Source organism: Neomonachus schauinslandi, chromosome 3, assembly GCF_002201575.2.
Source record: "Neomonachus schauinslandi chromosome 3, ASM220157v2, whole genome shotgun sequence".
Taxonomy (NCBI): domain Eukaryota; kingdom Metazoa; phylum Chordata; class Mammalia; order Carnivora; family Phocidae; genus Neomonachus; species Neomonachus schauinslandi.
The window spans coordinates 190,583,096-190,653,909 of NC_058405.1; the positions used below are offsets into that span (position 1 = coordinate 190,583,096).

Below are 70,814 nucleotides of genomic sequence, written 5' to 3' on the forward strand. Positions count from 1 at the left end.
CACAAAGGAAATACTGGCAAGTAGTGCGGGTCCCCCCCAAATAGGACTGGGCCCCCAGCTGATCACCCTAAAGTCAGTCTATGAGTGACAACTGGTCCCTTCACCAGCGTGCACACATGCACGTGCGTGCACACACACACAACTACACAGGGTCTTACCTACACACACACACACACACACATCCATACTCCTGGCATGCACACCTGCACACACGTGCATGTACACACACACATACACACACACAGAGCTGCCAATCAACTCTTTAACATCCAACTCTTGAATCTGGGCTTGGCCATGCGATTTGCATTAGCTCAGGGGAAATCAGCAAATTCCATATAGGCAAAGGCTTGAGAGCACTGTGGTCAGAGTCGTGAGCCCACAGTGAGAATGAGCTGAAGCCAGCCTGCGGGAGAAGCCCTATGGAGGAGGGCAGAGGCATGCTCGTTGAGAGCCTCCTGACCAGATCTCTTACTGAGACCATCTCAGGCTAGAGCCACGAGGGGACTGCTGGTACGGGAGTGACACCAGGCAGGACTGACAGAAACCCACCCGGCTGAGCACAGCACAATCTGCCAGCCTACTCGACTGGGAGGAAATGAAATGGGTGCTGTTTTACATTGCTAAGACTAGGCGCAGTTTGTTATGTGACAACAGAAATGAGACCGAACTTGCAGACTTTGGGAAGGTCAATCGTGTGGCTGTCCCAAGGGCAGATCGTTTCAGGCAGGCTCGAGCCTGAGTCCATGCACTGTGTGAGGAGGAGCTACCAGCAGCCCGAGGGACTGGGGTGGCGGGGGGGGGGGGGGGGGGCCCAAGCCCCCGGGACGGGGGGTCAGAGGGGTGGCAGGGCATTCTCACTGCCAGGCTGGACAGCCTTCCAGAACACAGTAAAGACAGGCTTTTACAAAAAGAGAAATGAGCCCTTTCGGGGTTCTGAGAACAGGAGTGCCAGATCTGATTGCATCCGCACGGCACCATTTAACTTGTCCAAGTAGTATGTGCTGGATTTCCTGGGACTGGCTGCCAAGTCCAGAGGCCGGTGATTTGGTAGGAATCCCTCATGCTAGTTAGCACGGATGAGGTTTGCAAAATGGTGATGTAATCCCACCGTTCCGTCCTCATTTATTATCTGGAGTGCATCTGTGGAGCAAGACATTTCCCCACCTCTTCTGTTACTTTGAAGTATAATTTGGTAAGAAAGGCTGGTTATGAGCTTGACTCTTTACTTACCAATTTTCAAATCATGACTCAATTTCCCATCATCAGCCTAGGATGACCAGGAAGTTTTTTATTCGATTAACATTAGAAACTCACAGATTTTTACTGTCTGATGTGTTTCCATCTATTATAGTTTTGTTCCGATTGATGCTTCCCTGGCACCCTCCCTGGCCTGTGGAGGCACCTTTCAGTGCATTCTCGAGTCCTGCTGTGACTCAGCAGCCACTCCTGTGTCCTTGCTTTCTGACACAGGAAGATGCTCCAGGCTTATCTAGCACATGCTTTCCCCAGACCTGAAGTCGGCCATTTCTTCCAGGAGAGAACACAGTCTGAACCCTAGTGGTGCTCCTTGTCACTGGATCCATCAACGTTTCTAAGTCTTTCCAGGGGTCAGGGCCAGGAAATGCACTGCTGAAGAGAAAATACATCACGAGTTTAGACTGGTATTTCCAACAAATTTAGGATGGCACGGTCTTGCCTAATTTCTTTCCTTGTATTTGTATTTCTTTTTTGGGGGGCTGGAAATCTTGATTCCCAAAGACAGAAACATAATAACTGACTTGCGTTAGCTCACAGTTTCAGAATGACAATAGCAATATTGTTACTAGAAACATGAATGTTGAGAACGGTTTAAGTCTTTTTTTTTTTAGTTCCTTTTGCCTTCGCAGTATGGCAGTATGCAGAGTCGAATTACAGTGTTTATAGCTCTCTTCAGTGATTCCTGTGTGCTGGGGAAAGACAGAGGTGATACAAAATTAGGGACATTGTCCCATTCTGCTTTTGACTTTTAGTTTTTTTTTTTTTTCCATTTTGATTTAATTTTTAAATAACTATGTAAAACATTTGTATGATTTCAAGGTCAAATCTACAAAACAAAGTTTATGCAGAAAAGCCTGGCTTGCCTCCCAGACCCCTACACCCTGTTCTCTCTCTCCCATTGTATTTATGCCATGGTTTCTCTTCCCACTGTTGTTTTTACTGAAATTTGGTATATATTGCAAGTCAAAAGAATCATAATATGAGTTTGTTGCAAGAACAACTTTGATTTGATCTTAAAGGCATCAAAGTGTGTCAAAGACCAATGTTAGTCCACATTACAAGGGAATGTTAGTGATGTCAAGAAGTGGCACATCGTGGGGAGAGCCCTAGTGTGCACCTTCTGGACCCCAGTCCAGAGGCGGGGTCTCAGGCAGGGTTCCTTTGTAGAGAACAGCCCACACTGGCTGCTCCACTCAGGAAGCAACTTATTAGAGGACATGATAAAATTGCTGTGAGCTGAGTAAACAGGCTCCAAGCAGAGCTCCCTTCCAGATCGCTGCACCAGGAACACAGCGGTTCCAGAAGCATCCTGGAATCGAGGAGCTGCTGCTGTGCCTACTCCTGAAAACTGATGCTCATGCCCTAACTCTATAGACATCCAGGGACCACACACTGTGCTGCCGAGAAAAACGAATCACATCCCTTCCCGCCACACCCCCCACCCCAGGACTAGAGGACAGGGCAGAGTGGATGGCCCTCTTTCCCCTACACATCCCATGAGAGCGCTCTTACAGACCAGGGCTGCCACAGTCTGAGAAAGGGCACCCTGGCTTTACAATTCCAGAAGGAACAGAGGAAAGATGGGAAGGAGAGTGGGCACCCACCCACCCATGCATGCAGAGGACCTGTTCTGCTAACATGAGATGTGCAATGGAAGAACCATTACCATGAAGGCTTGTCGGCTTGTCATATGCCCTCCTGAGCAAGTTTTCAGGGGGACATTTTTCAGGGGATTTTTTTTTTTTTTGAAGGAGACTCTTGCCTGTATGAGATGTGTGGCTTGAACACTAGATTTCAGCCTTTTGTCGGTATGCCTTTACCCTGCCAGTGTTATTGCTGTAATTTAGGCAAATGACTGGTTTTTAGACCTGACTTCCAGAAAGTGTTCTGCTGCCCATCATCAGTAGGAGAGACAGGAGGGTGGGGAGCAGACTCCCAGGCTGGGTCTGCACCTCCCTAAATTCCCTCCAGCTTCCGGGAGGGAGTCTGTCACTGCGCTCATTTAAGCTGGGCCAAAACGAGGGACTGGGTCTTGGGACTCCCCAAGCTAAAGGACACACGGAGTTGGTAAAAGAGCAGGAAATTTCTTCTGTCCCGCCGGGAGCCGGACGCAAGGTCCAGGACTAGTCTGGCAGGGGGCAGGCCCTTCCTACGCGGGAAGCCCGGGAAGGGCTGTGCCCTGGGCCGGTAGGACGGCTGGGAAGCAGGCTTCCCTCGCTGTCTCCATCGTACCTTACATTTATTTTCGAAGTTTGGAGAAGGATATAGAAAGTCAGATAAACCACGAGCCTACTCAGAGCAGGGGAAGGGGGCGGTCGGGCGGGGTGGGGCTGGGCGCGGTGACTCTGCAGGACCCTTTAGTCATAGGATCGTGAGGCCGGCGGGTGGGTTAGAAACTGCAAACAGCGCTGTAATGTGGCCACCTCCGTGTGCGGGCCTGCTCTTCCCAGACCTTTGCTCCGCTCACCGCTGGGGAAATGTCCCCCTCGAGCGGCCGGGGTCCGCGCACGGCCGCCCGCGGGGTTCCTAACGCGGTGGTCGCGGCCCGCCTGGCGGCCGAGGAGCAGCGGAGGCCGAGCGCTCCGCCGGTCCCGACTTCAGCTTCAATAAAAGGGCCCACCCGCCCTTGATCACGCGGCTTGCCTGACAGCCGGGCTCAGGCCCGGGCCTAATTGAGCCCGGGTCACCTGGGAATAGGTTCAAAGGCATCAAAGCCGTAAACCACCTCCAGGCCCTGAGCCAGAGCGGCCTGGCGAACAAAGAGCCCCCCACCCTCCCCGAACCACTTCAAACGCGCCCGCGCTCGGCGTCCAGATGGCGCGGGGCCGAGGTCCGCGGTGTCGCCCGCCGAGGCCAGGCCCCGCGCTCCCGCCACCCACTGCCCTCCTGCCTGCAGGCGCCCAGCGCAGGGGAGGCTGTGCAGTTCCCCAGACTGCCCTCCGGGCCACTGCCGACTGGCGAAGCGGAGGGGGAGCGCAGAGGCTGGGGCCCCGCACCGGGGGCCTGGCGGTCGCCCCCGCCCCGTACCCGGCATCCCAGGCAGGGCCAAGCAGGTGGGCGCGGTGGGCGCCGGCGCTCCCGCAGAGGCTCGCTGGGGCGCTCAAGTTTGAAAGCACTTAGAAGGAAGGTCTGCAAAGGGCGTCGGTGCCGGGATCCCCAGCAAGTTGGGGTGAGAGAGGCCACCCAACACGAAGCCTGGGCAGAGCCGGCGCGTGTGCACTGATCCCCGAGGCGCGTGCGGGGGGCAGCGGCGTCTCGGAGGGCACCCGAGTGTCCGCACGCCTGTGGTCCGGGCGCCGGGACCCCTGCCCGCGCGCGTCTTCCACCCCAGACCGAGTGTGCGGGCCGCGGCGCGGACTCGCGGCGCTGCCGGGGGGCAGCCAAGGAGCACACAGGCCGGAGCACGGCCGGGGCTCCCCGCCTCGTCCTCACCTCCCGGGAGCGCATCTAGGGTAGGACTCAGCTCCCGTGCCCTTCGCGCCCCGGGGAGATCCTGCAGCTTGGCGGGGCCCGATCTCCACGTTAAGGAGCAGACAAAGCAGGTCGGCAATGCCCAGGGCGCCGGGCGGCCGGAGAGTTCAGATCCCGGCCCGGGGGCGCGGGCGGCGCGCAAAGGCCCGGCCTCCGGGGTGCCCGCCGCGGCCGGGGCCGAAGGGGGAGGCAAAACTGAAAGTGCCGCGCCGGGGGGCGGGGGCGGCCGGCGAAGGCCCCAGAACTCGTCCTGCCCCCGGCCGCCGCGGCCAATCAGCGCGCCGCCCTCGCTCCTGACAACTATTTAGCAACCCAGCCCGGCTAGAGTTTCCAAAAAAGTTAGAATAACTTCCTCTCCCGGAGACCTCGGTTTTGCACAAGCCGGCCTTGAAATCAGAGCCTTTCGAGCAACTCGGAGAGCGTGTGCTCGGCGACCGCGGGCTTGGCCAGCGGCGCGCGCTCGGCGCCCGGCGCCCCCAGCCCCAAGCGCGCCGGGCGGGCGCCATGGAGGAGGGCTCCAGCTCGCCCGTGTCCCCCGTGGACAGCCTGGGCACCAGCGAGGAGGAGCTCGAGAGGCAGCCCAAGCGCTTTGGCCGGAAGCGGCGCTACAGCAAGAAGTCGAGCGAAGATGGCAGCCCGACCCCAAGCAAGCGCGGCAAGAAGGGCAGCCCGAGCGCGCAGTCCTTCGAGGAGCTGCAGAGCCAGCGCATCCTGGCCAACGTGCGCGAGCGCCAGCGCACCCAGTCGCTCAACGAGGCCTTCGCGGCGCTGCGCAAGATCATCCCCACGCTGCCTTCGGACAAGCTCAGCAAGATCCAGACGCTCAAGCTGGCCGCCAGGTACATAGACTTCCTCTACCAGGTCCTGCAGAGCGACGAGATGGACAATAAGATGACCAGCTGCAGCTACGTGGCCCACGAGCGCCTCAGCTACGCCTTCTCCGTGTGGCGCATGGAGGGCGCGTGGTCCATGTCCGCCTCCCACTAGCGCGGCGCCACCCACGTCCGGACCCGCGCGCCAGGGTAGGTGCAGTGCGCGCGACCGGCGCCCTCCGCAGCGGGGGGCGGGCGGCCCGGCCCGCGCATCCCTCCTCGTGGAGGCCCTGCGGGCCGCGGCGGCGTGGTGGGGGTGCTTTTCCTCGCAGCAACAGAAAGGGGTCGGTTGGGAAGCTCCCATGTCCCAGGGGCACCCTTGGGGACTTTTGCAAGTTTCCCTGCTGGGTGTCAGTCGGGAGCCGAGGGGTGGGGGGCGGTGACAGCCGTACTTTCCATGTTGCTGCTGCTGTGGGCGCCTGTGTGTGACCGTCGGGAGAGTGGGCATCGGAAGAACGGCCGGCAGCCTAGCCACTGCCCTTTGCGTCGTCCGGAGCCAAGGCCGCCCGGGAGGCTGCCCGAGCCGCGTTGCGCCTGGCGCGGCGTTGCCTTCTTCCCGGGAAGCCGCAGAACCCGTTCGTGGTGCGGACACTGAGTTTTCGCCGACGGCTCGAGCAGGGCCTCCCGGCCCGCTCTTCGGGAGCCCAGCCGTCGGCGCCCTGGCCGGCCGGGTGGGCGCAGAGGAGCGGGCCGGCGGCCAGGTTTGCCTTGGGGAGGGCGGGAGGACACTGTCCCGCGCTGGTGGCTCCGAGGCCACTGCAGCGGGAGAGCCTGGGTCGGCCCTGCGCCGGGAGCGCGGGAGACAGGGACCGGGCGAGGCGCGGAGACCAGAGCGCCTAGGCCGGGAGCACACCCCGGGGGGTCGGAAACCCGCTGCCCCCAGGCAGGTGGACGGATCTCGGAGCTGGGAGCCTCTGGTTGCAGCCTTGAACCTGGAGAGTTTGGGAGGGGGCTCTGCCCGCGCTGCCTCCCGGCGCCCGGCCCGCAGGAGAGCACAAGGGGTCCAGGTTGGGAAACAGGTTTGCGGGCGAAGGGGACACAGCTGCTGAGAGCATTTGGAAACTCTGGTGTGCTCTGGAAGAGCGGTCAGGGAGCCCTGCACTAGCTCACTTTCACCAGACACCTTGCAAGTCCCTTTAGACAAGCTCTAACTCCCGAGGCGCCTTCCATTGCAGAAGGCTTTGTGAGGCTGGTGGGCATTTCCCCTCCAAGGGTTCTCCAGAGCAATGGGAAGGTGCAAAATATTTTGGGGGGGGGGTTGGTAAAGATGCTTACTACTTAGTATGCTTTAGTTTCCTGCTCATCTTGCAATGTTTTTGTAAGTCTCTACTTCACACAGAAGGAATTTAGATTAATCCAGAGTGTGCCCCCGCCCGTTCTCCCAAACTTATCTATTTCTTTTTTATGTGGTTCTGTAATATCTGCAAATGTTTTTGCTGTGGTCACAAAAGGCTGATATAGCACAAGTGAATTTTTTAATTTAAGTTTTTATTTCTGTGCCACTGAAAATTCTTTTGATGAAATTGCCCCCCTTAAGATAATGATCGTTTTATAGGTTTTTAAAAGAAAGAATTTTTAGCAGAGAATAACTTTTGGGAATCTTCTATCTTTGTCAAAAACAGATGGAAAGTATCCCAATCACATATTTCTCTAGGAAAGAAAGTTTGGATTGGCTGAGTAGTAAAATGCTAGAGGGGGAATAATACATTAATTCTGGGTTTTGCTGCCTAAATTGTGAGCTTCCATTAGTTAATTCCATTTACCCTTTAGACCCATCCATAGTTTACAGCACATCTGAAGTAAGGACAAACAGATGAGGAATGTCATCTTTGTAAAACATACATGTATAGCTTTGTTTAAGGAAATTGTCAACAGAATTATCATTAAGACTTCCCTCCAGACAATTATTGAAAACAAATACCAGGAGATATTACCTTAATGCAAAATTTAGTAGGATCATTTAAAATTCATTTTAAAATAATTGCATTCCTCAAACTTAGAGAATCAGATATAGATCACAAGTAAAGTCATATAAAAATAAAATATTTTTTATTTATTTATTATAAGTGTTGAGGGTTTTTGGGGAAAAATCCTTAAAATATAACAGATAACACATTCAGCTGGAGAACAAATAATCTATATGGCGGCCTATTTATTTTTATATACTTGAATATAACTAATTCCAGTAAGCCAATTTCTTTAGATAGATAGATAAGCACTCTCTACAAGAAGAGAAGGGAAATGTGGACATTTTTGATATACCAATAATTCTGGACACACCTTGTTTTTACTTATCAGGCATGTTGGGCAAACATTTTTTTTTTTTGCTTGTTTGTTTTTATCACATTATTCTCTGTGAATATAAATACAATCATGATTGGTTTGATTTCCTGAAAATGTTGCTAAATGACATTTATTATTTGTAATATTTTTAAGAAGTGTTAGTTACATGTATCAGCAAAGAATTTCTAGAACTTTCAGTAAATTGTGTGTGATTTTAATGTCTCAATATGAGATATTTTCACATATATGAAATAAGCTGTGTCCAGATGAACAGCAACAACCACAAAAAGCCTAAATTGTTCCCTTGAAATAAAGAGGAGCATAGGAAATGGTGTTCGATGGTGCTGATATTTACCCTGACTTTCTTCTTTGGTCTGGTATTTAAACATACAAATATACTATAAATCAGGCATCTTTAGACAGTCAGCTGAGTTCATCTAATTGGAAAAATCTCAAAGGAAGTTTTTAATCTCATTAAATAAATGCTGAAGCTTTAGGAACAGAGTCAGGGGCACCTGGCTTGGAGGAAGGTGATGATTATCAGACATTTTTCCTATTCTCCACTTTGTCATTAAAGAAAACATCTTCCCTGACTCCTGCAATATGCACAGATTTTCAGTAGGTTACTGTACTCAACAAACTACTTTTTTTTTTTCCCGAGAATTTTTAGTTTGGAACTTTGGAGAACAGAGTGTGACCCTCTCACCTTCTAAAAAGTGTATAAGCCTGTTCCTCCCTGCTGAACATTTACTTCTTGGAGGTGTTTGTTAACTGCTGTATTTGGAATGCTAGCTGGTCTCCAAAGCAAATGAATTCCCCATGGGGAACGTACATGCAGGAGAGATTTTGATTGATCCGAAGAAGTGGAATGAAAGACTGAGCTATCTAAAATACAAGTATTGTTTTGTTATAACATCCCCGTCAATAAGATCCAATGGAGGGAGCTGACCTCTGTGATGTGGGTATATTGTTCTTTAAGGGTCTGTGGTTATTCTTTCAACCTTGCATGAAGAAGTCTTGCTAAGTATCTGGCCAGTGCAGGCGGGGGATGGAGGGATGGGACTTTGAGAGTGCCTGTTTGAGGTCATTTGAAATATAGTACTTTATTGAGGTTTTCTGAAAACTGTACTATTTTCAGACAAGTCTTGAGCATGAAAGAATTGAGTTTCCATCATCCTTGCTTCACTATATTCTGGGATGGACGGCACAGATGCCAGATTCCTCTTGCCTGGCAAAAAAGACCATAAAGTAAACTCTTTCTGAGCAGAGCACTATAACTCATAACTTTAGTTTAAATCTGGCCTTTAAAAAAAACAAATATTTTAATAAGCCAATTTTAAAGGCTGAACTTTTATGACAGTTTTTAAGCTTAGTATTTATATTAATCTATTCTCACTGGTGTCTTTAAAAACTCTGTGAATGCGTGCTGGAATGTCTGTTTATGTTTGTGTCTTTTCCTGGGAAAGGATAAATGTGCTGCAAAAAGCAAACCAAATACAAAGTTCTCCACCAGCAAAGAGTTCACGAATGAGGCAATGAAACTCAAAGAAGAGGTGAATAAGTTACTGTAGCCAAGAAGCAGCCATAAAGAAGAAGGAGAATCTAAGCGATATGGACAAGATAGAATAGTAAAATCAGAAACTGTTTAAATAGATAACTCTGCATGGTTACCGGAGTCTACACATGTGATAAAATTGTATAGAATGAAACACACACGCACACGACACTTAAAACTGGTGAAATCTGAATAAGTTCTGGAGATTTTATCAGTGTTAATTTCCCAGTTGTGACATTGCATTATAGTTTTGCAAGATGTTACCATTGGGGGAAACTGAGTAAAGAGAATAAGAGACTCTCTGTGCATTATTTCTTACAACTTCATATGAATCTACAGTTATCTCAAAATAAAAAGGAAAGAATATCCCACAAGAACTTAAAAATTTTTCTATATTCAAACAAGCAAATTATATAAGGAATTATTATGCCTCATCTCAGAGTCATAAGCTAAAAATGTGGTTTGAGCCCAAATCCACTTTTTTCCTGATGTCATTTGCATTTTGTACTTCTTTTCAAAATATGAGGAATTTCAAAACATTTCCACTATATAATTAACGGTGGTTCCTTCTTATCCTTGAATAGAGTAGAATCCCAGAATTCTGAGAGGAGAAATACCAATTAATACTTTTTTTTCCTATACTAAGAAACAAAATATTTTGCAAAGAAATTTTAGGAAATATTTACCTGAAACTGACCCAACAAATGCTTTTAAGATACTAAGCCTACACTGACATGCATGAAACACACACACAATTCTAAAACCCACAGTTTGTAAAAATTATTCACCAAGAGGTGTAGAGATTAAAGTTTTAGGACCTAGAGCCATACACGCAGGGAGAGGAGAGAGAGAGGGAGAGAGAGGGAGGGAGAGATCAAACCCTAAACTCAGTCATGGTTATTTGAAAGTAATCTTTGTTTGTGCTAGGAACACACTTTGTGTTTGGTTCAGTAGTAAAGCTTTGAACGCAATTTAGTTATATTAAATGTGCCTTAATTTAATGTTTGTTTTGGAGTGTGATATAGTGACATTACGATGTGATTTTCCTGCTGATGTCAACTAGATCACAATGGGGTTTGTCTTCAGTGATTACTAATGGTGGTCGTGCTCAAGGAGACTTGAGTCAGGAACTGGAAAAGCCAGCACGTAACCTCATTCCAACATGAGAGAGATTTTTAGTGGTTAATTGAAAATAGAGTTATTTTGAACCAAAACAGTGTTTTATGTGCTTCAAATGTCTGTATTGTTTTCCCTACAGCTCGATTGTTCAGAATAACGTGAGCCTGTGATTATGTGTAAGAAGTCGGTGGTTGAGAGTGCTTCGTGCATGGGGTCTATGGAGACCGTTATTTTGCTTAGCACCCATTTCCCATCCCCATATGCTTTCCTCCGTTACTTGACCAGGGGAAAATTTAGATGACCCCAGCTTCTTGTGACACCTTCCGTAGAACTGTAACTTTACTTCTCAAATCCTAAAATCCATACCTTTAAAATTGGCACACCGCCCTTTCTGCAGATCAGAATTTCCCCCTCAGTTAAATGAAAGGGATAACCCAGAGAGCTTTCAGTTATCAAAGTCAGCTCTTCTGGAAAATACTTTTTCTTTTTAGCTCACATCCAGCCTTTAAAAAAAAATGGTCACCTGCGTCTTTTGGGGGAGAATTGCAAACTTAGTTATGTTGTCTGGCATTAGATTCATATTTCCCATTGTTTAATTTTGACAGAGAGTTCACATTTGTTTTTCTGAACATGCAGATCTGGTGTGTGACTGACAGGAAAGATTTGGGCAGAAGCCTTGATTTTGATTAACCCTTTGATGGTGATCAAACATCAAATCCCAACCCCATAGCTGAGGTCTGTGGTGTGGCCATAGCCAGAGCCTTTCCTGAGCATCAGCTAGCGCCACTCCGCACAGGACGACGGAGGGCAGGTTTTTAGCTTTTTGCTTCAAGAGGGGAGGAATAGGAATCCTTTCTCTGACTTCCCCTTGGAGAAAAAAAATGTCCACACTTTGCTGTTGCTGCTGCCCTTCTACCACTATACAAATAAAATGCCACATGGACTTTTCTGTTAAATTCTCTGAGTGTGTCCCTCCTCTTAAGAGATTCAAGGGTTTTTTTTTTTTTTTGCCTGCTTCAGCGGCAAGTGGGGCTCCAGAAGGGACAGCTTGTAAAATAAACAAACTCCCTAAAAGAAAACAGGCCAATAGTTTATAGTCTCTGACTCTATCTACTGCCACGGTGGATTTCTCTGTGTGTTCTACTTTGATTTAACATTCTGGAAGTCAAAATGCAAGCAGGCAGCGTCTTCCTTCAATCAAGAGCTCTAGAAATAAAGATTGAGTTGTTGTTTCCTTTCCTTAATCTCAGTTCTTAAAGTGGATTTGGCTTGCGGGGAGTGCAGAGGGATCAGAAGTCAAAAGCCGTTTGCCTTGTTTGACTCTTTGGACCTGGGAGTGCAAAGTGCCTGTTAGCCAGAGAGGTCTGGCTCAGTGGAGGGTTAGAAGGCAAGCTAGCCTTCGGGGTTAGCAAGATCTCTACTGACTTCCAGAAAGCTGTGTGAACTTAAAGTCCCGCTCTTCATGAGACTGCCTTGATAAATACATAGTGAGGTGTTTTTCGTTTCTTTGGGAAATGCCTGGATTATTGTAAATTGGAAAGGAAAGGAGAGAGAGAGAGGCATGATTTTCTTTCTCCAGTTGAGCCCTGTCTCTTTCATGGGATTGATCTGCACAGATGAACAGCATCTTCACTGAAGATTGATTTTCCCAAATTTAAACCATTCCAAATTGCGTACGACATTATCTATTGGTTCCTAACTAATCAAAACTGATTTTCCTCTCTTTTGTGATGTCTATGTGCGTGGGTGGGGCCTGAGAAAGAAAGATTTGATCCTTTGCACTTTTTTTTTTTTTTTTGCTACCTGGTGAGCATTTTTTCTGTAGCCGTGCCCTCTGCCACCCACCCCTACACCCAGCATTCCCTCTTGTATTCTTTAGCGGAGAAAGAATCTGTATTAATCTGTTCACTATTAGTTGAGGCCCATGTAGGTTTTCATAGTATAATCAGTAATAAAGGATGAACAAAAAGCCCATCATCAGGTTCTGGCAATAGCACAATCACACCCAGGGAATAAACACACTGTCTCAGGGGTCTCTGAGTTGAGCGGTTCTGGGGGTTTGGGAAGTGCCCAGACCCCCCAGCCCCCACCTCCATGCTGGGTGACCCCCTCTCCTTAGCTGCCCATCATTACTACTTTCCAAGAAAGTCTTTGCATTGATACTAGAACGAAAGTGTCCCAAACAGATATCTGTACCCCAGGAAATCTGGTGTATCCTGTTTTTGTTGTTGTCTCTTGGGCGACATGAGCGACTCCAGCCACCCAAAACCGCATGGGTGGGGACCGTGTGGTGGCCCCCTGGGCATGCGCTGGTGTTCTGTGGCATCTTTGCCGGCCGAGGCGGGTCTCGTGGAGTTGCTGAGGTGTGATGAGGAGCCCACACAGTGAAGCATTTTAAGGCCAGGATGAACTTGAGGCGATTTTGTTGGATGTTAAAGTGTGGCCAATTCCCAAAATCTCATTTAGACTGCTTTTTGAGCATAGGGATTGTCTTTTAATTAAACAACATGCATCAGGTGAAGACTATGATCTATTTATCGGCTCATCTCAAATATTGTTATTATGCTCTATTCGTTTTTGTTTTATGACATTTCAAAAACGAACCATTTCCTATCATTTCATTGTTGAGCAGTTTAATCTCCTCGTGTGTCTCCAGAGACTCCATAAACATTAATCTAGCAGCTTACAATTTATAATATGGACGAGGTAACTTTTTCAGGAGTGACAAAGTAAGAGAAAATGAGGATGTGAGCAGGAAGCGCGCTGTGTGGAGACTCTCAAAAGGAACGGGGCAAGCGAGGGGATCGGGGCCCCTTAAGAAGAAGACAGAAGGATCCAGGCTTGTGTGCCAACATGCCTCTCCCTCTGTGGCTTGCTGCGCATGGATCCCTTCTTCCCTCAGTCTCCCTCAGAAATGGAGAAGACATGTTTTATCAGAATAAGCACGCTGCCTGCCTTCCCAGAGAAATGACCCTTCATAAAAACCCAGCAAGGCCACCTCAATTCTTCTGCCTTAATGCCCCAGGCAGGAGGCCACTGGGGGCCAAAGCAGGGTCCCTGAGAGGCGGTCAGGGGTGGACACCTGCTCCACAGCAGGGTGGGGACCCTAGGATCAGCCTGGGTTGGCTCTGCTGTCCTAGGCTGCTCGGTGCTTCTGCGTGACTTGGAGGGACCCTCCCATGACAGAGGAGGGGAGCAAGAGGAGAGACCATGCAGACCATTTGCAAAGAGCTGTGCATTGCTCTCCAGCTTCCTGGGCATCCGGGCTAGGCGGCCGGGACCTGCTGGCGGGCCCAGCCTGCAGGTCGTGCTGATGAACGTCCCAGCGTGAGCCCAGCGGGGCTCAGGCTTGGCGGGGGCTAATGCAAGCACGTGGTAACTCAGCATTTATTCCTCCTCCTGGATTTCATGCTGTAGCTACCCTACAGCCAAATTCTACGTGAAAAGCCTCTGCTCATCTAAAGACGGCCTCCGGAAGACAATCTCAACCTCCCACCTCCGAGGTTGGCAAGGCACCCAGAACCAGCCTGGCTTTGCCGAGAGAAGCCAAAGGACCACATTGTCCCTCTCACAGAGCATCGTTCTGCTGGAGGCGCAGAACTCGGGAACCGTGATAACACGTCACTTTCCCAGATGACAAACTTCATCCTCCTGGAGCCTTCCGCAGACCTGTGTCTGAACCAGGGTCTTGGGCAGCCAGCTCGTAGTGAACAGTTTTGGAGAGAGACAGCAAGTATCATTTTGTATTAATTACATAATTTCACATTTTCCGAAAAGCAGGAGGAGAAAGGGAGGGTGCTCAGAGCTTGCATTTCTGGCTCCCTGTGCACACCCATGCTTTCTCCTGCATGATTCTGCATGTGGGGGGGGCCATGATCCCTGCATTCTGAGGGCTTTTCGATGCCCAGGACGACTTGTAACCAATGTGACTCTGCACAGCGGATTTTGCAATTTATTGAAGTCACTATTTCCAGAATAAATCATATGGAGTTCTTTCCCTTAGTGAACTTCTCCTACATGGTATTTTTCTGTTTTGGGGAATTTTAATTAGATGGAAACCAAAGGCTGTTGCCTTTGTAGGAACAGCTTAGGCTGCCAAGTTAATCTGTGGGGCAAACCCATTGTCTTATGTCCAGGGGGTCAACAGGACTTCCCTGAGGTTGAACTTGGGGTGGGGAGCACTCCTGCTCTCAGCCCATGGTTGTGTGTGGCTTAGGCCAGTTATAGCCTCTCTGGGACTCAGTTTCCCTCTATCTAAAGTGATGGAGGGGGTTTCTGATACCCTGCAGCTGTCCGTATTCTAGGAGTCAGGGTGACCCAGCCTCTCCCCACTAGCTGTAGGCCCTAAAAGAATTAAAAGCAGGGTCTCCACAGAAAATGTGTGCACGTGCGCTTAGGGCAGCACTCCTCACAACACCTGACAAGGTGAAAACGATCCGAATGTGTGCCTGCTGAGGGATTAAGGAAAACGTGGGTTAGCCCTGCAGGGGAATTGCTGTTCAGCCAGAAGAAGGAGCGAAGGACGGACTCCTGCCAAAACAGGGAAGGACCTTGCAAACATGATGCTAAGTCAAAGGAGTCAGACACCAGAGACCAAATATTGTGTGAGTCCATCTACACGAAAAATCCAGAATAGGCAAAAGTGGATTTGTGGCCGCCAGGGCCTGGAGGAGGGGGATTGGGACATGATTGCTTAATGGGTGTGGGATTTCTGTTCGGGGTGATGAAAAAGTTCTTGAAATAGATAGTGATGATGTTTGCACAATAGTGTGAGCGCTGTGCACTTAATGCCCTGGATTTTATACTTTAAAATGGTCAAAATGATACATTTCGTAGGATATGTATTTTACAACCCCCAAACAATCCTGTGACTCAGGCCGTAACCAGCAGGACGTGGGGGTGAGGGGGTGCCACACCTTCAGCTTCCCCCCACTTTCCAGAGGCGCTGTCCCATTTCCCCACATGACTCTGTGTTTATCAGATGATTGTCCACCTCAAGTTGTCCCTGCCTGAAAACGTTTCTCTTTCTCTTTCGAAATCTATTTCCTAATTCAGTTCCCCCACCCCCAAGAACCTCAGACAACTCTGATAACACACTGCCTTTCTCCCCCCACCCTCTGATTTTAGTGGCAGGTCGATCATCCCTCTGGAAGCCCCTCCGCGTGGACCGTGTTCTCACGTTCTTGGGGGTGGCAGGCGGGGAGGGGGTGGCCCCAGGTTCTGCGTGGTTTGCAGTTGACCCAGCAGACGAGAGCAGGGGCATTCTCCCCATCTGTCGTGAGGGTGGCCCATGAGCATTTTAACCCACCCAGCCATGGGCTCCCTAGAGCCCAGGGCCTGTCGGCGGACCAGACCATTTCAGGCAGAGACCCTCAAGACGATGATGCTGCTGCCACGGGGGACATGATGATTCCTGAAAAGGAATCTGGCTCGGGGCTGCTTTTCGAAGCGAATCCCTCTTTTTCTGTAAATACCACTTTCCTCAGGGCTGGGAATGGAGCAAAGTGCACTGTGAGAGTGGTCCCCAGAGACAGGGCGCAGGCAGGACCATGGCATGAACTCATTCAGGGTCAGTTGGGTGGGTTTTCTCTCCTTTATACTTTTTTCTCTCCTTCCTCCCCTGATCTGTTAACCCTTGGCGTGCCTCCTGAGCCACCTGTGCCCTGGGGACCCAGTAGGAGGGAGGGGCAGCAGAGAGGCTCTCCCAGGGCTTCCTCAGCCAGGATCCCCTTCTGTTTCATGTTTAAACACTATCACCTTCGTGGTGTTATGCAATCAGCATTTTGAGACGTTCACAGAAACCCCAGAGATCGTGCTGGGCTCACGGATTGTTTGTGTCTTGAGAATCCAGGCAGAAGGGCTCAGAACTGGGAGCAGATCCCAAAGAATCTTAGCCAGGAGCGTCAGGTTGCCCAAAGCCAGGGATGCTACTGTCCCTCCATTCCTGGTCCTCGGCCCCGCCAAAGGGAAAACCAGCAGGGAGGGAGACAGCGATTCCCCAAATGCCGAGAAAAAGGACTCCAGAGAGAGAGAGAGCAGGATGGGATCTGGTTGTCCATACCCCTAGCTGTGCACCCGGCCTGACAGGAGCCTGGGTCACGTCCTCAAACCAGGCACATCTTGTCTCGGGGACCCCATCTGTCAACACCATGTGGGTTCTTGGCGGCACAGTGGACATGCTTTGATATCTCAGTGTGGCACTCACATTTACAGCATGGCACACTTGCTGAGGATGCTCTGCTCCTCTCTCTCTCTTTCTGCTTCTTATAACTGAAGGGGAGACACGGGCATGCCCACGGGTGCGCTGTAAGCCGTGGGGCCCTGGGGCCAGCATGCCAGTCAAGATAGGGCCCAAAGAGGGGCTCTCTGTCCCTTGATTGTGCGGGTGGTTTTCAGAAATAAATACCATCTGGGTGACATGAACGAAGTTTGGCACCCTGGGTGCACAATACACAGGGTGCCCCTCCCACCCACTCCCCTGTCCTTCTTACAGTCCCCGGAGCAGGCCAGGCTTTGGTATCACAATGTCCGCCCACTCAGCTTCTCCCTTAGCACATCTGTTGACGACGCTAATAGAAAATCAGGCTTCCTGGTGAATCCAAGGGGATGCATTTATATTGCTCCATCAACGCCCCATAGTTCCGTGCAGCATCAATCACCTACAATGTGTGGCCCGGCCATAGATGGAGTGCAGCAGGGACACCCAGGTCACTGTCCCACAGAACCCATCAGTGAGCATGCAGGGAACTTAAGTGACATTTACCCATGGGGACCCTTCACAGCCTCTGCTTCCTAAAGCTGATCTTTCAAAGTAGAGCAAACACAAGTTATGAAGGAAAAAAAAATAGCTGATTAAATTAAAATTTGAATTAAAAAAAAATCTATGATAACCAAAATCTTTAAATGAGCCAGGAAGGAAGTATTTACAATGTATTGTACAGTGAGTCAATATTCCTACTAGACAAAAAGCCCTTAAAAATCCAAAGGAAAACAAATAATCACCCAGCAGAATGTAAGGGTGAAAATATGAATTTACAGAAGACATTCAGTTGTCCAATAAACATAGGAAAATTGTTCAACTTCAACAATAAACCAAGAAATTAAAAATACACAGGAGGATACTATTTTTTTTTTATTAATTTGGAAAAAAGATAATGATAATCCTCAGCATTGAGGAAAACGTGGGGGAACCGGGCCACCTTGTCTCTGACATGAGAAGATAAATTGTAAAACCTTTGTGAAGAGACTTTGGCAATAGATAAGGAAAGATTTTAAAATAGGAAAGCCCATTTGAGCAAGCAACTGCACTTTTAGTCACTGTCCTGAGTGAAGAATGGTGGGTCTGCCTAGCAACAAAGAGATTCCTATCAGCTTTGCTAATATTAGCGAAATGCTTCAAATGTCCTGGGAGGTTGGTTGAGAATACACTGTGGTTTGTCCGTATACTGGAACACTATACAGTCAGCAAATTTCGTGTCGTAAACACGTGTCTGATAAATGAGGGAAATGGCCCCACAACGGAACAGAGCATAAGACCCCGGGTTGAAAATTCCAAGTGCGTATGCCTGCGTGGGTGCGTCTGTCCCAAGAGCGAACACCCCTAGACCGAAATGTGAGTCAAAAATCTTCCTTTCCTTCTTCATATTCGTATGGTTTTCCTTTAGTTTCCAAATGTTCTGCAAACGCCATGTCTTACTTTGGCAGTTTGAGAAAACAGGGCTTTGTAAAGATAGAGGAGAGGGTGGACACAAATCAGTCCTTGGTCGGGACTCCGTCTGGCCCTCCCCACGCCCCCTGCGTGGAGCTCTGCGCCTGCACCACAGCCTTCCTTCTCCCCTAGCCGCACCTTCCTCTTAAGACGACAGCTTTGGTTCTGCTGGAAGTCATGTAAGAAAGGAGCCTGGGTGGCTCAGTCGTTAAGCGTCTGCCTTCGGCTCAGGTCATGATCCCAGGGTCCTGGGGTCGAGCCCCGCGTCGGGCTCCCTGCTCAGCGGGAAGCCTGCTTCTCCCTCTCCCTCTCCCCCTGTTTGTGTTCCCTCTCTCGCTGTGTCTCTCTGTCAAATAAATAAATAAAACCTTAAATTAAAAAAAAAAAAAAAAGAAAGGAGCCTAGAAAAAAAACCTGTGTTTGTATCTTTTGCAATGCATGGCTCAACACCCTGACCATTATTTTTATGCAGTGCCTTAGTTTCATTTGATACATTTTTCCAGAATGTATCAACATGGCCCAGTCTGGGTCCCCGGCAGATCGCAGCTTGGGGTGGCCGGGCTGTGCGCAGCCTTCCTGCAACTCCAGCGATTAGCTTGTCCTCGTCCTTGTCCCTGAGTGGGCTCCCACCCTCTGTGTGCTTTCTGCATCCTCGCTTGATTTTGGTTTGTGAACTCTTCTCTGTGTATATGGGGATAAATGTTCTTAATCAGAAGGCAGTCCAGATTTGTGGAAGTAAGTGGAGAAAATACAAGGAACTCAGTAACTATGCTCCTAACCGAAACTGGGAGGAGGAAGAGTAGGGAGGAAGGAATCCCTCCTCACCTTCTGGAGGCATTGGAATTCACTGATGATTAGAATGAGAAATTAAAATCACTCATCCCTAGCTCCCGGCCTTGTGTGCTGACCAGCCCGCGAGTGCTCAGGCCTGGAGGGGAGGATGGGCGCCAGGGGAGTCACCCCCGTCCCTGCAGGCCAGCTCCTTCAGAGCCCCTCGCCCCAGTTCTTTCCAGACTCCTCTGAAGCCTGCATCCCACCTGCACCTTCCAGGGGGCCCAGACCAGCCCCTGTCCCCGGGCAGAGCCCCAAGCAGAGCCCCAGGCTCCCAGTCTCACATTTCCTTTCAGATTCTCAGCCCTAATCTAATTTGCACTAGGCCTGCCTTCTTTTACCCCTGGGTTGCATTTGATGCATACTTCTGGCAAATTCTGGGACCACACTTGCCAGATGACCAAATCCTTTTCAGAAAGATGACTGGGATATTTGTAAGTTTCCACCGCAGCCGGGCAGAGCGGCCCGGGCTTTGGGAGGTGGCGGGGAGAGCCCCGGGCACGAGCGCTCTAGGCCATCTCTGGTCTGTATTGTGGCCGTCCACACACTGCGAAGCTAGCTGGGCCTTAATCCTCAATCTGAAACCACAGATACCTTTTGCTGTCAAGACATAAAGAAACCAAGAGGTTAACGGCCGGGTGAGTCCCTGCCATGGGCCTCCTGCATGAATCAGAGCCGACTGCGGAGCAGAGCGGGTGACTCACAGGGATGGCTTTTTGTCTTCTGGCTGTGCAAATAAACAGCAGGAAGGTTTGAATGGGAGGCCAGGAGTGCAGGGCAGGAGGGGGCTCCCAGCTCCTGAGGGCGGGCCTGGGCAGGGGGGAGCGCGGGCACAGGCCCTGGGGACTGAGACTGGGCAGAACCAAAGCACAGAGGCTGGTGCCCATGGGGCCCAGAGGGGTCAGGGGGAGGTGAGTGCTGGCCTCGGATGCTCTCCAGAGATGCTGAGCCAGGATCCACCCTGCCCTGGGGTCCACATCACCCTCCACTGGCTCAGAAATGCCTGTTGGGGACATGCCTGCAAGCGGTTGTCCTTCTCTGAGCTCCTGTGCACCAAGGAAGGCGGTCCTTGGGGTGTCCCCTCCTTTGGGACCCTCTGCAAGGTCCAGAGTGCGAGGCATATGCCAGAGTCTGGCCTCAGGATCCATGGTGGGGGTGGCTGGGGGCTCTGGAAGGCCCACAGGGTGCAGCTGGGGTGACACCAGGATTTAGCAGTGACTCGGTGGTCTCCCCCACCCAGACCTGGCTGCAGAGTGGTCTGAGGAGCCTCCTCTTCTCCGGCTCCAAACTGGTAGAGAGGGTGGAGAGACCTTGCCCATGGGCAAAGACCAGAGTGCTGACAGCCGAGGCTCTGGCCTTGTTCACGATGGACCACAGCACTTGGCTGGTACAGTCTTTTTAATCCTGAAAACAGCCCAGTGAGGTTGGTGCTCTTACTCCCATTCCCCAGATGGGAAAACTGAGGGGCCTTAGGTGGCTCAGCCGAGGGCATCCAGCTAGCAGTGGGCAGAGCCAGGAATTGAACCCAGGCAGTCTGCGCTTTCAGCCGATGGTCTAGAAAGTGAGCTTTCCCTTCTTCGTCAAATATGGCCCAGCTTCCTGTCCCTGGAACGTGTTGTTCCACTGGACATCTCTGGTTCTGACAAGATAGTGGCCCCAAATGCAGCAGGGCAGTTCTTGGAGAGAGAGGGAGAGGACTGGGCCTGGATCCTGGCTGAGCCTATGTGGCATTTCCTACGCCCTTGGCCCCTGCTTGCGGGTGGCTCAGCCCGTGCATGGCCGGGCGGAGGCTGAGCTTGCCTCCCTGGCCACCCCGCATACCTGTGCATTTTAGTATCAGGATTCAGCGAGGCAGGATGAGCACCGTTCAGCCTGGACACAGGGACCCCTGGGTTCAGAAATGGTCAGATTGCCCCTCTCCCCTCCCGGGCATCTCTTGGCCCTTAATGCCCACGGAGTAAACCTTTGGATTTATAGGGCCCAGGGAACAAGGTGAACCTCGGGTTATGCAGCATTTAGAGTTTGCTGGTTTGGAGCTTGTTTTCCTACTATGATATTAGAAACACATTCCTTCTAACCCAGAGAAACCTCACTACTTTATAAATGTGTGGTGTAAATAAATAAGCAGGTTTAGTGCTCCTGGTCAGCTTGGAACAGTCTCCACTATCTATACAAGGCCGATGTGTGATCCTGTGATTCCCAAAGATGGAACATTTCCTGTCCCTCCGTGCAGCGTCTGGCAGGGGACAGGTGGGCCCTTCTCCCTGGACCTCTGTACTTTCTTCTCTCCAGGTCATTCTTTTAAAAATTTTAAATTTATTTAATTTATTGTTTTTTTTATTATTATGACTTGATTTTTTCAGAGCAGTATAATCTTGGTCACAGCAAAATTGAGGGAAAGTAGAGAGATTTCCTGTGTCCCCCCGCCACCTCCACACATGCGTAGCCGCCCCTGTCGTCAGCATCCCCACCAGATGGTACATTTGTAACAGTCGAACCTACACAGACACGGCATCATCACCCCAAATCCAGCGTGCATGTGAGGGCTTCCTCCTGGTGGTGCACACTCTGTGGGTCTGGACAAATGTGTAAGGACATGTATCCTTTACTATGGTATCATACAGAGGATTATCACTGCCCTGAGAATCCTCCGGACCCCACTTGTTCATCCCCTTCTCCCCGACCCCCCCACCAACCCCTGGTGACCACTGATGTTTTTACTCTCTCTAGAGTTTTGCCTTTTCCAGAAGGTCCTGGAATCATACAGTATGTAGGCTTCTTTCACTTAATAATATGTATTTAAGGTTCCTTCCTGTCTTTTCATGGCTCAGTAGCTCATTTCTTTCTAGCGCTGAGTGATGTGGCAACGTCTGGGCGGACCACAGTCTATCCATCCTCCTATTGGAGGACATCTCAGTTGCTTCCAAGTGTTGGCAATTACGAATAAAGCTGCTGTGAGCATCTGTGCAGGTTTTTGTGTGGATGTCAGGTTTCAGCTCCTTTGGGTAAATACCAAAGCATGCAGTGCCGTGAAGAGTGTGCTTAGTTTTGTAAGAGGCGTCCCGCTGACTTTCAGAGGGGCCGCCCCATGTGCATCCCCACCAGGTCCTGGGGTGCCACCCCCCGCCAGCGGTTGATGGAATCGTGTGCATCACGTACCCCACCGTGGTGCTGCCCCAGGTCCCTGGGTGGCTGTGGGCCCTGCTGCTCTTCTGGCTGAGCTGCCCCTCTAAACCCCTCCAGATGGGCTCCGCGGGGCCGGGAATGGGTCTTTCCCTCTCACACCATGCGCAGCACTGCAGCCGGGGCAGGCAGGGGGCAGGGACTCCGTAAGAAGGAGCAGAGAGAATGAGCCATCCAAGTGCCTGCCTCCCTGAACATCACCTCCTGGCGCTCTGCGTGGTCCCCCTCTGCCAGCGCGCCCGCACCTCTGCCTCCCGCCATGAGCCCAGCCCAGCAGCCCCTCCTCGGGGGCCTGCAGTGCTTCACGTGACCCCCGAGCTCCCCTGGGCCCAGAACATCCCTAGCGATGGCGGCAGTTGCCCCATTGTGGTAACTGCCCCAGGCCATCCGCCTGCCCGTTTCCCCGTGAGCGGCTGTGGGACCACATCTTGGCTGTTCGTATACCTCTGGCTGGTCCTGTCCGCGGCCAGGCACCTGGTCTGCACAGAGGACGAGTTTGCACGATGCAAAAATCCAAGGGTGGGGGGATTACACTGTGTCTGTGACATGAAACCACATTTTCCTCGTGATAGGAAAAATATTTGTGATTTATAATTCTGAGGAGAACATGCCTGACAGCCTGGGGGTCTTGGGCTTGCAGCTGAGAGCTGAGTCAGCCTCGTCGCATAAGGGCCTTTTCCATTCTGTGAGCCAGTGGCCATTCCCCGGAAGGGGGCCCTGACACTGGAGGGGCCACATCTCCTAAACTGCTGCTGCAAGGGGGTGGACAGAGAGAGAGAGAGAGGACACGCTGCCACGGCACATCCTACCGGGGGGCATATCGGGGGAAGGGGTGCATACGGAATATGGAGCAGGGGTGGGGGACTGTGATTTGGGGAGTGAAATGCCATATTGATGTTATCCCCTCTGCCCTCACACACACACACACACACTCCTCAGTGGAGTGCCCATCCTCACCAGGCTTTATGCAGTGGCTTTAGGGCGGGGGGCACAGTAAGAACCCAGCCTGGCTCCTGGGGTGCGTGGTCCGGGTGGGAGAGTCGTGGCCGGGTGCCTTTCGGTATAACAGAAGAGAGACTGTGCCCTGGCCTGCCCACTGTGTGCCGGGTGCACGGGGCTGGCACCGAGCGGGCTGCTGGCAAACACGGAGCGCGGCCCGGGCCGGCAGAGTCCCACGCACAGGATCGCCACCAGCTGTGGGCGCCAGGTGGTCCTGAGTCACAGATGAAGTGCCCAAAAACCAGACACAGAGACGAGATACCGTCCTCATCAGAATGAAGCTGATGGATGGGCTGGGAGGCCGGCGGGAGCGAGGTCTCTGGGGCACCCCCAAGGGCTGGGTGACGTAGGAAGGAGGACCAGTGGGGAAGCAGAAGGTGGGGGCATGCACAGCTGGGCAGGGGGAGGGCTGCGGTGGGGGAGGGACGCCCAAGGGAGGCTGTCCTCTCAACACGGGCAGTGAACGGGGGATTGATGGAGGGATGAAGGAATGGGAGCTCCAAGGAGGACTGCAGTCTGGGGAAGGTGGAGGCTGACCTGGGCTGAGTCCCTCTGACTGGAACCCTAGTCACTGGGGCTCCCATGGGTGCGCCAGCCCGAGGCTCCCAGAGGACTGGGAGGCCCTCGGACATCCGCTAGGACAGCTGTTTCGGACGAAGCTCTGTGGGGCCCTGGGGCCTCCTCTGGGTCGGGGCTGGAGCTGGTGGGCCTCGAGCCTCAAACTTGCCATCTGCCCAGATCTGCCCCCTCGCTCTGGTGCACATCGAGCTTCCGGTGACTCTGCCGCTGAGCGAGACTTAAACAACCCACGGCTGTGGGCTTTGGCTCAGAGGAGAGGTGAGGAGGCTGTCGAAGGTACACAGCACTGGGGGGCATGGCCAGCCCAGCCCCCACCCCACTGTATCCCTTGGTCACACTCTCACTCAGGTGGACAGCAGGTCCCCTCGCTGCCCCACATGAGATAAAATCTGCTATTTCAGGGGTGGGCAGCCCAGCAGCCCTGGCTGTGACCATCGGGATCACCAGTCAGAGTTGGGGATTCTCTGGTACCAGGACCCCCACGCGGTCCGGTGTTGCCCACTCATGCAGATGCGGCTAGCTGGGCTCAGTGTGGCGATCAGCACCGTGTGGATGGGACATGTCCTAGAGGCTCAGCGAGTACTGAGGAAGTCCTGCGTGCCAGGCCCAGTGCCTTGCATCCAGCAAATCCCCAGGACGATCCAGGGACTGGGGTGGGGGTTATTCATTGCATTTTCTAGACCTGGGTGTGGGTCTCAGAGGGGTCATTACACATCAGTCCCCATTCCTGTGCTGGCTGGTGGCCGGGTTGGGATTGAATTTACGCCCTCTGACCCCGTGGTGGTGCCCTTTGCCCAGTCTTCAGGGTTCTGTGATCTTGAAGAGAGAATGGTTCCCTGTCCTGTGCTCTCAGGAATGTCTGATATTTGCAAGGTTCTGGTCGGTTTGGAGACGTGGGGGGTTAAGGAAGGAACAAACGTGAGGGCTCAGCACGACCACAGCTGGATGTTTGCACAGGGGTCCTGCCTCCCGGGAGCAGGGGCTGCAGGGACAGACATCAGTGACCGAGGGAATGCCGAGTGACAAGGCACAAGTGTCAGACCATGTTAGAGGGGGAGAGCGGGGTGCAAACGTCTGACCGTTCAAGCTGTTTCCTGCAAAGGGCGTGGCCAGGGAGGACTCCACGGAAAGAGATCAATGCGTGCAAAACTCACTTGAAAAGCGAGCGATGTGGGTTTGTTTGCCGAGAGGGTGGGGGGAGAGTCACGTCAAGTGCGGTGAGGAGCACTTTTCAAGAAGTGACTTCACAAGAAGGCCTGGCTCAGGCTACTGCTGCAGCTTGTTTACCACCACGGAGACGGGATTTCATACTTTCGGAAAGAACAATCTGGGCTCTCTCAGGAAGATCTTCAGAAGGCAGGCAGCAGAAGCAAAAGTAGATAAATGGGACTCTATCAAACTTAATGAACAGGGTGAATAAGGCAGTCTACGGAGTGGGAGAAAATATTTGCTCATCATGTATCTGAGAAGGAGTTAATATCCAGAACGTGTGAAGAATGTCTGCAGCTTAACAACAACAAGAGCAAAATCCAGATGATCTGATTTTTAAAAAGGGCAAAGCATGGCATAGACATTTCTCCAAAGATGATATATGAATGGCCAACAAGTACATGAAGAGATGCTCCACATCACTCATCGTAAGAGAAATGCAAATAAAACCACAGTGAGCTCTCACCTCACGCCCAACGGGACAGCTACCCTCGCACCCTGTTGGTGGGGGTGTGAAATGGTAGAGCTGCTGTGGAAGCAGATTCTGTAAAAAGTTAAAGATGGAATCACCCTAGGACCCAGCGATTCTCCTTCTGGGTATGTCCCCAGGAGAACAGAAAGCAGGGTCCTTCCGGAAAGATCTGCACACGTGTGTTCGTAGCAGTATCATTTACATTTTTTTTAAGGTAGGAAGATACATTTATTTTCAGATAAATACTTCATCTCCTTTGACGTCGACAACTTTCAGTTGTAAGTCTTTTTTCTTTTTTGTTGAGATATCATTGACATAGAACACAACATTAGGTACACAACACAGTGATCTGATATTTGGGAATATTGTGAAATGGTTGCCACAGTGAATCTAGCTAAGGTCAGTCACTGTAATAGTCACAAAGCTTTTTCTTCTTGTGATGAAAATGTTTACGGTCTTATCTCTTAGCAGCTGTCAAATACGCAAACAGTGTTACTAACTGTAGTCGCCATGCTGTGCGCTGCACCCCCAGGACTCGTGTGTCTTGTCATTGGAAGTCCGTGCCTTTGGACTGCCTTCACCCCATCCACGGCATTGCTATAGCAGGATATCAGTCTTCTTATGTCCAACTAATACTCCCTCGTGTATACATACCACGTTTCTTTCTTCATTTATTGTTGGGCATTTAGGTTGCTTCCGTTTCTTGGTGATTGCAAATAATGCCCTGCACATGTGTTTTTTATTACAATTAAACAGAACTTTGAGGAGGTGTTGCTACCATAGTAACTGCAAGAGGAATAACTCTTGGGCAGGGCATTACCCCCGCAGGTCCGCTCTGCCCCCACTCCCTGAACAAGCTGGCCAACTTGGGTGGGGGGGCTTGACAGGTCAGAGGAGTGGTCTCAGAGCTCAGCCCGGGGTATATCAGGGCTTCCAGCATCTCCCAAGTGGAAGTGATAGTCACAGATTTCAAAAGGAAGGTTGAGTCCAAACCCTTACAGAAATCAGAGCCCCCATGTGCCTTTTTGTTTGTCTATATTTAGACTTAGCAACATTTTGTCCAGTCTGGGGAGAGAAGGGTGATGGTCTTTCTTTTCTAAGAGTTGCATTACATGTCTATTAATTTGATTAGATATGTGTCTTCAAGGTCATGCAAACAAAGCTTCCAGATGCTCTAGGGACTGTGAATTATGACATAGCACCTGCCTAGGGGAGAGGTGGGCCTCACTAGGGATGTGGGCACATCAGACCCAGCAGATGCCTATTGAGCCTTGGGCACCTGGGCTGCTCGGTGGACAGATGAACAGTGTTTCCCCCTTTTGCAGGTGGAAAATCCGAAGGTCATGGACCCACTGCCAGAAGCACATACTCAGTGAGGAGGTTAAAATAGCGGGTATGATAGCTGATAGGAATAGCTGGTATTCCTTCTGAGCGTCTCCTGTATGTAGTACACACATTTATTGAGCACTGACTGTTTGCAGTCTTCATGCTTGGTGCTAGAGACATAAAGGTGAGGTTGATTTGGTTTGTCCTATGGAGGAATTGCCACCCAGCCAGGGAGACGTGTAGGTAAGCAACCAGTTATGATTCCACATGTCAGTGTTGGGTAATGGCGGTTTACAAACAAGGAAGGTTTGTCTCCTGGACACCACGGCGAAGACCAGAACAAGGCATGGCGCTTTGGTGGACTTGGTCCGTCATTCAACAAGTGTTTGTTGTGCGCCTCCTGTGTGCTGGGCTCCACATCAGAGGCTGGGACTGGGTGAGGGGAAGGATGGGCCCAGGGCCGCGGAGCTCGCCCTGGCAGGGCGCCGACAGCAGACACAGGCGCTGCGAGGAGCACGAGGAGGAGAGCGGGGATGGGAGTGGTGGGGGACTGGGGCTGTGGCTGCCGCTTACGGCTTCTCTCGAGCAGAACCGAAGGCAGTGAGGGTCCTGCCCTGCAAGGGTGTGCACGGGATCGGGGTGGGTGGGGCGGCTGGAGGGACGGGGGAGACAGGGGCTCTAAAGACAGCTTGACGTCCGTACGTGCACATTCCTGAACACAGCTCAGGGTCCCGATAAACCACCCTGCCAGGGGAGGACAGAAGCAAAACTTGACCAAAAGTCACATTGTCTGGAAAGACTTGATAAGTGAGCCTGTAAGGAATGTTCTGGAACATCTCAGCTCCAAAAACAAAATAATAAAATGTGTTTGTTCAGGTCTTGCTCAAGAGAAGCTGGAAGCCTGTGATTCATCTCTCCGTCTACTGTCCCTGTCCCCCAACCCGTCCTCGGAATGGGACTCTGGTGTGCATTGGCTCAAAACCCTGTTGGTAACTTGCTCTAAGCGTACTGACCCATATTTCTTCAAGAAAAAAAAAATAATAATTCACTTGCAATTCTTACACCTTGCTGAGACACGGTCTGTGTCTTGGAGATGTTAGCAACCTCTCTGAAAGACACCGGGCACGAAACAGGCAGAGCCTGGGCTCAAGGACACTGACAGGCCGGTGGTGGGGGGGGACAGTCTTCCCAAATTATTTGGGCCCCGGGAATCGCAGGCCAGGGTTGACAACTCAGGGGGTTGGCGGCCATCGTCTGTCAAGGGGAGCAACCACTTGGGGAACACAGCTGCCCAGACACTTAGTGTGTGACTCAGTCCAGAAAATGGAAACCAAATTTTCTTAAAAACCTTGACTTGCCTGCTGGGGTTATCTTAGTCACCCATGCAGGCTTAAAATGTCCAATGCCTTTCTTTTGCAAGAGAACGGGAAAGTGTAAGGATTCGGGGCAGAGGAGATGCTGCATTGGCCCAGCCCTGCTGTGACAAGTCGCTCAGATTTGGGGATGATTTGTATCCTGGTTGGACCCCAGCCCGCTGACTGGCTCCCTGTCCGCCTCGCTCTGCGCCCAGCCCAGCCCCGCCCACCTCCAGCTCCCGCCGCGGTTTCTCTCCAGACATAAATCTTGGCCCTTTCCTCTTCTTCTGGAGCAGAGGCATCTCTCCCCAAGAGATGGAGGTGAGCATCCCGTGGATACCAGCTGTGATTCAGAAAGGAGAGAGGTCCTGCCCGGGCTCCCCCTCGCTCCTGAGCTCCCCCAGGTGCAAGTGGGGTTAACGAGGGGGTTCTGAGTTCTGGTCTCTCTCTCTACCACACTGGAGCCCCTCCCCCCACCCCCATGGGGCACCTGCAGTCCACTAGGCTCTATCAGTGACTTCGTGTAGAATGCATGAAGGGACAAAAATAAATCAAGTCAATCAGGCAAGAAGCTGGTTGGAAGATTTGGAAGGACGGCTCATCGTATGCAGCCTGAATGGATTTACTTTCCCTTCCTGCCAGAAGACGCAGGAAACAATGCAGAGAATATGGAATATGCTCACTCACTGGCTTTCCTGCCTCTCAAATGCTTTGTCCTAAGTGAGCAAACCCTGGCCCTGGAGAGGGGACATCTGGAGGCCGTCTGTCTCAGGCCTCAGCAGACAGACTGTGGAGGGGGATATGGTGGACCCTTGGCCGTTCAAAGAGCCCTCATGACAGATGAGAGGGAAGGCCCCGCGGCAGGTCCTTGCCAAGGACGAGAAGGCCACTTCAGTGAGACCCACGGGGACAGCCTTCTTGCCGTTCTTCCAGAGGCTTCCTCCGTGGGGGGAAATGAATTTAGCTGAGAGATCAAAGAACAGCAGATGAAGTGTGTGTGATAGCAGCCAAGCATTCTAACAAAGGGTTCATCCCCGATGCTTTCTTTTTCATGGGGCTGGCATTTGCTGTGTGTGAGGAAACCGTCGAGTTCACATCACCTTGAAACAGGGATCGGCTTCTACTGAAGTGGACATTTAGGAATAGATGGGGGCCAAGAAAATGCTGTGAACTTCGGCTCCCTGACCGGGGTCACGGGAATGCTATAAATCAGGCCAAGACAGATTCCCAGGATGTCGGCTGAGCTGCTGGGGGTCATGGGTCTCTGTGCATTTCTCCCCTGTCCCCAAGCACCCAAACCATAAATAAACAGATGGGAAGGCTACCTCACAGATCCTTGGCAAAGACCTCTGGAATAGCGAAGCTCAGGCCCAAGCGAAAGTTTACTTCAGAAGATCCTGATGCAATCGAGAAAAAATAAATAAAAGACAAAGAAACTGGTTTCTCGTGGGGCTCCCCGATCCGGCAGGGCTGGAGAGTGGGGGCCTGAGGCCCGCAGGGCAGGACTCAAGTCCTCACCCACTGACCGCCTGTGGGCCTGGCGCCCAGGCAGGACTGCGTTCCTGCCCCACGGGTGCATGCGTGAGGGTGATCAGGGCCGCCAGGGACAGGCAGCAGTCGCTGGGCCCTCCCAGACAGAACGAGATAGGGGGCCTCTCACTGGCTCATCACTTTCCTTCACTCCTAAGAATTTCGACATTGGGAAGAGCAAAGCCCAGGGGGAGAACAGTGTCGAATGTTCTATGAACTGCCTAAGTGGTGTCAGCCCAAAGTGTGCTCTGTCTGGATGACTCCCTTCTTCTGTCAAGGATCATTGAGTCCATAATGAGACACCCTGGTGTGTCAGCTCCCCCTGGGGACTGGGAAAGCTCCCCTTTAGAGACAGCCCCCAACACGCAGAAAAGAGTTCAGAAGAGGAACGCCTCTCGGGGCATTTGTCATACTGTGACACCCAAACCTATCGAACATAAAAAAACAAAAAGGAAAAAAAAAAAAAGGAAGCGGACCCATCTCATTAGGAACTTAGGTCAAATTCTAGGTAAAGTATAAGAAAAATAAACTCTGTAATGTTTCTTTTTTTTATTATGTTCAGTTAGCCAGCATGGAGTACGTCATTAGTTTTTGATGTAGTGTTCGATGATTCCTTAGTTGCATGTAACACTCAGTGCTCATCGCAAGTCAAAAAATGGGCAGAAGACACAAACAGACACTTCTCCAAAGAAGACATACAAATGGCCAACAGACACATGAAAAAATGTTCATCATCATTAGCCATCAGGGAAATTCAAATCAAAACCACAATGAGATACCACCTCACACCAGTTAAAATTCTGTAATGTTTCAAAGCAATAAGGCACATGACACGGAGGTTTTAACGGATGGACTGTAAGGGCAGTTTAAGATGCTTTCCCAGGAGTTTCACACACTCTGGCAGGATGTGTCCAAAGCAGAGAAATTGTTCATAATCTTTACCTCGGTTATACAATTTGGCACATCCAGTGTCAAAAGAGAGAAAATCATTTCAATAAATACTAAAAATGCCTTTGAGGAGATTTCAGTATATTTCTGATATCAAACTCTTTTTTTTTTGTATTTAAAATTTTCAGAAGCTATAGTAAAAAGATTCTTCCTCCCCTTCATGGAGTATATCGATCTCCAAAGCTGATGTGACATTGGAGTCATTTGCCTGAAAGTCAAGACTGTTCTCACCAACATACTGCGCCATAACACTGCCTTGACCTTTTTAAATGATTCTCTAAAACAGGAAAAAGAAATAGAGGTAAGGTCTACTGGAAAGCAGAACAATAAAAAATAGTGTCTTCCAGGAAACTTGCCCCTCACCCCATCCCCCGTCCCCCCCAAAATCCATTCAAAACCATTACAACTAATGAGACAGTTGAGAATGGAGGCCAGTTACCACTAAGTGAAGATACTTTTTAAAAACACCTTCATACGCACTAGCAATAAGCCATTAATTAGACCATGTGATGAAACCCAAAGATGCTGTAAAACAAAAAAATATGTGATACCTCATAAATACTCTGAGAAAGGGGAGGACCTTAAGAAGGACAATTTCTTAGCTGGGGAATCCAGCAGAGTATTTTTTTGAATGACTAGCTCTGTGTCCTGTGAGGCTCTTCGGAAATACTTATTATCGTGACCATAACATTTATTCCCCCAATTAATCTAAATATTTAATATAATTTTTAATTCAACAAAATTCTTCTCGGGTACAAACGGAAGACTAAGGCAGCAGGCGTGTCCAAGAATGTTTGACGAAGGACCGTGGGGAGGAACGGCTGTCCCTGACAGACGAGGTATCTCAGGGCCCCGGTGTTTCAATCAGCGGAAGGTGGGGTAGGTTGAGGAGTGGAAGGAAACGGGGTAAAATAGAGCCATGGAGAGCTCTGGAAGAACCTGGACATCTGTCCGGTCCAGGTAAAGGGGACAGTTCTCATGAGTGGGGCACTATCCCAAGGGTGATTCCCAAAAAGGCCAGGGTCGGTCATGTCTGTGCAAGAACAGCCATAGAGGTTGTAAAGACCCCCAGCTCTTGGGGTGCCCTCCTGCCTGACGGCACCCCTCCCTGTCCGTGAGCCATCGCGTGGGTGGTTAATGCCTGGGTCTCCGCCCCACAGGCCGGCCACGTCCCTCTATCAGCGTCCACGTGGACGCCTGTAGACGGGGTGGTGGTTTTCTGTGGTCTTCTAATCTGGGGTTAAATGACAACCGAAGACCATCAACCCCACAGCAGCTTTAAGAGAGAGAAGTGGGGGTCCTCGCCCAGGCACAGCGGCCTCGAGGCTGCATAAGGCCACAGGAATGCGCGGAGAGCAGCGGCGGGGACACGGCTCGCTCTTGGTCACCGCCACGGTGCAGGTGGCAGATCTGGCTGGAGGGTTTTCCGGGTGAACTTGCCACCCCCACTTGAGCATGGAGTCTGTTCCTCCAGGACATGGCACAAAATGAACATGTTTCCCTGTGATGGTAGTGACTGGTAGTGATGGTAGTCTTCCCTGGGCTCATGGGCTGTCTGCGGCTGCAGGGCGAATGTCGTGGGAGAAGGGGTGCAGGGCCCCAGCGGGCGCTGGGGGGGGACTGTGCTTCCAGCTGGAAACTCCATGAGCTCTCATTCCAGCTGACCACCTTTAAGAGCTGACTTTCTTTTTAATGTTTCATTAAATGTTAATGTTGGAGGCCGCGGTAAGAATTCGTCTATTAAACATACCAACGGAAGGCATGTAATCGTAGAGAAAGGCTGACACCCAAGTAATGAAAAGTGAGACTGTAATTTAAAAAGCATTCTGATTGTATAGTATCAAGCTGCACCGTGTGCTTTGTGCAGAGAAGGAGTCCAGCAGGCCCAGAACGGCAGGAAGGGCTGCTCTCACCAGGGCGGGCGGACCCACGTTCTTTCCCAGCTCTGTCCCTGCTGAGCCTGTGCATCCCTTAGGGTGGGGTCTGTCCTTGTTTTACCCGGACCCACACATCTAGGAGAGACATGGGGTTGGTGGCCTCCCGAGGAGACCAGTAATCCGGGCTCTGATGGAGTGAGTGGCGGCAGAGGGCGGAGCATCGCAGGTGGATGCCCTGTCAGTAAGGTGGCCGTCCCTGCCCCTCTTCCCAGGACTGTCCTGGTTTATTCCTGTTTCTGAGTCCGATTATTAACAATGCCCCTTTCACTCTCAGAAGTGGCTCACTTCAGGTGATGCATCGTATGGTCCTTCTGTGCAAGGTGCACACGCACGCACACGCACACGCACACACACTCCTGGGCCATTCTGCAAAGCTCTGCAGCTGCATAGGGAAGGGTGTGCATTAGAACGGCTCCTGCAGTTTTCTGCTTTCTGCCTGCTACCCCTTCCCCATTGCAGCATGCCCAGTTAGGAGGCGTGTGCTGAAAATCCCATGATTCTGATGCACTGGTCCCAACTGCAGAACCAGGGGCCTGTGGTCAAGCTGGGCATTATTTTTATCAAAGGAGCATGGGCACCGCTGTCCACGGATAACCTCCGCGGTGTGTGCCTCCTCCAGTGAGTGCTGGCTGAGCACACTCATGTCACCTGACGGGATTGCCGAGAGCAGAGTTAGGGTCCCTTTCGTCTTTGTGCTCCTCGTGGCGCACCTGCGCCCTCCGCCTGCAGGGAGGACTCGTCCCTGGGCTGGGCTCACGGTGCAGACGGTGCCCCTGGACCCGCCAGCTCACCTTCCTGGCTGGGAGCTCACATCCCCATCCTGGCTCAGCTCCATTCAGCAGCCCAGGCTTGAGAGTCGCCCAAGTCAGCGTTCTGCATCTGTGAACCTGTGTCAGGAAATGCTTTCGGGGGGGAGCACTGCACACTCCAGGGTGCCTGCCCCCCTCCCGCCTGGGCTTTCCAACTGTGGGAGCCACTGGCCAGGCGGCAGCTCCTTCTGATCTTCTGTCCGTCTCTGTGTCTCTTACATGCACACGTATACACTCACATGCACACACAGACCACATGCACACTCCTGTACATTCACACACCACACACACTCATGCACACGTACACTCTCACACACTCATGCACACGTAGCACATACACTTGCACACAGACCACATGCACACACGCACCACATACACTCACATGCACACCACGTACACACCCATGCACATGTACCACATACACTCATGCACACACTGCATACACACTCATGCACATACTGAGATGCATGACACACCACATCACACTCATGCACACACCACATACAAACTCATGCACATGCACACACACCGCATACACACTAATACATATGCACATACATGCACACACACCACATACACTCACACGCACACTACACGTATACTCATATGCACACATACCACATTCACATACATGCGTGCACACGCACATACTCACAAGCACACACATCACATATGTATGCACACACACACACACACCAATACACTCATGCACACGCACCACATACATACTCATACACATACTCAGATGCATGACATACCACATCACACTCATGCACACACACATTCACACGCACCTGCACATACATGCGTGCACTCGCACATACGAGCACACACATCACATACTTAGGCACACACACACTCACATGCATGCACACCACATACACACTCAGGCAGGTGCATACACACTGCCATGCTCGCGGGTCAGGATTGCATGGGGAGTCAGGCTTTCAGTCCAGGCCCCTCTGGCTCCCAAGTCTTCTGTCCTGAGGGGCTCCTTCCCCTCTCCCAGCAGGAGTCGGGGCTCCCAGGCATGAAGCCCTGCAAAGGCCGCCAGTTCCAAGTTCTCCAGCGTGCCCTGCCTACATACTCCGACCGCAGGCCCCATTAAGTAAGATGGCGGCTGGGAAGCGCATCAGTGCTTTTCTCCCCTCTGTGCTGCGGCCCCAACAGAAAGGCAGAAGCCCGTGTCCTTGGCTGGGCCAGTGTGTCCTGCCTTGAAAAACAGACAGCACTCTCGAAGCATGTGTAAGTTTACTTTGGGTTCGCCTTGACTCGTGTTATTATAATTTCAGCGCCTCTTTGCCTCTGCGTGGATGGGGATTGGTCGTCCAAGGTGGCACCGTGCAGCTCCGCCTCCTCCCTGCCTGGCCCCAGCACCACTGGGAGTCAGCGATCTGTAGACACACTTGGCTTTGGGAGGAGAGCCCCTCGCAGGGCAGAGCTGTGTGCGACTCACGGGTGCGCGTTGCCCCTGGTGAGGGGGCTCACGGGGAGCAGAACTGCAGTGATCTGAGCGTTTGCCGAGCACAGAGCTTTTTACAAAACAGAAGGGTGCTCTCTGAGCTCTGGGGAGACCTGGGCAGTCCTGGCCGCTCAGAGCAGCTGAGGGACGGGCGGACTCGGGCTGGGATGGGCGGGCCTCAGGGGAGAGCCGGGCTCCAGGGTGACAAGTGTCTGGGCCCCATGGCTTTGTGGGCACCTGACCTCTTGCCCTGGTGAGCCACTGGCCCAGTGCTGTGGGTGACTTGTCTGCCGTGGCCCAGGGGGCAGAACCGGAGAAGGCTGGAGGGCAGGTTGGCCAGACAGAGCTGCCCTGAGTGCAAATGTTGCCCCAGCCTGAGCCCTTGAGCCCTTGGGTGTTCAGACAGGCCTGGACAGCTTGTGGTCTGCGCGGCCCTGGACGGACTTGGGACCTCTGCTTTCTGCCTGTGGTGCTTCAGGGACCTTGGAGGAGCACCGTGGCATTCTCTGGACCATTGTGGGGTTGGGGCAGAGGACATTTCCTGCCCGCGGGGCCTGCCTCTGGTGGCCCCTCTGTCCGTGCTGTCCCGAGAGCGCGAGTGGGGGCCAGCACAGCCCAATGCGGGTGTAGATGGTGCCTTCACCACATGACTCGTTGCAACCGTTCTGTGCTGACTTGAAATCCACTTGTGCTCGATTCTGCAGCTGCCATTCCTGAGGAGCCGGACAGGCTCACTTGACATCGAACAGGACAAATAAAGAGGGAAAAACAGTGGAGGGGGAGGGGCAGGAGACACCAGAGAAGGGACGGAGGTGGGCTGACCGGGCCCTCCTCAACTGCACGGTCCTTTAGTTTCAGTGGGAGGGAAGGATTGGGATTTTGAAGACAGAGCAGGGAAAACATTTGGGGTGGGAGTGGAGGAGTTTTCTAGAAGCCTGGCCCGGGAAGAACTCTGGGTTCATGGAGGGGGTTGAGTAAGGTGGACCCCAGGTCCAGGGGCATTCAGGAAGGATGGCGGACAATGTGCTGACTCGCCTTGTGAAGAGGGAGGTGGTTCTCGGGAATGAAAAGGTGAAAGGGGCCATGTTTTCACTGGTTCCCAGCTGTATAGCGCGCAGAACTGTGGCTTTCTCTCCTCGAGCATCTGCACCACGTCAGTAATGATGGCCGAGGAGCCGCGGTCTGCGAAGCCCCGGGGGCAGGAGCGGTGGGTCTGGTTTCAGTCCGTCCTTCCCCTGGAATCCCGCCTGCTGTGTCTCTTCTTCCCTTCAGAAATCCTTCTGTTAACACCAGTCCCTCCCCAAGAAGATACCGGGAGGACGCTCTGCACTAAACATCTGGGAGAACGCAGCGTTGCACGCCTTCACCCAGTTCCTCAGAACCACGTTTGTGAGATGCCAGCCGTGCCCCCAACAGAACGTGGGAGCCAGGACTCCAGTCTCCTTGAGATTCTAAAGAACCATGAGACCCCCGGGGACCACGGAGACCCCTGGGCCAGGTCCCCCTACAGCCACCTGGGAGAAGTGAGGTCCAGCTTGGAGAGAAGAGGTGACCAAGGTCACTCAGACAGCAGGTGGCAGAGCGGGGACAGGAGGGCTTAGCCTGGCCTGATGGAAGCTTCTTTGGGAAGCAACCTCGTGCCCTGTGGCAGGTTCTGCTGCTGGAGTTCCGAAACCCCTCTCGGTGTGGGGTGACCCCCACTCTCTGCTGGCCACACCACAGGGGTCCAGGTGGGAGTCCTGGAAGAGCTTCATAGACCAAGTGCTGATTAGCTAACAGGCCAGAGGGGTGTGGTGACCCCTGCACTTGCCCCCAGACAGGGTGGGGGTGGGGATGAGCAGTGCCCTCGCCCCTGCCGGGGTGCAGAGACCTGAGACTGGGGTGAAGCTGGTGCAAGGTCACCTTTCTCACAGATGAAGGCTAAGATGAAGACGAAGGGTCCCAGGGTCAGGCAGACTCGCCCACAGTGCTCAGTGGAGCTGCACCAAGGTGGGCTCCCCCTCAGGGTCGGGTGGGTGGGCAGCTTGCTGGAGGGGTGGATGGGAGATGCCTGCTTCCTGCAGCTAGCTTCAGCTCCTGGAGGAAGGTTCCAGAGCCTGAGCTCAACACACTGTTTTCTCTTACCAAATCAGTGATTGGCCACTCCGACTCCCCTGGGGTGATGAGGAGGCGCAGGGAGACCAAGGGTTTCATCAACTGAGCTTTCTCTCCGTTCTCTCAGGGAACGTGGCAGTGAAGGATACACATGAAGCTCAGAGGGGGCTGGGGTCCGTCCAGCCCACCGGAGCCTCCTCAGTCCTCAGGTGCCTCCCCAACAGTGCAGATGCAAGGAGCCGGGACACTGGGCCTGCCGCCTCCGGGTCGGGATCCCCTGCTGCCTGGTCTCAGGGCAGCCTGCCTCGTGCTCGGGCCATCGGAGGGCGTGCTGCAGGGCTCGAGGGTCCCCTGCCCTCCCTGACCTACTCCTTCCCGGTGCCCACACGGCACCCCGGTGAGGCCCTGGTTCGGCCGGTTGTATTTAGTCCAGGCCAAGAGGTGGGAAATGCAAAGCTGGCCTCTCAAAAGTGGGTTTGTTATGCACATTTGACCAAGGGAAGAGTATTCCCTTGTGAGTCTGCCCCTCACGGCCGCCGGGGGTTCCTACGGCCTGCCGCGTCAGCCCTGCGGCCCAGCAGAATGTGCTGAGGTCTGGGCTCCATCCCTTCCCGGGGTCCCCAGGGTTGGTGTCAGAGGAGCAGGTGGGATTCCGTGTGAGGATTGGGAGTGATGGTGAGAAGTCCCCCTCGAGAGCGCAGGAATCCCACAAACCGTGATGTAACTGCTCTGCACCGCCCTGGGGGATATTGGAATATGTTAGGATCATTTTCGAAAGGCAGCCAAGGTGGTTTTTACATTCTTCAAGTATGTTGGTAATCTTAGCTTACAATCATATTGCTAATGAGTTTCCCACTAGGACATAAAATGTGTAGGGAGCTTTATTCTGAAACCAACAGACCGGTGCCCATGCTGAGTGCCGGCCAAGACCCTCTCTGGGGACCAAATCCCCCGCGGCCAGAAACAACATTAACCCCAGAACCCCTGTGACTTTCCCAGGTCACAACTTTGCTTAGTGTTAATTATGTCTTTGGCTCAACAATCAATACCTAAAACTCAAGCTATCCGACCCTCTATCGGGGGGAAAGTGGTTTCTGTCGACATCTTCACTAAAACATTTTCACTTATGCTTCTTGAGTCCGTAGTATAAGGTATGCGGGAGAATTCAGATTTCTTCTCAGAGGATGGATGGGGTTGCTGGTGCTGCAAAGATGGGCACAACGTACGTGGTCATCCCTCCCCCAGCCCTGAGTTCACCTTGCTCACAATTTGGGAAAGCACACTTCCAGGCTGTTTCCTGGGGCCACGGCGATGCTGGATGTGTGTGGACTCCTGGCCGCCATCTTGGCGTGTGACTCTATGCCGCCCGTGGGCGAGCTCCTCCAGAGGGAAGGCAGGGCCGCGTGTGGCATTGGAGGGGTTGCGTGTTTGGTCAGTGGGGGCTCTGTTTTCAGCACGGGTCCCAGCAGCAAGAGAAGCTTCTCCGTGAGGGAGGTTTCCAGTGGCCTCCCATTGCCAAACCTCCCCATCAGGGTGGAAGTGAAGTTGCGGAGAGAGAGCCAGGAAAGAGAGGGAGAAATGTTTTGTCCAGGCAGCCCTGGAAGATGGAACTTGGAGTAAACCCATCAACAACATCCAAGAATATGCTTGAGTGAACTCCCTGAAAGGCCAGTCCACTCAGGCAGCGTGGAGTGTTCTTCCGCGGGCAGCACAGGACCCTCCCCAGAAGCCTGGTGCCATCAGACGGTGACACTGCAGCTCCATCCACCGAGGCGAGCCTCCTGGAGTCTCGGGTCCCTGAGGAACTTTCACACCGAGGACACCGTGCTGCGGTCCTGGGAACCGGCTGGCCCGTCACTTGGAGGAGGGGGAGGAGAGTGGAGGAGACACTTTCCAGTAATAGCCCACCTTCCCTTAGTGCCCCACACCTCCTCAACCAAACAGGAATGCCAGCTAGTGGCTAGGACCCCCAGTGGCACGAATTCAAGGTAGAATAATGTCCCTATAGTCCTCGTAGCGTTTGCCTTTCTGTTGCCTTTAATGACTGTTTTTTTTTTTTAAAGATTTTATTTATTTATTTGACAGGGAGAGACACAGTGAGAGAGGGAACACAAGCAGGGGGAAGAGGGAGAGGGAGAAGCAGGCTCCCTGCAGAGCAGGGAGCCCGATGCGGGACTCGATCCCAGGACCCTGGGATCATGACCCGAGCTGAAGGCAGTCGCCTAACCAACTGAGCCACCCAGGCGCCCTGATGACTATTTTTTAAAAGCTAAGTTCTTTCACTGGTCCCCTGCCTTGCCATCAGTCCCCAGCCATTATTTTTGCTACCGGTGAATCTTCAGGAGTCTGATCCCGGCTTTTGGTAGAGGTTAGTGAGATGAAATTATCAGACAGTTTCTTGAGGGACTGTCTGCAAATTATTTTGTGTTTTGGTCCAGCCTTTACGAAAAAACCTTGCTTTGGCCCTTGAGGTGGACTCAGTGGAGCACCCAAATGTTGAACGTCTCCCTTATGCTCCTCAGGACCCCTGCAGGTGGGCAAGGCCATGTGACTCGTTCCAGACAATGAGCTTTGGGAACAAGTGGCAATAGCCTTTTTGAGCTCAAGTGCAGAAGAACAGGTCTTCCGCTACACCCGAGGGACCATGTGTTCCAAACGATGCATCCATAAGATGGCGGGGACTCTGCCAGCCTGAGTCCTGGGCGGCTGTGTGAAGAGGAGCCCCCGCCAAGCTGACCGAGCAGGAAGAAGGGACAGGACGGACAGGACAGGACTGTTGTGTTGCTCCCACGGTGAGGTGCGGGGGCCTGTCTGTCGTGGCAGTTGATTCTCTTGTGCCCTGATGGAAACGCCCTGAGAGGGGAAGGACGACAGTCTCCTAATGCTCGGGTCTCTCTCCTGTCGCCCTGGAGCCTTAGACAGGTGCGCTCTGCTTTGTAAAATGGATATTTGCTTAGAAAAGTTGTCTAAAGTGCATCATTTCAGATTCATTTTTAGAGGAGCTCAGTTTCTAAAGGCACTTTTCACTAAAGCTTTTTATAAATCATAAAACTTTTCCAGGGTGTAACCATGGCTTCTTTTATTTGTTTACTAAATGTGGATCTCTCTATACCAGATTGCCTGAAAGTAACTCACATTCAATGTGGAGAATGTTCAGTCATTTTGCGCTGTCCCTAAGCATTATTTGACTTCTTATCTTTGGCTCAAGGTGTATTGGCTTCTTTTCAAGGCCCTGCCTCCATTCTGGGTTTTGTTGGAGCTTTCTTCTGTCTACTGACTTTCTTCCTCTGTATGTGCTTGCTGGGTAGTGTTTTATTTTAAAGTGGATTCAACCTGAATTCTTTAAGACTACACAGAACATCTGCATCACTTCCATTTATTGACAAGATTGATTAAAGAGCATCTAGAAGGGAAGGTGGGCTTCTGGATGTAGGATTGAGAGTAGAAGACTGTTTTCCCTTATAAACACGGATGTTGACACTGCTCTCCGTATTCATGGGGCCTTTCCTGGCAAATAAATTATTATGGGATGCTAAGCTGGGGTCCAAGTGGTAATTAAATGCATTAAAAATGCACAGATAAGGGAAGGGGGATTTGCATGGAAGGGGCCGTCGCCCTGGATTTAGCTGAGAAATACCTAGCAAATATCTGGACCTTTCAGCTACTCAGCTCTGAGCGTAGTTGCTAGCTGTTGTTTTCTGTCTCTGGATCATAGCTCTGCTCTCTTTCAAATAGAAGTAGTCACTTCTGGCTTCCAAACTTGGGAATTTTGTTGCAATCAGTGGGAAAAAACACAGAGCTCTACAATCCACATGCGCACCTGTGAACCCCAGCCCATCAGCCTAGGCTGATGCTGCCAGAACGGAAGAAGCCAGTCGTACTCTTGGACATGCGAGTGATCAGAAATGTTCTTTCAAGAAGAGGGATTCCAATGCCCTCCTTGGGTGTATCCTAGCTGCCTCCTTCCCAGTGCTGCAGCAGGTGCAGAGTGCAAAGACGCTGCTTATCACCCGCTCTCCAGCAGCTGTCCCCGCCATCCTAGAGCTCCTGGACTCGACAGAGGGTTGTGGAGGCAAACGGAGGCCACGCCCACTGACCCACCGGTCATTCGATGCCTCCAGTGGACACCGGCTCTTGTGTGATGGACCGGTTAGAAGCACCATGAGTGTTTAATCTCTGTTCCCAAATGGTGACATCAGGGATGACTGGAGCACACTTGGGACCAAGGTGACCCTTCTTAGAGAAGAATGGGCATTTATTCGTGCTGTGCATATATACGGTGTGTAGGTTTGCGGCATATTATCTGTACGTGTATATGGTATATGATAGTATGGTATATACGCACATCTATCTATCATCCTATATATATATAATATATATATATATATATATATATATTATATATACACACCAAGTGCCAACCTACTCTGCCCTGTCTGTCCCTGGGTTTCCTGGGTCTAGACAGAGCTCCGTGCACACTCGGCATGGTAGATATTTTTTTTCAAACATTTCAAAGAAAATCGTATTTGTATTTATACCATAAAATCAGGCCACTTGATTTATTTCACCTGCAGTACACGGACACCCCAAATCCAGATGAAGTCAGTCCGTGTGACATGGAGCAAGATTTTGTCCCTCCCACACTGCCGGCCTCCTCTGTTGATGGCTCTGAACCTGAGTGCTTTCAATGCAGATCTCAACACTATGTGAGCACCTACTATGTGCCAGGCGGTCAGTCCCCTGTGGGACAGGTAGAACCTGCCCATCTGATAGATGAGCAAAGTCTTGGAAGGGAGACGGGACCAGGCTGTATGCTCATAGACACTGGCCACCGATCTTTGCAGGACATGATAGCACCTGGCCTGGGTCACATCGGCTGCAACAGGGCAGGAGCCCTCAAGAGCCAGGAAGAAGTCGGGGCTCCCCCATCATGACATGCAGGGAATGCTTTGCTCCCAAAGTCCCCTCGGGGGAGGGGTTATTAAGAGCCAGCGAGTTCACGCAGCCAGTAGAAATGAGGGAACACATTCTGTATACTGTGCAATCAAAGAAATGGTGTCTCGCTTGGGTTTTTTTTTTTTTTCCCCAGAAATGTGTGTGTGTGCACATCATTTCTCATTTTTTTCTTATTCAGAAATATTTTGAAAACAGTAAGTTCCACAGATAGATTTGAGTATAATTTATAAATGCAGAATTTCAATCCAGGAATACTGAATTTTTTAGATTATAAATGCAGAATTTCAATCCAGGAATCCTGAATTTTTTTAGAAATTGAGCAATAAAGAGCATGTTCCTGTATCTTGTGACTTGAGCCCGGGGGCGGAGAGCCATTGGGGACCAGGCAGTACTCTTTAAACTCTTGCATCAAGGGCAAAGCCAAGAAGGCTCTGGGGGGCATCTGTCCCCCGGGGACGTGCCCTCCCACATCGTTCACCGCTGTCCGAGCAGCCCCAGGAGTGTGACTCCTTTTCAGACACTGCAACACACACCCACCAAGGCTGGGGACAGCTGCTTATCTGTGGGCTGACGGGAGTCTGCGCGTGCACCCACACTCGCAGATCCTTCGGGGTTCCATGCAGACAAAGGAAGCTCTTGGACTGGCAGGTCATGAAATTAGAGGGATAAGCCTCAGAAACGAAATGCTGGGAATCATAACTCTGTCTGAAAGAGTCTGATGGACATCCTTTTCGGGAGAAAACACCTAACACGCTTTCCAGAGGCAGGGCCAGTGTCAAGTGCTTCAAGATCAGCAGGGTAACCCTGACTGTGTCCGGAGGGTCGGGGTGCCTGGGTCACCCTCCTCGGCCGACAGCAGAGCCTGCCTCTCAGCACCACAGGCCCGGTGCTGGGAGGGCCTGGAGGTCCCGGCGGCTGTGAGCCATAGCTCCCAGGTGTGTGAGGCCAGCTGTGGGGTGAGCCGGAGGACGAGAGGACCTGTCAGTCGTCCTGCCCCCGGTGGATACAGGAGAGCAACCGCTTCACCCGGCAAGAAGGAGGGGAGGTGGTGAAAAGCTTGCAGATGGGGGCCCAGAGATAAAAAAAGGTGAAGTGCAGAGGTCAGGGGTCACCCTTGGCTGGCTGACCGCACCGTCGCTCCGGGAGCTGGGAGGTCAAGGGCGTGCACATTTTCCAGGTGGGATGGCCGATCCAATAAACCCGGCTGTTCTCGAGTCTTTGCCACCTCTCTCGATCTCCTGTCTGTCCCTAGAGAGACCTGAGTGCTCAAGGCGTCTGTGTGAATTAGCAACCACTCACGGAGCGTGAGTAACATGTATCTGGTGCGCAGGGGAGAGGTGGTGCCACGGTGAGGTTTGTCCGGGGGACGTGCACCCATCCTTCTTGCATCTGTCTGTGAAGTTGAGCGTTTATTCATTCTTGAGCTCTGGCTGGCTGCTACCCTGTGCACACCTGTGCACACCTGTTTCATCCCGTTCTGCAGTGGGGTGGTACCTGGCGTCCGTGCCGCGGTCCTGCAGCCCCCGCGCCTGCCTTCCCGCCAGGCCCCTGAGCCCGGGCTCCAGTGAGCTGCTGCCGGGCCACCTCCAGCAGAGCCGGCCCTTCTGTGGCCTCGGCGCTGACCGCCCACAGCCGCGTGGCCCCTGCGACCCAGGGTGGCTCACTCTCCCCATCTGCTTCTGTAGACGAGCCGACTTTACCTCAACTGGGCGATGTCTTCAACACTTGAGTGCGTGCTGGTTCCTTTCTAAATATGATGTGTTTCCCAACAGAGGTCACTTTTATTCCCGTGGTGCTGAAGTTTGAGAATGTGAAGTAGGCCAAAAGTCACTGAATCCAGAGCTTGGGAATCGAAAGGCCTTGTCCCTGTGGCTGAAGGGGTGGGTTAGCCAAGGTCACGTCCACGCTCCCAGGGTGTCCGCAGCACCTGCGGAGTGTAGGGTCCACGCCAGGCCCCCGTCGTGTGCTGTTGGTTTTTCCTGAGGCTTCGCACATCTCAAGTGTCTGCTGAAGCCGGGTTCCCAGAGATGGGAAGGCCTGAGGACTGGGGCATAGTAGGATTCTTCCCGTCACTTAGGAAGGATTTTGCATTCTTCTGAATATGCATGAATATATGCATAATCTTTCTAAAGTAGCATATTTTCTCTGGGTCATTCAAGAAAATAGATTTATAGGTGTCGTTCTTTCTTTACCTTTTTTTTTTTTTAAGATTTTATTTATTTATTTGACAGAGACACAGCGAGAGAGGGAACACAAGCAGGGGGAGTGGGAGAGGGAGAAACAGGCTTCCTGCCGAGCAGGGAACCCGATGCAGGACTCGATCCCAGGACCCTGGGATCATGACCTGAGCCGAAGGCAGACGCTTAACGACTGAGCCACCCAGGCGCCCCTAGGTGTTGTTATTTCTGTAAAGAGTTTTGCATTTTGAAAATTGCCTGCTTTTCTGAAATTAAATTTGGGAACTAAATGCTGGTGACAGCAGTTAAAATCCAAACTACCCTACAGTCCAGCAATTGCACTACGAGGTATTTACCCAAAGGGTAAAAAATACAGATTTGAAGGGACACCTGCACCCCAATATTTACAGAAGCATTATCAACAATAGCCAAACTATGGAGGCAGCCCAGATGTCCCTGGGCTGATGAATGGATAGAGAAGATGTGGGAGACATACACAATGGAATATTACGCAGCCATCAAAAAGAACAAAATCTTGCCGTTTGCAACGACGTGGATGGAGCTAGAGAGTATGATGCTAAGTGAAATAAGTCAGTTAGAGAAAGACAAATACCATATGATCTCACTCACATGTGGCATTTAAGAAACAAAACATGAACACAGAGGAAGGGGAAAAGAAAAAAAGGAGAGAGGGAGACAAACCATAAGACACAAGATCTTAACGACAGAGAACAGACTGAGGGTTGCTGGAGGGTGGGGAGTGGGGGGTGGGCTGGATGGGGGATGGGCACTAATGTAATGAGCACTGGCTGTGGTATGTACGTGATGAATCCCTGAATTGTGCTCCGGAAACCACTGGAGTATGGCACTGCATGGTAACTACCTAAAATTTAAATTTAAAAAAAGAGAGAAACCATTCCTAGGGAGCCCTCCCTGCCCCCTGACCCGGCCTTCCCAAGGTCACCTGGTGACCCCTGCCTGCCAGGGGCTGGGTCCTGCTTCTCCTGAGGGCGGGCTCCCTCTGGCAGGGGGCGCTGCCAACCAGCGCCACACGTGGCCTCTTCAGGGACCCCCCTCTTCTCCCTCTGCTGCCCCACATGTCCGCGTCCAGGTCTGTCGTGGTCGGGGAGCACAGAGCTGGAGAATGAGCCCCGGGTTTGGGTTCGAATCCAGACAACGCTACTTAGCTGTCTCCTCATCCCTTTGTCGGCCTCGCTCAGAAGCTGCTTGCGAGGCCCCCAGCCCCCTCTGGGGTTCGGAGCTGGACATCCTGCTGAGTGAACCCGACCTCTGGGGTGTCCCACAAACACCTCCAGCTCAACACCACCAGCTCTGCTCCTGCTCTTTCCCCCAAAAGCAGCTTCTCTCCTCTTCCCTGTTCTGTTCCTGGGGTCCCGACCCCTCCTGTTGCCCAACCCAGACCGTTGGTGACCGTGCCCCACCCAGGGCCCCACTGGGGGGTCTGACCTCCCAGCAGTCCTTGAGGGCTCACCCCTCAGTTACCCCTGAAAACGGGCCTGGTCATGCCAGTACCCCCTACACTTTACAGTGCCCCCCGTTGCCTTGTGGGGTCCTGCCCACCCTGGGCCTCTCCCTAGAGTCACAGGTCACCTTGCCCCCAAAGCTGCCTTTCCTCCTACTCCCACCTAAAATGTGCCCTGAGGCCCTTTCACCCTCCCGCTCCCGTCCCTGGTGGGACCAGACGTCCTCAAAGCCCCAGTTCTGTGAAGAGCTCCCCAGACCCCTCACCCGCCCAGAGGCTTAACTGTTGCCTTCTTTGGGCTTCTACTATGTACCTTTTCATACCTTTTTTTTTTTTTTAAGATTTTATTTATTTATTTGACAGAGAGAGAGAGACACAGGAGAGAGGGAACACAAGCAGGGGGAGTGGGAGAGGGAGAGGCAGGCTTCCCGCCGAGCAGGGAGCCCGATGCGGGGCTCGATCGCAGGACCCCGGGATCATGACCTGAGCCGAAGGCAGACACTTAACCGACTGAGCCACTCGGGCGCCCCCCCCCCCCCCTTTTTTTTTAGATTTTATTTTATTTGACAGAGAAAGAGCACAAGCTCTCTGGGCAGAGGGAGAGGGAGAAGCAGACTTCCCGCTGAGCAGGGAGCCTGATGCAGGACTCGATCCCAGGACCCTGGGATTATGACCTGAGCTGAAGGCAGATGCTTCACCGACTGAGCCACCCAGGCACCCCATACCTTTACTTTAACGTGTATTTTATTTTGCTCCAATCATTTACATCTGTAATACATATTTATATTGTAGAGCAGCCTAGTTGTAGACCTTGTGTACTTTCATCATACCTTTATTAGAACATGTATATGTATTATATATTTGTTACAATAACTTTTTTGTCTTCTGTCCCCAAGTGAACTGGTGTAGGACAGGGACCAAGTTGTACTCATGACATGCATCCCCCAGAGTGCCTGACAAGAGCGGACCTTTGCTTAATGTTCTCTTGAGCCGCTGGGAGGGTTGGGGGGAGGGTTGTGTCCTCAGACCCTCATTCGTCAAGTGTGCAAAGACATTTATTAAGTCAGGGTTCCTGGGTCTGGACCCACTTGACAGGTGTAGGAATGAGGTCAATCATTCGAGAAGGATTTCGGCCTTGGGCCTCAGGGCATAGCTGACCTGAGTTCTGGGGGCGATTCTGCACCTGCCTGGTCGCTTGGCCCAAGTCCCCTCCAGCCCCAGGCCCCATCTCCTTATCTCTGACATGACATCACCTGATGAGTTACCCCCACAGGCACGACCTGCGCCATCAGCCTGAAATAGGGCCCCGCAGGGTGAGTTTTTACACCACCTTCTTTTGTTAGTGGGTTTTATTTGGAAGCTAAGGTTAGTGACATCTGGAGAAATCATAATTCACTGGTTGAGGCAGTTCCTGGATTTGGAGGCCCTGAGTCCCGGGAGGAGGCTGCTTCCTCCTAATACCTGGTTGCTTGGGACTGTTATCCCTCATGACCTCTGCACCTGGGGATATGCTTTACAGTGTCCTGTGACTCACGGAGGAGAAGTGGGAAGGCCTCCCTCAGAGGAGGGCTGGACAGGGTTAAATACTGGGAGTCGCTGGTGTGGACACTGGGCTTTCCTGCCCCAGCTCCCTTGGGAACGGAGAGGGCTGGCCTGGACAGCCCTGGGGCCACATCGCTCCGAGGCCCGGAGGCCGGGAGGCACCGGGAGGCAGAGAGGGGGTCTGGAAGCAGAGGCAAGCTTGCCTTCTCCCCAGGCTGCTCCCAGGCCGACGTCTCCTTGGCAGGCAGGTTATTCCAGACATTGTCAGCTCGAATCCCTGAAGCCAAGCCCAAGGAGAGAGACAGAGACAGAGACGGAGAGAGACAGCTCTGCTTCCAAGCTGGCTTGAAACTTTTACTCCCTGAAGGAGCAAGGCCAGCAGCTCTGCCACCATCCACCAGGGAGGCCTGGGAGATGAGCCCTGGCTTCATAAATACGGTCATTCCAGACAGGATTCCGCCTTCTCATGCACGGCAGGCAAGCCGGGGGTCAGACTCCTGAGCCGTGGAGCCGGGGAAGAGGGACACAGCCTGTTCTCACCCGGCGTCCTCCTGCCCTGTGCCCCGGCCCAGACTCTGAGTGTAGGTGCCCCACACAAAGGGCGTCTGGACGCATGGAGCTTGCCATGGAAGCAGAGAGGGGCCCGGGGCACAGGGCCACACAGCCCGTGCTGGCCTCCAAGCCGCCTTCCCTCACGTCTCACTGCCACCTGGACGCACGGGGGCCACGGGGCCTGGGAATCCAGGAGGTCCCTCCGGAGCTGTGCCTGGTGCGGTGCCTCGGTCATATCTCTGCCCCAGCAGCAGAAGCCCATCAGCCCGCTGGTGTCCTTGGAACCTTGTGGGGGCCACAGGGGCATCCTGCCCATCCAACCATTCCTGGGAAAGCGGGCTCTCCAGAGGGGAACTCCTGGATCCAGAAGCTCCTTGATCTTGACTCTGGCCTGCTTTGCAGAGCGCTGTGGCCTATGAGAACCCCATAGCCGTGGCCTCCGTTTGACTCTGGGAAAGGGCCCGGCGGCCAGCAGAGAGAGACCAGAGCGTCCTGCCTGTCCGAGCCACTGCTTGGCCAGGGACAGCACACAGACCTCCCCCTACAGGGCAGGGACGCCAGGGGGCGGGGGGACCCAGGTGGGAGGGCAGGGTGGCCAGGGCACAGGCAGCTCCTTGTAAAAATTTTTAAGCCCGACGGCTTCTTGATTTGCGTTTGCCTCGGCGAGAGTGGTTTGCCTTTATCGGTCCCCTCATAGCTCCACCATCATCCCATAGAGTGTCCAGCCTCAGACGGTAGAGTCTGACCTACGGGCGGACAGCCCGCACCCTCCTGCCCTCTGATTTGGAACTGGATTCTTACAGTCACTGGGGTGGGGTGGGGTGGGGTGGGGTGGGGTAGGGGTATGTTTCGTTGTTTGCCATCGAGCCTTCTCTAAGACAGGTGCACAAAAGTCAGCGGGGGTGGGGGGCTGAACTGTGAGGATGCCCGCCTTGGCCCCGCTGGGGGCCCCCATGTGCTGGGCCCCACTGAGCAGCCAGCAGGGGCGGCTGGATCTCTGCCTTTCTGATCAGCCAGGTGAGATTGACACCTGCCCTTGGCAGGTGGCCCCTGTCTCCTAGGGATGGTCTGTTTGCAGCCTGCCCGGAGCTGCCTGCAGATCTGACCTGGAAGGAAGTTGCAGACTCTCTCCTCTGACAGCAAAGCCTCTTATTTCTGCTGTGTCTGGATAAGGAATTTGTCTCGGGGATAGCCACTGGGGCAAGGTGGCTCTGGGAGAGTGCTGAAAAGCCCTTACCGAAAAGGAAGGAGCAAACCCCCTCAGCTGGGCTGGGTGACTTCTCAGAGCCTCCAGGGCCTGTCACTGACACCTCGGCTGCCCTTCCCTTAGGGCGAGGGATCATGGGAGTCACAGGCTGGCTACACGTTGTGTCCCACCTACCCCCGCCTGTGTGTCTGGGGTGTCAGGCAGAAGGACAGTTGGTGGGTGGAGTGGGCATGTCTGCAGTGGGGATGGCCCCCAACAGGGAGCATCAAGACACCCAGATCCTCTTCCGGCCTTGTCTCTAACCAGCCACGTCTCTGGCAAGTCACGGCAGGTCTCGGCTGCAGCTGCCCTGGCTGACTGGGCATGCTCAGCTGTTCTGGAGTCTCTAGAGAGCTGGGGATTTGGCAGGGTGTAGACGTTGATTCCGTGGGTCTGGGTGAAGCCTGCTTTTGCATTTCTCCTGAGCTCCCGTGTGAGGCAGGTGCTGCCGGCTGGGAACCACCTTTACAGGGCCAGAGACTTAGAGAGCACCGTAGACAGAGGGATTCTAGAGGGCGCCCGGCATTTCACTCCTGCGCCAGCATCGTGCTGGGGTCCATGCAATCTCTTCATTGTAGGCCTCTTTCCACAGGGGTTTATCGAGCACCTACTATGTGCCAGGTGATGGTTTAGACCCTGGGGACCCAGCTGGGGAAGAAACCACAACCTGGGGCGACGAGAGTGCTGGGCATGAGCCAGGCGAGGCCCCGAGCCTCTTGCGTGGTGTGGCTCCCTGAATCCCTGTAGCCCCAAGCTGGTGGTCCCAGTGTGACCCTCAGTGGGTGTTTTGACAGATGCCCAAGCTGAGGCCTGGAGGGGTGAAGCCACTTTCCCAAGGCCTCAGTGGCCACGGTGGCAGGACTGGGATTCAGCTCAAGGCCTGAGCGCTCGGTTCCTGACTTTCCAGGAGCTTCCAGAATGCTCGTGGCACTGCATGCCTCAGAATCTGCCGAGCTACTTGCCCGTGACCCCTTCTTGCGCCAGATTTCCGGATGTTAATTGGCCAGCATTCCTGGAGTAAACCCTTCTGGGTTGTAGGGAAGGGATTCTCCAAATCCATGACTTGACTTGGTTTGCTGATGTCTGTCTTAGCATCTCTGCATTCAGAGTCCTGGGTGGCATGACCTGGCCTTTGGTTCTTCTGCCATTTGGACAGGGGTCAGAGTTGTTTCTCGTTGACATTTATGGGGGAGGCTGTGCATGGTGGAGGGTGGGGGCTGTGTGAACTATTCCCTACCCGCCTCACAATTTTGCTGTGAACCTAAAACTGCTCTAAAAAATAGTCTTCGGCAAAATAAACAAATAGTAAAAATAAATAAGATAAAATGGGAAGTGTGTCCTCATCTGTAAGCTCTGGAACAGCTGAAGTAATACAGATAGGAATGACCGGGTTCCAGAAGATTCTATGTAATGCTCTTGTAAAACAGTCTGGTTTCGGATTCTTCCTAACCTGGTCAGCTTATTTTACAAAAGTTGATACATTCAGATTTCCTACTTCTTCTTGAGTGAGTTTGGTAAGCAGAGTGGGAAATCGGTGGGCGTGGTGATCACGGATGGATGGGGCTGCCTGGTGTGTGGTCCTGCGGCCTGGGGCAGGCAGGAGCTCGGGGTGCCTGGGGACCCACAGGTTCCTTCGGCCTCCGAGGCTTTTCCTACCAGCATTCTTATTGGCCTGTTTGTCTTGCCGTGGGTTGATTGTTAGATGATTTGCTGCCAGACTTGCCGAGCGAGGGGCCCTAAGTACTTTCCCTCTGGGAGGAGGACCTTTCCAGGTAGTATTTCCCCAGAAGTGGCCCCCGGGGGGGGGTGCATTTTCTGAGGCTGTATATGCCTGACCATGTCTCTCCTGCTCCCCACACGGTCCATGGACCCTTTTCCAGAGAAACACCAGCCGTCCTGGGATTGCCCGTCAGCCGGCGCCATGAGCATACAGGAAGCTGTCCTGGCCTGGCTCTTTTTTGCCTCTTTTTATGTCTGGAAGCCGGTGGGAGGTTTTCTGTACTCTTGGAGTCCAGAACTTTCCTTATGATGCCGCATGGCTGCCCATGTTGTCAGTCGCTCTTCCCAGAACTCTGTGTTCCTTTTAATCTGGGACCGACAATCTTCCCTAAGCACGGGGACATTTCCCTCCGCATCTCGTCTGGGGCTTCGTCTCCTCCCTCCTTCCACATTCTTTGTCTTTTGCTCAGATGCTGGAGACCTCCGTGAGTCAGTCTCTGATTTATTGATTGTTTTTCATCAGAGTCTCTTTTGCTATTTTGCTTCCATTTCTTACAAAATATGCTGCTTCCATACTTTCTGTGATTTCCAAGAGTGCGTTTCTTGTTTCCTGGTTGTGCTTCTCTTTGAAAACAGAGTATCCTTATTTTATCCATGCAGACTCCCCTGGCTTCTCTCCAAACGATGAATTCCACTGTTCTGAAAGTTTGGTCCCCGTGCTCTGGGCCATTTGTGAGGTGCTCAGCTCACCTGTTTCCCCGCTGCGCTCCACAGCCACCTGATGTGAACCATTCCTTGTTTTCCACTCCTATTTACGGCTGTCAGATCGACGTGAGTGGGTGGGTTCTGTGCCTCCAGCCACCTCTGGGGGGCCGTGCTCAGTCAGGAGGCTGTGTCCAGGCTCAGCGAGGGGACAGAGGGCCCCAGCTGAAGAACGGTGCTCGATGAACGCCCGGGTGGGCGGGGGTGCTGTCCCCTGTGGGATGGACAAGACCCACCAGGGTAGGGGCTCAGCTCCAACGCTGGGTTCATTACATTCATCTCCACGTGGCACATTACCCCGACCCCAGTGCACCTGGGAGCCCAGGACTTGGGGGGGGGTTCTTTGTTTTCGGTGTAGTGACTGGGAGGAGAGAGACACGGGTGGCAGCAGGGGCCGGCTGGCAGGTGGCAGCCCCTTTGGGTGACCTGGACAATGTCAGGGTCCTGCGGAGGAAGAGTCCTCCACTTTCTTGCTGAAGGGGGCAGTGAGGGCCAGAGCAAGGCCTTCCATGGCCATGCCCCTGGGTTTCTGTGGGCAGTGCCTGGCTCCCTGAGCCTCACGTTCTGCCCCTGCAGCTTCCACTGGCAAAATCTCAGGGGTGTGTGTGTGTGTGTGTGTGTGTGTGTGTGTGTGTGTGTGTGTGCGTGTGCGTGCACATGCTCTAATGACCAGAGATGACACATCTGTGCCCATTTCCCTCCTTATTCCCTACCCAGCTTTTTTCGGCAGTCCAACGAAGTTCCAGGGTACTTTGTCCCTTTCCTTTCTGGCTGCAGAGTCTTACTGGCATTTCCTTTAAAAAGGTTGTCCCTGTCTACCCTATGTTCTAGTTGTTTTCAAACATGTTTCTTCTCCCCTGTTAGATTTCTCTGATTCTTTTCTGGGCTTTTTAAACAACTAGTAGCTTTTCTGGCACATGATAGATGCTCAGTACATGTTAGAAAAGATGAATGAAAGGATGGATGGATGGATGGATGGATGATGGATGGAAGGAGGAGGGTGGATGGGTGGCTAGATGGAAGGGCGGGGGGTAGATGGCAGGATGGGTGGGTGGGTGTATGGGTAGATGGTGGATGGATAGAAGGAGGGAAAGAAGGAAGGGTGGGTGGTGGGTAGATGTGTGGATGGTAAGTGGGTGGATGGATGGTTGGATGGTGGGTGCATGGGTAGGTGGATGGAAGGCCTTATAATAAATTCCCCCTTAAGCCCCCTGCCTCACTTTTTGGAGAATTTGTGTTGGTGTTTCACTTCCTGGGTTAGGTCCTGAAAGAGTCAATCAAGTTAGGTCCTTAATAAGAGTCAGTTAAGACCCTTTACTGTGCATTGTGTCCCAGGTACTGGTGTGGGAGAGAGGGGCAAGGGCACTCTCTCAGCGTAGCCGCTGCTCTGCAGCTCTGCCCGCCACCCCCCTTCTCTGCAAGGCAGACAGATGCAGAGAGTGAGCCCCAGACAGGGCACATGCATACAGTTTCAGGTGGCTGTTCTATGCGGGAGGCAGGCCTGGGCCCCAGATGTTTTGTATTTGTTGCCAAGAACGCTGCCCATGTCAGCAGCCATGGCTGGGGTCAGGGTGACATCAAGGGGGCCAGGCCCACAGGCTCTCGGTCAAGAAGCCTAATGAACCTGCTCCTCTCTGCCCGAGCCCTGGGCCCCGCGGGCTCATGCAGCAAACCCTGAAACTCACCACTACTGGGGGACAGCCTCTGTCACTCTTGGCTTTTCGTGGATGATCCTGTATTTCCCCTTGGAGGGTTGGCGCAGCTCATATATCAAAAACTGTTGTAAATTATTCCCTCCCTCTGAGGAAGGCTTCCATTCAGCTTTCTTTAGCTGCCCCCCTGATTAATTATCTAATTACAACCATATTCTCCGAGAGAGCAGCCTTTGACTTTCTGCCCGGGACCACTTAGAAAGGCGGATGTGTCTGGAGTGTTCTGGGCTTGAAAGAAAAGAAGTGTGTGTGTGAAAACACCCCGGGTTTTCAGGAACAACGTATCTTAGCCTTCTCAGACCTTTGTTTTGGCGCAGCAGGGGTTTCTAGAGTTCTCTGGGGATCTGTAGGGAAGGAGCTGGGGGTCCAGGGACAGGAAGAAACTTCCTGCTGCCCACTGCCCAGTAGGACCAGGGACACACACACACACACACACACACACACACACACACACACACACTGCACTGAAAATGTCACCTGTCGCTGTATCAAAGATCCTTCTGTGTTTTCGTACCTTTCCACATCATCGTCCCAGGACCTGGGGTTGCCTGTCCTTGACCTCTTATCCTGGAGGGAAATTCCTCATGGTGACCCTTCTCCCAGCCTCCTCCTTGGTGAAGCCATTCCTGACTCCTCCCCACCCCCAGGCCCCTGCCAGCCTCCCACCTCGGCACTTAGGTCTGTAGTCGCAGAGCCCGTCCGGCAGCCTCCCCCCTTGGTGCATCAGGGTGGAGGCCTGTCTCATGCATCAGTTTACCCCCACGGCCAGGGCAGCCCTCAAGGGCTGTCGATGAATGAACTTGTCTCCTCTGGTTATGAGGTTTATCTGGTTATTCCGGTGTTTGTTCTCCAGATGTAGAAGCGCGCTCCGTGTGCATCAGGCCCTGGGGTACGCACTAAAGATCACGTGGGACCCAAAGCGCTTACCAGCCAGTCTTCAAGAATCCCTAACGAAGCTCAGGGTCTCCTGGGAAGGCCACTATCGGTTCAGGGTTGGTTGCAAACTGGCCACGTGTACTGTAGGACTGGGGTCCCGCGGGACTAGGCGATCAGCCGCCCACAGCCCCCAGAACAGCCGGTCCTAGCCATGAGCTGGCACCTTGGAGCAAGGTGTGGGGCCCACCTGTCCTCAGCCTCAGTCCCTTCAGCACCCAGGTGTGGGACCTTTCCCGCAGGTGTCGAGGTCCTTGACCAGACACTCATGCCCAGCAGCATTATCCCCTGTCCTCCTGGGCTTCCCACCACAGGACTCATGATCTTGGGCTTACAACAGCCACGTGTCTCTGAAGTCTGGGGATCACACACGCTGCCTCGAGCTTCTTTCCAGCGTATCTTCTCCAACCAGCCCCGTGGTGGAGCGGTCTGGGGACCCCACCGCTGGGTCCCTCTCTCTGCCACTCTATCCAGTCTTCCATCTGAACCCCCACCTCCTTTCCAGGCAACAAGGTCAGCTGGGTAGGCAGACCTTCCTTACCAGAGGCTTTGTGGAGAGCGGGGCCCTGGTCCATGGATTGGCTCCCGACCTGGTGCCTCGCTGGCCAGTCCGGCGGCGAAGGGGTGGGGCTGGCGGAGATGCCCGGTGTGCCCCTGGAGAGATGCTCACACTGCGTGCCGCAGGCCAGGGTGGCCACCGCTGCATTTTAATGACGCACATGTGCTCCTGCAGACCCTTACACCCCCTTGCGGCGCCTCTGGACGTGGGACAGTTGTGTATCTTGATCACAATGGCGGGTGCTAGAATCGACGTGTGATGAGCTGGCCTCGGACGGCACGCACACCACACACACACACACACCCCACGTGCACGTACACACAACCACACACGCACAGCCTGCACGCAGTGGGGTCTCACCCTCCCTCTTCCGTGTCTTCCAGGCTGTCCTGTGGGGCTGAGGCTCAAGTGGAATTGGGACGCCTCCACGTCTGTCACTTCTGAAACCTGAACAACCTCAAGGGAGCCTCCCCCTCTGCTCTCCAGCACAGCGTTTGGACAAGGGGACAACAGCATCAAGTGGAAGAGCCCGGACCGCGCAAGTCCTCCCCCAGAGTCGGTCCCCACAGAGGAAGCGGCACTCACGGTCCTTCTCGCCGGTGACATGTTCCTTGTCATCCTTGCCACTGTTTGGATTTTTCTTCTGGGTTTTATTTTTTTGGGGGGGGGATTTATTCTTTCTGAAAATCTCTAGATTCAGGAACATATTTACAAGGATTGAAATTATGGATTTGTATTTCCCTCTAAGTGCCTTTTTAATGTATATTTTTTTAATAAAACAGAAATGCATTCCTGTACCATTCTGTTTAAACTGGACCAAGGCTCTCAGAAAAGGAACCTCGCGTCCCCTCTCCCCGCAGCCTCCGCATGACTGTTCCACGTAAGCCTGGAATCCTCCTCACACCTCGCCTCTTCTCTTTCTCATGATTTGCTCAGCTATCCATTTTTAAAGTATTTTCTGTTTCAGTGTATATGTTGCTTATTTGTTTTATTTATTGAGATATTTTTAACAAGCTCGGTGACTGCAACGTGGCTGTGTACCCTGCTCCCCTCCCAGGAATAATAAAGATGTCAGTGCAGCCCCGTCTCCCCTCTCCTCTTCTGTACCGCGCAGCACGGAATCTGCCCGGGAAGGTCGGAGCGGCTCGCGAGAAGGACGGTCGTGTCCCTTGAGAAGGGACAAGAAGGATGGGGGGCAGTTTACGTCCTAGGTCGTTGTAAAACGTTCTAGAAGCTACTGTCCCTGACACGGTCCGAGTGCGACATACCCAGGCGTGGGAAAGCAGGCGAGGCTGGCCCCGGCCCCTCCGTGCATCCCGCTTCTCAGCTGCTCTCCAGACCACTTCCCGCTTGTCCGACTGCGTCCATCCTGTGTCCCATCCCGCTGTCCGAGGTCAGCGCTCTCCTGCCGGCCCCGCAAAGCCTTCCCCACCGCCTTACGCCCGCACTCACGCCCCCGCCCCTTCACAGTCTCAGATTACGTCGAACCCCTGTGTTAACCGTGGGCTCCGCAGGCGGCTCTCCTGCCCCCTGGAGCCTTGTACACACAGCAGGGGGAGGTTGAGGAAGGAGCACCTGTGTGTACAGGTAACGTTGGAGTACGTACTGGGGTACCGGACCCCCAGAAGGGCCACAGTCTGCAGCTAAGAAGGAGAATCTGGCTGGTGTCTGGTCCAGGTGGGCAGGCTAACCGTGCAGACACAGCTCCATGAGGTGGGGGAGTCCGGGACCACCCCCCACCCCCGGCTGCTGGCCTTCGGAGCCCTTTGCCATATCTGTGGGCACCAGTAGGAGGTGTGAGTAGCCTCCAGGTTAAGGGCTGCATGCTGGGGAACTGCGAGTCACCAGGTCACCACCCTGAACCACCGGTGGCCTGTCTCTTGGCGGACAGCGGATACCGGGTCTGTTGGGCAGAGCTGTCCGTGGACGAGAGGCCACACGGAGCCCACCTGGCTCCCAGACAGGATTCTAGGGACGAGGACAGTGGTAGCCTGTGAATCTTCCTTCTCCACTGGAACTACCACCCGCTGCCATGGGAAGAGCAGGGGCTCTGGGAGCACCAGCCAGACCTCCACTTCCATCAGCTGGCTGGCTCCTTGAAATGACCTTGAGGCAGCACCAGCTTCCCTCAAGGCTGGCACCCCCTGGAGGGCTCCTGTGCACCCATCTGGGCGCCTGATCTCTGCAGCACGAGCCCTAGCACTGACAGCACACAGGAATGCACACACACACACAAGCACACACACACGTGTGCACACACGCACACGCACACCCCTCGCAGAGGCCTCAGGGACACAGAGCTGGGCCGCTGTGGTCCTGGCAGAGTCCAGAGCTGCCCTGTGCTGTCCTTGGGGTCCTGCAAGGGCCATTAGACACGCTGGCACCTCTCCTTGAAGTGATTCAAAAGACAAACACCACCAAACAGTAACACATAGAACATGCAGATGGGGTGGCCATGAAGAGCTTCTTTCTTGACCTCCGATTTGCAAAATTCATGCCTTCTCCTCCCAGAGCTAAGGCCAGTGCCTGGTCTGCCTGTGTCATGGCCAGCCCTGGGCCTCCACTGCAGGGAACCAGGCCCAGGTCCAGGCCCAGGACAGACAGCTTGGCCAGGCATGAGCACAGGGGCTGCTGGGGACGAGGGGTGCCTGGTGAGAGAAGACACTCTGCCTCTCCTGAGGGAGTCAGGGATGGAGCTCAGGGCCTCCAGCAGGGGACCCCAGGGCTAGAGTCCACGGAAAAAACTGAGGTCCTGTCCTGGGACCTGGGACATCCCCCTCTGCCCCTGGATCCCATTCCCCACCAGACACAAACACACTTGGAGGGCTTCTCTCTGGCTGCGGGCCCAGCCCTTGGGAAGAGAACGGTCATCCCCAGCCCGGGGTCCCAGCCCAGCTGTCTACACCTGGTCTAACAGCCCTCACCTGTACGTTGCTCCCTTCCTTTAGCAAATCAGGTATTTCCTCACAGATAGGAGAGCTGTAGTCCCAAAAGGTTACATGGGAATTAGGGAAAAGGTAGTAATACCTTAGTCATTGGAAGCATTTTCCAGAAGGCACGACCAAGCCCATCTGGGTCTGTAGGACTGACCAAGCCAAGACTGCCATCTCGGGAGATGACGCGAACACACGTCCCAGGAAGGACACTGAACAGAGCATTTCCGTGTCCAGGTTTCATGTAGAAATGAGCGGGCTGCAGGCACTTGGGCTGCTGTTCTCCCACAACAGCCTCTGGCCCTCCGGGAAGGAATAGAAGCCGTCGGATTAACTCCTCCCCTGCTGACAGAAACACCAATCCTTAATATTTGAGGAACGGCGTGACCAAGGATTTATATTCCAACTAACATATTCACCTTTGCGCTCTCTGCATGTAGCTTGGTGCAGGCACGTTGACTCCATTCATGTTCTATTCATTGACCGTGTGCTCTGGGTCCATCTGCTTAAATACTCCTTTCGTTGACATGCTCTCTACCTCAGACTGTGGCCCAGGAGAATCAGAAACCCTGCCTGGTCCTTTCCTTCCCAGCCTGAGGGTGAGCAGGAGGGCCCTACTTGGAGTCTTGATAACCTCAGGCTGTCTTGACTCCATGACCCACCGTTGCCCGAGCTTAAGAAGAACAATGGAAACTCTGTTTCCTTGTCTGGGACATAGAAATGTGTGGAGCGCAAGTCCTGGGTATCGTCAGTGTCTGGACGTCAGGGACGCAGAGGGTGGGGAGACACGCTGGGGGTGGAGGGTGAGGAAGGGGGAGTGAGTTTGGGGCAGCAGGGGTAGTCATTGCCAGAATACTGGACATGGCCAGGGACAGAGAGATGTCAGGATTCTTGCCACACATTAAGGACACAGCTTTCTCCCACAAGCTTCCCCGAGCCCCACTGGCGATCTGGATTATCTTGGCAGTAGGTGGTTTCTTTATGATCACAGGTAAATCCTGGAGGCAGTGGGCAGGTGCCAGGCTGGAGGCATGCACAGGGGCAGGACAGACACCTGCCTGTGACTCAGGTACAGAGGAGACACACGGGCCAGGCCGGGACCTAGGGAAGGCTCAGGGAACTATCACCCCACAGAAAACTTTACCAAATGAGGAGACAAGCAAGTGATGCGCACCCACATCCTGAGACTGATTTCTGCTCCCCACCCTTCCTGCTGTGGGTGTCCTCATCGGCATCACGGTGCCAACATCCCTGCCTCTAGGGTGGGCATTGGGCTGAGCCGGGGCCACCCACGAACTACACCCAACCCAGTTCCTGGCACCCAGCGAGTGTCTAGAATGGGAGCATCCAGAATGGGAGCTGTTGCTGCTGGCCACCTTCCCACTCCCTGCCTCAGTTTCCCCTTCTATTAGCCATGGTGGGGGACTGAGTGTCCTGTGAAAGCCATTCAAGTTGGTTATGGGTTGAATTACGTCCCCCCACAACCCTATGTTGGAGTCCTAGCCCCCGGTGCTTACTTGGAGCTGGGGTCTTTGCAGGGGTGGAAGTGAGGCCATTGGGGTGAGCTCAATCCCATATGACAGGTGTCCTTATAAGGAGAGGAGATTAGGCCCAGACATGGGGGGAAGACCATGCAAAGACATAGGGGGAAGACAGCCATCAGTAAGCCAAGGAGAGGGGCCTGGAACACATTCTCCCTCGGGGCCCAGGAAGGAACAACCTTGCACACACCTTGGTCTCGGACCTCTCCCCACTCCAGCACGGAGAGAGAGAGCACATGTGTTGTTTAAGCAGCCCTGTGCCTGGTGCTTTGTTAGGACAGCCCTAGACCAAGCTATAAAGCCCCCTGCTCGTGTGTTGGCTTTGTTGAGAATAAAATGAAAAAGTAAAATGAGACTAGAAATGCATGAAACCAGTGGGGTCGGCCTCCCTCCCCAAGCTTACAAACGCCGTGTGGGCAGAACTATGGGTTCCTATGCAGCCCGTGGCCAGACCTCCCAGTGGGAGGGAAGGAGGCGAAGGTGCAGACGAGGACACGGATGGCACCATGAGGTCAAGGATGATAACGGATGATGGGAAATGTGGTTTCCTGGTCTTCCTGATGGTGCTGACCATGGAACAAAATTCCCTGTGGATACAAGGGTGAGTGGCCCGCGCGGCCCCTCCTCTGGCCCCTCCCTCCCCTCCCTGCCTGTGGGAAGGAGGGAGAAGGCCTTGCAGACTTCCTCGGAGCACTCTGCCTACAGACAGCCATCCTCTGCTTGATGGAAGGGAGAGGGGGCTCCGGGCTAATTGCCGAATTACGGCCCACAGGAGAGGATGTCTGTCTGGGTTTCCACTCCACTTGAGATGTTGTGCCCAGCCCCGGCGAGCTGCCACCTGATGGGTCACCCCTTCTGTAGAAGCCAGACGTCCAGCTTAGAGCAAAAACACAAATCCTTCACAAGCAAGGCTTCTGCTTAAAAATGCAGACTGGGGGCAGAATGCCATGGTCCTGCCCCCACCCAGCAGGGTTCCTAGGTCTCAAGTCTTCTGGAAAGTTCACTGCATTTGGGGAGTTCTTTTCTGAGTGTGGCAAGTGGGACCAGCCATTGGACCCTTGCCTACTGTGTGTCCAGAGTGGCTGTGGAAGACTCCTGCCTTTCTGAGTACTTCCTTGGCCCCTCAGGTCAATTAAATTGACTAATCTCAAGGCTTCTCCATCAAAGTTTGATGTTGCAGGGCCCGTAGAAACTCAATGTTCCCCAAAGTACCGGGCTTCACGCAAGCCAGCAGAGGGGAGGGAGACGGCCTGCTTTAACTGCGGTCCCCTTAGCGTCAAACCTGAAACAGCCCTCGGGTCTTTTTACACTCGAGATGTTTCTAGTTGGAACGTGGCGAATGTGGTCCATCTCCTCAGGCAATGACAAAATCAAAGGCATTCGGTCAGCAGCTTGCCCAAACCCTGAGGTCCCACGTCAGAGGGGGGAAAGGCTGCAGTCCGCACCGCCCTGTAGTACACGTCCCATCCGTGAAGCCTGCGCTCTTTGACCTTAAGCCTTCCTCGTCCTTGTTCGAGAACTTTCTCTGGAGCAGGTCCAGAACACTCCGGCTCCTTCAAAATTTTGTTGGAAGGGAGGTGAATCGTCAGCATCATGAGCCTTCTCTCGGGACTGGATGTCAGGGGCAGCTTCCCATTTTGGGGTCAGTTCTAAGAGGTCTCCAGACAATTCACAGAAACAGAGGCATAGAATGGCGCCCCAGACAGGCGTGGGCTGGAACCCCTCTGAAGGGGCCTGGCTGGGGCCCCTGGTGTCAGGACGGAAAATGTCAGCAGGGGTCCCTGGAGAAGGGGGTCGGCTAGTCCTCGGCCCCACCCCACCGGCTGTTCCAAACCTACCCCGGGCCCTCCATCAGCCACGGCCTGGCCTCAGTGCCTGCTAGAGAAGCTCTACCCATCAGGTGCTTAGCAGGGCCGTGGTGACAGCACCCACGTGGTGGACAAGGACCAGCTCAGCAGCTCCACGCCGGCCTGTGGGCACCTGGAGCTTTGCAAACACTGGCAAACTGCGCCAGGCCACACTTCTCCTCTGCTTGACGGCGGCAGGACTCCGCGTGCTTCGGCCAGGTGTTTGGGGCTTTCTGCCGGCATCACCCTGCAGCCCGTGTAGGCAGCTGGGGAAGGCTGCAGGGTGACCCAGGCCAGTTAGAGGCACGGGGGGAGGCAGCGGGGGACTCCTCCAGAGCTCCCGGGCTCCCAGGAGACGTACCGTCTCTCTGCACGTCCATCACGGCACAGCCGGCCGGGGCCGGGAAGGTGGCCTGCCTGGGTCCCAGAGCAGGGCCCAGCCTCACTCACCGGGGCTAGACCAACGCCCCTGAGGACTCAGCCCGGCCCCACCCCACCAAGGCCTTCCCTTTGAGCATCAGAAGTTTTCGCCCGCTGCACCCCAAGCTGCCAGCCGTCTGGGCCTGAAAGAAACACGGCTGGTTATTTGTGGTATGTGTCACACCGTGTTCCCGGAACAAGCCGGGCAGAGGCCCTGTTAGAAACTGGATTCGTGGTCTGAGTTTCTTCTGCTGTAAAATGGGATAGAACCCCTTTGGGCCTTTCTCGTGGGGCTTCACGGCAATAAGATGATCTGCGCAGATCTCATCGTGACTCGACTCACAATAGGGTCATATCATAGTAGGGTCCTCCGTGCGGGTGAGCTGTGCACGGAAGGCGGGTCACCCGAGGGCGTCTTGCAGCTTCCGGGGCCCGCAGGGATGGTGTGACCCACCACGCCAATGACACATGCTGAGTGCTCCCTGTGGTTGATTTTAGGGCTAAAAGCCTCCCTTCACAAGCCTACCCACCCATGTGGCAAAGAGATCCAGGGACAATGTTTTCTCTACACACACCCCAACTCTCAAATGGTCTTTGGTTTCTGTTTGGAAACAGTGAGCATGCTGTTAGCAACAGCTGAGCTGAGCCAAACGTCCTGGGCCCTCAAAGGGGGCAGCAGGTTCAGGTGAGGACAGGAAGGGCCAGCAGAGAACTTCCCACGCCCCTCAGCTGCCCCTGAGGCCCTCTCCTCCTCCCCTCACCTTTCTGCCCCCCCCCCCACATTCAGGGGAACAGCCCGGCAAGCCTCCCGGAGGGTGCCTTGCCTACTGGGAGCGGGCAGGGCTGCGGGGGCACGGAGCCCTCAGCTCAGATGAACGTCTAACCGAGCAAGGAAAATGGGGCCGTGCTCAAAGGAGGTGCTTCGGAAGAGGGACTTCTGATGCTCTCGGGCTTTCCCGGGGTGCCCCAGATAAGCTCCAGGTCAAGGAACAGCAGAAGAATGACTCCAACAGCGCCTTGTGCTCAGGGAGGCTGGGACAGGAAGGGACTCAGGGGAGGGCAGTGACGGGACCCTCGCCTCCCCGGGTTCCGAGGGGCCGGTGACTAGAGCAGCTGGTGCTCGGGAGCAGAGAGACCAGCCGGAAGGTGCCTTGCTGGGAGGAGGTTAGAGGGAAATGCACAGGGGCAGCTGGGCTCATGCTCTGGACGGTGAAGGGCCCCCCTCCGTGAGCAGGGCCCGCCAGGGCGGGTGACGTTCAAGTCCAGGCTGGGACACGCTAGGTGAAATGTCCAGGAGACCTGTGGGGTTTGGACTGTGCGGCACATGGGGAGGCGTGTGGTGGGCCAGGCGAGGTTGCTGAGGCGGCGATGGTGAGCGAGAGGACAGACACGGAGGAGCGGCCACCACGCTGCCGGGCAGGGTGCGTGGAGGGAGAGGACCTGGTGCTCTGTGGTCCCAGGAGAGCCCACCAGCAACCAGCTGGAATGTGGAGGGCAGGGCGCAGGCGGCCTGACTCCAGGAGGAGGAACCACCTTGGGGGCTGGGGGAGTGGCAGGGGGTCCGTGAGTGGTCAGTGATGGGGGGTTCTGGGAGACCCGGGCTATGGCGTGTGGTGCAGGAGAGCGGGCAGCCTGCAAGGAAAGGGGTGGAGGAGTCCAGACAGTAGGGGAGGGGAGGGCCCAGAGATCTGCCAAGAGGAGTATGGAGGGCCCTCTGTCAACCATTGTCTGCACCTGGGGAGCTCAGAGGGTGTGTGGAAAGATGGAGCAGAGGTGGTGGGCATGAGCACGGAGGGGTGTGGGCGGCTGAGCTGGCCGGGGTGGAAGGCTGGCATCTCGAGGACGGGGTTGGCGGGCCCATGGGGTGGGAAGCAGCAAGGAGCTGGCCCGGAGGGGCAGCCGAGTCCCTGCTGGGGGTTCTCTGAGCACTGTCGGGCCCCAGGGCTTGCGGAGAATGGCCTGCGGGAGGTATGCCTCTTTGGAGCCACCCCCGCTACGGGGTTGTGAGCCTCGGACTTAGGGAGCCCTTCAGCAAGTGGCTTCCCAGACAGGTGCTTTCCAACACATGGCCTCCGCTATAGTCCATCACCCTGGGGGGCCTGGGGACACTTAGCTCAAAAATAGCTCTGGGTCGAAGAAGAAGCCTGTGGTGCTGCCAACAATGCAGGGGGAGCAGGACTGAGGGCTCTCTGTCCCACGGCATCATGGAGCTGCTGGATCGAACTTCTCCTGAAGGTTCCTGAATCCTCCCCCAAGGACATGGCCCTAGCCATTCACATCCATATGAACGGGGTTTCCTGTCTGTTTATGATGTAAAAAGTCCTAAGAGAGTCCACCCAAACAGAAATTAGATCATTGTCTGCTAACAATTGTTACGAGTGTAGAATTTTATGAGGGGAAAGGGAAACCTGTTTTGATCTATTGGCATCATAATAATCCACATCCAAATAGTAACCTTTACAATGACATTGAGGAACATAGAAACCACCAGGTGTAAGGTTCTGGGCATCCAGGTGAGCATGAGGGTCACTGTCACAGCCGCCCAGGCTGGAAAAGCCTGCCTGTCACTGTCAGAGGAGGAAGAAGAGAGAGATGGTTTTCTGATCTGACGAAACACAGCATAACACATGCCCTGTTCTTCCTCTGCTTCCCCATCTGTGAGGAAGGAGTCAAGGAAGCTCCAGACAACCCGCAGGGCTCTCGGGAGACGGAAATGGGGTGGCAGATGAGCAAGTCAGCTCCAAAGCCGCGAAGGGCGGCCCAGACTCTTGCTGTCATTCCGGGAGATGTGTGGATGTGAAACATGCCATCGGAAACATCCGGTGGGTGTTGGAAGCTCAGTCCGGTGGGCTCCGTGCTCCTGGCTTCAAATGTTGTCCCAGCTTAGTTCATCTGGCTCGGGGTCGCCAGACGGACAGGTGGGCCGCTCTTCCATTTCTGACGGACACACTAAAAATAAACATTCCCTCGGGGTCAAGGGCCCTGAAAGCTGTTCTCACGCTCTCCCTGGTCTGTGGGTAACACTGCCAGGCAACAGCCCTCTGTCGGGGGGTGGGAACCACAGGGTCTCAGACGAGGGGAGCACACATGAGCCAAACCCTTGGATGATGCATCTGTCTTGAAACCCACATCTTCCCATGCTCAGCTCAGACAAGAGCTCTCGACCTTGCCCCAGTGTGGGCTTAGACATTTGCTAAGGCAATGTCTAAGAGGGTTTTTTCCCCCGTTTATGTATTATTATTATTATTTTTTTAGCAGACTCCCCACCAAACAGTATGTTACTTCTTTAGGCTTACTCCTCTAACTTGTTACTTCTTTGGTTTGGTTCAGATTTTGAAAACACATCATTTCAATGCCAAGATTAACAAAAGCTGGCTCTTTATGATGTTGGAATTGACCCAACAATTCACAGATTAAAAAAAAAAACAAAACTGCAGAACCAATCAAGTTGGAAAAAGCTGTACATTCTGTTCGCTGGATGGTCCTGCTGACCCAGGGCCTCCCACTGTCCATTTGGGGAGTTGTAAGAATTCATAAGAAACACAAGGAAAATCTCCCTGCCTTCATTTTTATGTCTTCTGTGTTGATACTATCTTCCTGCCCATGGCTCTTCTGAGTAAACAGCCTCATCTTTGCGCGGCCGCCCCATTGCCCTCCCCGCTGGCTGGAGCAGGGTGGATCCTGGACCCAAGGTGGCCAGCCTCCAGGCTGCCACGGCAGTGGCCTGGGTGGCCCGGGGGGCCTGGCCACAATGAGGAGCCGGGCTGAGCAGAGTCCTCTTGGGAACTGGGGTGCATAGAGACTGCTCTCACTGGGGCAGGAGCTGAAGCCGAAAGGATGTGTGTCTGGAATGGGGGCTCAGTTGGGTGGGGAGCCACGGAGCCTTGAGCAAGTGGGAGAGACACTGATCCAGGCAAGCTTGAGTACCTCGTATGTGATCTCAGCTGCACCTTAGAAAGGGGTGGCCTTCAGCTGGTCACTACCCTGCCCTGGGGGTCCCCCTTTTCTATGAAGACCTCATGATGTAAAAAGCCTCCACCATCACTCCGTTTTTTTCTTCCATGTTGGAAGCACAGTGTAGGTATCTGGTTGCTGTCCCAGCAGGGTCTGGATCAGGGTCTGTGCTCATGACGTCCCAGCCATGCTTCTTTATCATGTTCTTCCGTGAGGCACAAAAGGACAAGGGTGGAGCTTGAATTTGCTCTTCTGCCTTATTTGTCTGTGTCTACGAAGGGCAGCTAAAACTCCGCCAGGGGCTGGCCATTATCTGTTTTGTTCCCTGCTTAGCATAGAGGATCTGCTCATAAAGTGTTGAATCAGTTGACTTGCATGGCAAGTCTGATGTGGTCCAGGGTGCCGGCCAGCACTGCCAACCCACGTGAAGGGCCCAACTGCTCCCAGGAGAGCTGACAGCCTGGGGGGGGGCAGGTGTGTGCACCCCAGGTGTACGTTTGCTCTACCTCGACGGACAGCCTGCTCTGCTCTGAGATGCTCACGCCCACTTGTGAATACGGGGGAAAGGAGACAGATACATGGCAAAGTCCCGTTGGTTCCTCTCTCGTTTCTCCCAGCACTCTGGAGTTTTGCCCCAACAAGATACCAGCGGAGCGCAAGGTGCTCAGACACAGGGACACACAGTGAGTCTTGGAGGAGCTCATGCTCTTGCCCCCTAAAGTCCCCGTCTCGACCCGGTGTCCACAGGTGCCACCTTAGGAGTGCTTCCCGTGCGTTCTCCATCTCGGTCCCTGTCCCCAGAATTCAGCAGTGTCGGCATTTCTCACACCCTTCCCATCAAGCTGCCTTCCCCTTTAAAAGTAAAGTCCTATATTCACCATAGTGTTTCCGTGCTAGGGTTCTCCAGACAGAGAGAACCAATGGGATATATACAGATACATCATTTAACAGGAACTGGCTCCCATGATTATGAAGGCTGAGAAGTCCCACGATCCGCGTCTGCAAACTGGAGTCCCAAGAAAGCCGGGGGCGTCAGCGCAAATCCAGGCAAGGGACCCAGGAGCATCAGGGTCTGAGGGAGGGAGGGGACGGCTGTCCCAGCCCACGCAGAGAGAAGGAACTCACCCTTCCTTTGCCTTTTGGTTTTATCGGGGCCCTACATGGATGGGACGATGTCCGCCTGCCCTGCTGAGGGCCCTCTTTACTCCGTCTGCTGACCCCAGAGCTGATCTCTTCAGGCAACACTGCCAAACACACCCAGAGATCCAGTGTTGCCAGGAGCCTTGAGTGCACCCCTTATCCCAGTCAAGTTGACACATAAAATCAACTATCACAACTTCTTTACGGGTTAAGGATTCAAGATGTCTTTGTAACTGTGCTAGTGCTTTTTATTATGATCTCCATTCCTGTGTCAGCGCTCTGCTTACAAACTGGGAAAGGTTTCTGCCTTTGGAGCGTGCGCCCCTGGGGCTTCTCATGCCCTGTGCAGGGCGGTCGGTACTGGCCGCCCCCAGCCGCCCCAAGGCAGCGGTCGCGTCCCGTCAGCCTGACCACGCATCGTGGCATGATGACTCAGGGCTCGCCGTGGGCTGTGCCTCCTCATGCATTTCCTGCCGTGGCTCCTGTGGCCTCTGGGCCAGGTGCTCTCTCTGTCCTCTGGCCGCCCACACGGGTTGAGTTTCCAGCCCAGAGTTGTATGGCAGGCAGGAGAGAGAGTCAGAGTTTTTGCCCTTGACCCTCGTGTTTTCCTGCCTCTGTTTTTAACACACACACAAACACACACGCACACACACAACCCTGCGGCGATGCACACCCACGCGGGGCGACTTCTCCCACTCTGCACCGAGAACAACGAATGTGGGGGGTCCCCAGCCTGTGGGTTCTTGGTGGCCCGGCCGGGTGGCCCTCGGCTCTGCGGCTGGTGTCTGGTCACGGCAGAGCCTGGAGCCACTGGAGAGAAAACACACACTCGGGTGCCCTCCTGTTTTCTTACATGCCCTGTTTCTGTGCCAGGCGATGGATCCTTTCTCATCCACTCTGCTCACCGGGCTCTGGGGGTCAATGCTTCTGTCCTCCACCACACAGGCCTTTAAGCAAGAGTTTGGTGGGCGAGCACGGCCTTGTGTGGTCGCGTCCAGCTGGAGGAGGCGACGCCAGGCTGGTGGCTGGGCCGGGGAGCCCAGCATCCCCCCAGCACAGGCTTCCGCTGTTTTCCCGGGAATCTAAACCCCAGAGCGCGGGGCGGCCCCCTCAGCCTCCTGCAGGGTGACCCCACGAGGAAGCGCGCCTGCCAGATGGCCCTGTCAGCATTTCCTGGGAACACACACCCAGAGCCTGTGCACACGTGGGTGCACGCATGCGCTCACGCTCACGCGCACACGCACACCCCCATTAATCAGAGCTCGGTCTCCATTATTGTCCTGACCTCGCGCCAAAGCTGCGTTGATGAAGGCGGTTCTCATCGCAGGAGGACCGCAGATGCTTTCCGAGGGCTGGGAGGGTTTCGTCAGTTGGGCTCTTTCCAGTGTGAGTCACTGTCCGCCTCTTCGCCTTAATTAGTGTTCTGGGAGTTGCTGGTGTAACTCTGGTGAAGTCTAGAGAAATTAATCAAAGTATATCTTATACTTGAAATGCACTCAGAACCACCATCCGGCCAAATCCCCCGGCACTGGCACTCGGACAGTTCAAGCCTCCCCCCGCCGCCCGCCCCCACCTCAGATTGTTTTAAATTGGTTTGCAATTTCCCACATGCTCGAGGCTTGCCTTCCTCCCTCGATCTGGCACTTCCCTCTTCAGTATTTCCTTCTGGAAGGTTTTTTTCATTGTTTTCCCAACCGTGGCAGTTTCTCAATCCACTGCATACCATCTGTCTCCATAAAACGGTTCTCACGGAACCTGGGCCCAGGAGGACCCGGGCACCCGCCTCGCTCGGCACGGTCCTGGCACACCCAGCCGCCCCGATGCGTGGCCACGTTGTGTCCGAGACGGAGGAGGTTTCCATCGGCCGCTGGACGAGGCCTGACCCTGCCGACCCCGAGCCCACCCCGGCCGAGCAGGTGCTGAAACATGGGGTGCTCTGTGGGGGTGTCTCCGGGGTGAAGATCGTCACGTCCCAAATACCTCCCATTTCACTTGAGAGACTGAAATACGGACAACAGCCCGACCACCTGCGCACAAACGGCAGCCCGACCCACACCTGCAGAAACCAGCCCCGCAGCCGGCATGCTGTGGACCACCAGCTCTCCCAACAGCCCGGAGAGCCGACGTTGCCTGGGACCGTCAGCCCTGACGACCAGGGCTGGATTAATCACCAGCGGGTTCCCTGCCTTCTGTCTCGGCTTCCACCTCAGAAGCAAGCCCACGGCGAGTAAAGGTGGCCCACCCCCTTGCTGCGGTAAACCGAGTAATGAGCCTTTGTTTTTCTCCCGTGGTTGGTCTTTGTGCATCTGCACACATGTCACGTGTGAAGGAGCCCCATTTCTCCAGGACACATGCGGTGCCGGGCGCCCCTCGGCGACGTGCGGCTCTGACTCCTTCTCCAGGACGCTCCTCAGGAGCCCCCAGCCCCCTCCCGGGAGTCATCCTGCGTCTCTGGCTGGGGTGCTCCTGCATTCTGGGGGCCCCACTCTAACAGTCGGGAACATTCTTGGAAGGTAATAGGTGGCTTTGTGGGAAACCTAACTTGGTGGCACGGGACCAGAACGTGGGGACTCAGGCTCCCTCTGACTCCAAGTTCTCGGGTTCTGCAGGCGTCTCCCGGCCCCTGAATGGCGCATAGGAACACCGGGTCCCAGCCTCCGGCCCTGGCCCGGCCCCTCCCATGCACGCACCCTGCTTTCACCTGGCTGCGCTCGGTCCAGTCTCTCCTCGGGGGCTTTCCCACCTGGCCACTCCCCACACTTTCCAAGACTAGGGGTGGTTTGCCCCCTTCATCCGGGAGGCCCGCCTGAGCTGGGTGGGACCCCACGCAGCCCCTGTCCACTCCTGCATCCGGGCATGAAGCCCATGCCGAAGCCCTCCCCGGCGGGGGTTGCTCAGTCCGTCCCTGGCCTGCATCTTGAGTCCCAGCTAGGATGGGTGCACGGGGCTGGAGCCGCACAGACCTGCTTGCCCCGCCAGGGAGACGGTGCAGCGTTGACATAGGGTAGTGCTGCCCTGCTGCCTGCTTTGCAAATACAACTCTGGCAGGTGTGGTGGATGGAGGGGATGGGGGCGGGTAGAATACTGGAGGACAAGACATTCTTGCAGTGACCCTGGTGAGCCAGAGGGGCTGGAATGGGGCAAGGAAAGGTCGAGAATCCAAGTCATCAAGGTCCTGCCCCTCCTATGTGCTCTGTTTAGCAAGATGGACTCCAGGGGCGCCTGGGTGGCTCAGCCGGTTAAGCGTCTGCCTTCAGCTCAGGTCGTGATCCCGGGGTCCTGGGATCGAGCCCCGCATCGGGCTCCCTGCTCCGCGGGGAGCCTGCTTCTCCCTCTGCCTCTGCCCCTCCCCCTGCTCATGCTCTCTCTCTCCGCCAAATGAACAAATACAATCTTAAAAAAAAAAGATGGACTCCATGGGACCTTTGGATTTCTACCCAGAATGTCCCTAAACTGTCTGCATGATTTGGTGCTAAAAAGGCTCAGTTTGCCAGATGTCTTGAAAGGGTTTGAGCGCACAGAGACACAGATGCGTGTACACAGTGGGGAGGGGTGTGGGCACAGAGGTTTTGGACAAAGCAAGGCACTCTTGAGAGTGGAGGGTGCCAACGATCACACCAGGACAGGGCACAGACTGAAGTCACGGTCCCCTACCTCCCTGATGGCCGCGAGTAAGTGGAGAGCTGCTTGTGGGGGAGTTAAATTAATTATGAGGATGGGTGAAACAAGCCAACAAACGAACTCTACTTTGTAAGTGAGACCGAGTCCCTGACACCTGCCACCGTGGTGGGGAGGGAGACTGAGGTCTGTGGGTTGGCATTGCTGTCAAGGGGCGACGCAGACGGGGCAGGACGCAGAGCGGGGAGGGAGGCCTCCCCCGGCCGGCACGCGCTGAGCTTGCTTGCCCTCTGACGGACTTCCATGGCCCGGGAATCCCAGGTCCCTAGGGCCTGTAGCCACTCAAGCCGGGCGGGGAGATCTCTTTCCCCACTTTTGCCAAACACAGCCCGGCTCTGGGGATGGCGTCCAGGAGGCCGGCGGATTTAGAGCCCCTTGGACACAGGCAGCACAGGGCTGCTTAGTGCGTCAGGATGGCATTGGGGAGGCCCTCCCAGCCACGGGGAAGGAGGGCGCACCCACGAAGGGGCTGGAGCAGAGACAGACCCCACAGTCACCTGCACCCGACAGGGGGCCGCCCCCTGGCAATGCCCGGAAAGAGTCACAGGTCCCCCTGGAGAGCAGGGCAAGGGCAGGAAGTGGGCGCTCCTCAAGTGAATGTGCTCTGTTGGGGCCTGAGAGCACGCACTCCTGGCCTCATCTGGGTGACATTTTTATAGCC

At 53.8% G+C, this 70,814-nt stretch overlaps 1 protein-coding gene across 1 annotated transcript; it reads left to right on the forward strand.

Moving 5' to 3' along the window:
* The first annotated feature begins 5,077 nt into the window (after window positions 1–5,077).
* On the forward strand, window positions 5,078–55,709 carry TWIST2 (twist family bHLH transcription factor 2). Its single transcript, XM_021678980.1, has 2 exons — window positions 5,078–5,750; window positions 55,024–55,709. Exon 1 carries the CDS (start codon window positions 5,233–5,235, stop codon window positions 5,713–5,715), a length of 483 nt encoding a protein of 160 aa, XP_021534655.1. The 5' UTR covers window positions 5,078–5,232; the 3' UTR covers window positions 5,716–5,750; window positions 55,024–55,709.
* Window positions 55,710–70,814: the final 15,105 nt, after the last annotated feature.

What these genes read in the sequence shown, in the direction of transcription:
- TWIST2 (XM_021678980.1), top strand. Translation starts at nt 5,233, where the DNA reads ATGGAGGAGGGCTCCAGCTCGCCCGTGTCCCCCGTGGACAGCCTGGGC.